Source organism: Zea mays, chromosome 9 (genome assembly GCF_902167145.1).
Source record: "Zea mays cultivar B73 chromosome 9, Zm-B73-REFERENCE-NAM-5.0, whole genome shotgun sequence".
NCBI lineage: Eukaryota > Viridiplantae > Streptophyta > Magnoliopsida > Poales > Poaceae > Zea > Zea mays.
The window spans coordinates 66,729,999-66,802,087 of NC_050104.1; the positions used below are offsets into that span (position 1 = coordinate 66,729,999).

At 46.4% G+C, this 72,089-nt stretch overlaps 1 protein-coding gene across 2 annotated transcripts; it reads left to right on the top strand.

Moving 5' to 3' along the window:
* The first annotated feature begins 21,165 nt into the window (after positions 1 to 21,165).
* Positions 21,166 to 57,852, top strand: LOC100275762 (uncharacterized). 2 transcript variants are annotated; one of them, XM_035962178.1, is made up of 5 exons: positions 21,166 to 21,372; positions 21,500 to 21,547; positions 23,334 to 23,488; positions 40,962 to 41,168; positions 57,509 to 57,852. In XM_035962178.1, the coding sequence occupies exons 1-4, from the start codon at positions 21,312 to 21,314 to the stop codon at positions 41,109 to 41,111; spliced, it is 414 nt and encodes a 137-aa protein (XP_035818071.1). In that variant the 5' UTR covers positions 21,166 to 21,311; the 3' UTR covers positions 41,112 to 41,168; positions 57,509 to 57,852. The 2 variants fall into 2 exon arrangements, with proteins under 2 accessions (XP_035818071.1, NP_001339519.1); NM_001352590.1 differs by lacking the exon at positions 40,962 to 41,168 and having other exon boundaries at positions 21,174 to 21,372; positions 57,509 to 57,801.
* Positions 57,853 to 72,089: the final 14,237 nt, after the last annotated feature.

Genomic DNA, 72,089 nt, shown 5'->3' on the forward strand with positions numbered 1-72,089 from the left:
GTTGTGATCCTGACACGTACATGGTTCACACTCGGGTTGCCTTCTAAAACCGGGTGTGACACCACCCTTGTGGTAGCACTATTTTCCCAGGTGGTTCTCTATGTTCCAATTAACACAATAATTTTATCATGAACAAAGTTAAACTAACAGTATTAATGGGACATGATCGTAATTCAGATATAACATTAATCCCAAAACCAGGTAGAGCAATAACAAGTCTACCCAATAGTTCATTTGTTTGCAAGGTGTGGGGTAAACAAAACTAGGGTAACCTATTAAGCCCCATCAAATTAACCTAAGCATGTCATAGTGATTAACAAACAACATTATTAGGTAAAGAAGAGTGATCAAGGGCACAACTTGCCTTTTTGGAGCAACTCCAAGTATTTCTCCAATTAAGTCTTCGAGATTCTCGTGACCTCGCTTCTATCGTAGCAATACATATAGATAGGCAAAGAGCAGGTAAAAATAACATTACACCAAATCATAGAAATACACCACGTAAGAATATTCCATGCACTTCTACGAGATCGTAGGTTCGAGAACGACTAAAATCGGAGTTTCAATTAAAAAGATATGATTTTCAAACATTTTTAGGTGTTTAATCAATAAAACTATATTCTACATTGATTATTATAAATCATGTAAGAAAACATAACAAACTTTATTCAACCTGTAATATAAGTTATGACTAAATAATATTTTAGTCAAATTATAGATGATCTAAATTAAAATGTTACATTAACTTAGATTAGGGGAGTTACTTTAATAACATAGGTTAAACAAATTAGTTATTTATTTTTGAACACATGTCATATAATAAAATAATGTTGTTGACTCGTAGACAATTTAATTACGAGGCTAACACAATTGGAATGGGTTAAAACAGAGTAAAAATGAGTAAGTTATGCAATAAACAAGTTTCTAGGTTTTCTAGAGTTTTTTGTACACAAACTCATTTTCAGATTTTATTATATATTAATTAAGTATGCCCTGGATGACAGTTACCTATACTTGAAAAGGCCAAGGTCTAATCCATAATAAAAAGGACCCAACTGTAGTGCTCTTTAAACAGAGGTGTGTTGTGGGTGAATTAGACAATTTCCCATGGGCTCATTTTGAAAGCGGACACGGTGAAGGGGTGTCCGCCATCGAGAGCCAACCGATCGACGAGCTAGGGCGCCGATTAGATCCTATTTTTATCTGAATCGTTATGCTGCAACAGCCATTGGATCAGAGATCCATGGCCCAGAACCGGCCACACCCGAATCTACCCATGGCCTTCAATTCACAAATCTGCGGTCAAGATCTAATGGTCCTAAGCGGTATTTGCGATCAGATCCTGATCGCACGATCGACATATGTCCGTTCAGGCCTAATTTCATGAAGGGATACACAAGATTTAGTTTCAGTTGCTCGCTTGTGGATCAATGGTCATCGACCCATCGACCACCTCTGTTCCTCACAACGCGCGACAGCGTAGTGCCCACACGGCGGCTCATCGCCGGAGCAAAGACGCCCGAGGCCTTGGTGCCCCAAATCCCCTATGATGAAGCGCTACAGGACGCAAATGACATATTGAAGTTCGTGGGGAAAGGGTCTTCTTACCGTGTAGTAGAGCCGGCCGCCCACGGGATTGTCACACCCGGGCTTTAAGGAACAAAGCCGGGTGCATCTCATACATGCGCCAAAGAAGACAACATATATAATAACAGAGTGTATAGAGATAAATGTCATAATATAATCAGAGTACTTATTACATAGCGGAAGACTTACAAAATAAAAGATAAATATAAAACGAACTAAGGATCGTCCTTGGCGCAAGAAAGTCAACTAGGAAACGCCACCTAGATCGAATCGAACTCCTCACTATGTGGCTTCTCTTGAACCACCTGTTCTTCTCCTGTGGGGCGGTGTGAGATAGCAAGGGTGAGCTCACACATGATCATAGCTCAACAAGTTGTGGGGAAACCAGTGTGCATGAACTCACCAAAGGTGGGAGATCATGTGAAGTGTAAGGCTTACCAAAGAGAATGGTTAAAGTTGAGCATTCTTTTAAAGTTGGTCAAAATTTTATTAGCAATTACTAGATGTAAGTAAATACCAAACCATAATAAAACTAATAGAACAAAATTAATAAATAATCCCATGCAGATGCAAATGACAAATTGAGTTTAGGTTCCATAATTTAATCATGCGAGAGTCCTGAGCTGCTCATGACCGTGAGCTCGGCTAGTATACCAGTTTTACACTCTGCAGAGGTTGTACCCTGTACCCACAAGTCGTGTATCCCATGTCGCCAGGGTTTGCAAGGCCCTTAGACACTACGGAGGTGAATGGCTAGGGATCCACTACGAGGCCTTTACAAAGTTTCACTAGCTTCCAAAAACCCGCTACAGTTTATGGGAAGAGCACTTGCAAGAATCCCCCGCCAGACCGCCATCGCAGCAAAATCAACCCGAGAACCTCCTTGCATGCAACTCCCCTACTGCCCTTGCCCCTTTCGGGTAAGGTAGTCTTCCACTAGCTTTCCTAATTAGTTAGCCAAGGGCATCCCATTCCACCCTTGTGGTGGCACGTGTTTCTCAAGTTAAGCTCCATGTTCCAATTAACATTAATGATCTTGACATGAACATAAATAAAATAACAAAATAATTGGAACATGGATATAATGAAATATTATCCCAAAACCATATAAAGCAATAGCAAAAACTACCCAAATGATTCAGGGGTAAACAAGGTAAAATGGATAAACCGACTAGGGTGACCTATTGGGTCCCATCAAAATTAAACCTATGCATTGAATAATGATAATAAAGAATACTATTGGGTAACAAGTGGATCAAGGGCACAACTTGCCTGGCACTTGAGATTCCAGTTACCAAGGTGATTCTTCAGATCCTCGTAACCTCGCGCTAGTCGTAGAAATACAAACAGACATGATATAGACAAAATTAACATCACACCAAACATAAGAACATACTGCATAATAATGATCTACGCGTCGCTACGAGATCGTGGGATCGAGAACTACTAAGATCGAAGTTACGATTAAGGAGTTATGATTTTATAAAAGATTTATGTGATTAAAATATTAAACTATATTATCAATTGGTTAATACAAATCATATAAGAGGTTATTCTATAAATAACTATCTCAACTTTAATCTAAGTTATGAATTGACCATAGATCATATTCTAGTAGTCTATAATGATAAGCAGTTTAACCAGACTAACCAACATCGGTTAACTACAGATCTAATTACAAAATAATGAGATATGGTATAATAAATATTGTTAATGCATAGTAATTATTCATATGAAGCTAACGCAACTGGAACGAGTCAAATCAGAATTAAAACGATAAAGTTATGAATTTCCGAAGGTTCTATGTGCTAGGTACTAGATTAATTAGGAGATTAATTTAAATATAGTTTTCATGTCAAACAGAGGCACTAGTTGATAAACATTAATATCACAAAATTATAGAAATTGGAATGGATCAATTTGGCTTAATATGAATTTTCTAGGAATTTTACAAGTTTCTGTAATTAATTTTGTACAAAAAATCATTCTCTAAATTGATTTCTCTGCTTTATTAATTGTTTGAACTGCGCGCACAATAAACAGAATCCCGGGGGTCTCTGCTCAAAACCTTCTAGACTCAGCGCACAGTTACTAGGGATGGAGGGTTGAATGTATGAAAACGTAGGGTCTCTTTTAGAAAGTACACGCGGCGAAGAGGTATCATTAAACCTGAGCCATCCGATCAATACTAGACGCCTCAGATTAGATCCATATTTCATCGAAACGGTATTGGATACGGACCGTCAGATCACCATCCAAGGGTCGGCATCTATCGACACTAGCGCTCCCGCTCACCCACACACCCGCAGATCTACGGCTCTGATTTGTTTTCCCCAAAGCGGTAAGCTACAATTGATCTAGGCCGCTCATCAAAACATCTAAAGTTCTCATTCGCTTACCCCTAGATCTAATCCCCACCGCACAATAATCAATCGGACGGTGCACGGTTCCTCACCTTTCTCTGGTCGGCACAAGGTGGCGGCACATGCCTCTACGGCGCCCTAGCCCGCCGCCGTGCACGGATTTGAAGACCTAGTGATCTTTATGTACCACGACTCGGTGCAAGAGGAAATTGAGACACAAGCGAATCGATTAGGGGGTATCTTACAGGCGGCGGCGAAGGATTCGATGCTGCCCTCGGCAGGATGCGGCAACACGGCGGAGATGGTTCTCCGTCGAGCAATTCCTCTAACGCCAACCCTTAAACTGAGCACATCGAGGCCGCCAACACCATCAACGTACACCCAGCGAGTCGCCCAGATCCTGCGACCGAGCCCGAGCGACGGGGTTCCCCGGTCTCTCCCATGGCGGCTTCCATCGGCTCTCTATCTCTCCCTACTGCCCTCCCGTGGTGATAAGTTCTCGGCCTCCTCTTGCTATCGCACGCTTTGGTTAAGTGGCCCGCAGGGAGAAGGTCGCTGAGGGACTTGCTTTTATCTCAGAAGGGGGGTGGCCACCAGGCGCCAAGCTCGGATCCACACCCGCCATGCACGCTGACTCAGTTACGGTTCGATTGAGAGGTGGGTGATGACGACGGGGCCCCACACGCCAGAGAGCGCGTGATTGGCAAGGGAGTTGGGCCGCGCGGTAGTGTAGGATTTGTGGAGTGGCTGCGGAATACCTTGGGCCGAGTGGGAGGTGATCTGGCCCAAGCGCAGGATTGCTCTTCTCTTTTCTTTTTTTCTATTTTAAATTTCTTGTTTTAGTTTCCTTGACATTTTCAGATTCCTATTTCAAATTCAAAACTGATTCAACTTCAAATTTCCCAGTGCAAAAGCTAAAACTAATGTGAATATGACCTCTACTATTTTCAATATTATTTATTATTTTCCTTGTTATTTATTTAGGGAAGGAATAAATAGTTTCATTAAATCCCTCTTTCTTATTTTCTATTTTATTTTCATTTATACTTTGAGGTCCCAAGTTTAAATTGTGACTCTTTATTAAACTGTATCCCCACATATTCATAGGCATAAAATACCTATATTGCATGATTTAATGAATAATCATTTAGTTGATTTGTAAACCTTTCTTAGAAATTAATATCAATCATTTACTTTAGGATAATATTCCTTTCATGTTTACCTCCAATTCCATGTTTCTCATTTATTTATTTTAGCACCAAGTAAGTATTTTCAAATGTGAAATCATAATTAGAAAATATAACTTAAATCTTTATCGGACTTATCCTTATACAAAACTTATAAACTTAAAAGATATTTTATATAAGAATCCTTTTACTGAATCTTAAAAAATTATTTTAGGAGATGTGACTTCAAAAGTTATGGGACTTCTAAAAGAAATTCTAACACAAGGTCTTTGGAAATATATATTTTTTACTATATTCTCAAAATGAGATTTTGAGGTGTTACAAATCCTACCCCCTTAACAGAAATCTCGTCCTCGAGATTTGTAAGGAAAGGTGTATACTCATATTGTCTCAACACATATGCACAAACAAAAATCTCAGCATGGTGCATAATTTATTAGCAACACATGGGGTCAACTAGACCTTATTATTCCTCCTAAAATAGTATCATACCAACTATTAGCTAAAGTAACACTTAGGTCTTACAAATAGTAAAATATATATATATATATATATGTTTATGTAGCTTGGTGGAGCTGGTGGTGGCGGTGGAGGTAGTGGGTGATTAGAGGAGTATAGGTACCCAACTACTTATTATGTAGGATATGAGCTGAACAGGTTGAGGCAATAAAGATTATGGCAAGGAAGATAACTTATCCAATATGTTTAAGTTTTGATCAATCTCGAGATTCGCTTTGACTGTTATACCCTTCCTTGTCGATGTTGATCTTTTCTTCTCCGGTCTTGGTCTCATTGATTCAAGGTTAGTGTATATTATTGGGGTTAGGGAATATGGTTAAGACAGATATGGGTGAGATTGACTACATGATGTAGGTCAAAATTTTGTTTGATGTTAGGTGGGGATAGATAGATTATATAATTCACCATAACTCTTATGATTAGGTTCGCTCATGGTTGAGTTGATCCAATGTGCTAAGTTAAGTTAATACATGGCTAGTAGGATCTGATCTTCTACCAGTATCACTAATATGTTTAAGAAGACCTCATTAGATCACATTAGAATATCATTTAGTTAAGCATAACAAGCCGACTTTATCTTTATGAAATTCTAGTATATTTTTTTATACACCTGAAATGTTTATGCCATTAGCAGGTGTGGCATAGAAAACGATGGTAGATCAGATTTTAGCTATTAGGTAAGTGTAGAGAAGTTTTGGAGGTACAAGGAAGTTAAGTAATGGAGACTTTTATTCCAGGTGCTGAATCTTGATTCATCCGAAGATCTGTTTCTACTTGTATCTTTCATTGTCGAGGTTAACCTTCTTCTTGAGTCTGTTTTAGGGACCATCGATCGTGGTGTTAGATGCCATTATCCTAGTTGGGATAACAACTACGAGTACATGGGTAGGTAGATTAAACAGAGTTTTATTTTGCCTTTGAGATAAATGGGTTGGGCAACCTATAACATAGGCTAGGTCATGGTTCCACGAACGAGTTGGTATAAGACACTAATTTAGGTTTAAAACCCATTTATAGGAATATGGTTTAGTTACTATTTGTAACATAGATTAGACCATATTAGATTAGGTAGGGTCTAGATTAGATCGGATATAACTGGATTAAACTAGTTTAAGTTAGATAAATCTACCAGGGTAGAATATATATTAGGATATGTTAGAATCTTTTGAAATATGATCGATTACATGGATAGGTAGATCAGAATCTCTGTTAGGTTAAACAGAGGGGTTATGCAACTATCGGGTGGTTAAGGTAGTTGCACATGGCCAGGTTAAACTAAGACTCCAATTTAGGTTAAAACATATTTATAAGAGTAGGATCCAATCTTATTTTACCAGTATTATCTAACATTTTTGTCCATTAGATTAGATCTGACCAGATTAGATGGGATCAGAATTAAATTGGTGTAATCAGATTAGACTAGATAAGATCTACTTAATTTATTTTGAAATAGATCACGTGTATTACACTATTATGAGATAAGCAAAGTGGTGGGGATAAGTATGCTTATTAGGACAAGATGAATCTCCAAGAATAAGATAGAATCTTTTGAGATTAGTTAGATCTATTAGGATAAGATAAAATCTTTTCAAGATAAGATGAATCTATTAAGGTACGAAAGATTCTTTTAAGATAAGATGGATCCATTAGGCTTGACATATGCTAATGGGGTACTTTTAGTTGGTCTAGTTCATATTATAAACAGTTTAAGAGGATAAAAGATTTTTTAGCACAATATGAACCTATGAGGATAAGATAGATTCATTTAAGTTAAGAGGGATCCATTAAAGTAGATACACTTTAATGAAGGATAATCTAAGTTGTTTCGTTATCTTATGAATTTTATTTATGTCTATACGTATATGCATTTGTAATTGTGGACATCACTCCACAACTTATCACACTCAATCAAAGATCCAAATCAGACAAGTATCATAAGAACAAACATTCAAGGACACAGATACTTAAAAAATAGTTTTGTTTTTGTTTCTAAGGATTAGGTCTTCTATTCCTAAATGTCACTTTAGGTACGGGATTTCAAAGTGTGAAATCCACATTTGTCTTTAGAAGGAACATGTAAGAATAATCAGAGTAAAGCGGAAATAGATGGGAAAAGTTTAAGATAAGTTAGAAAAGAATCAGAGTAGCAAAGGTAAGGTTAATCATAGTAGAACAGTAGAAGGTGAGACAAGATCAAGGAAAGTATAGAAAGAATCAGAGTAAGGTAAGTAGGTAATGGTTATGTCCATTTCTATCTAGGTTTCGTCTTACAGTCAACATTCCTCTAATACCACTTCTGTCACACCCGGGCTTTAAGGAACAAAGCTGGGTGCAACTCATACATGCGCCAAAGAAGACAACATATATAATAACAGAGTGTATAGAGATAAATGTCATAGTATAATCAGAGTACTTATTACATAGCGGAAGACTTACAAAATAAAAGATAAATATAAAACGAACTAAGGATCGTCCTTGGCGCAAGAAAGTCAACTGGGAAACGCCACCTAGATCGAATCGAACTCCTCGCTGTGTGGCTTCTCTTGAACCACCTGTACTTCTCCTGTGGGGGGTGTGAGACAGCAAGGGTGAGCTCACACATGATCATAGCTCAACAAGTTGTGGGGAAACCACTGTGCATGAACTCACCAAAGGTGGGAGATCATGTGAAGTGTAAGGCTTACCAAAGAGAATGGTTAAAGCTGAGCATTACTTTTAAAGTTGGTCAAAATTTTATTAGCAATTACTAGATGTAAGTAAATACCAAACCATAATAAAAATAATAGAACAAAATTAATAAATAATCCCATGCAGATGCAAATGACAAATAGAGTTTAGGTTCCATAATTTAATCATGCGAGAGTCCTGAGCTGCTCATGACCATGAGCTTGGCTAGTATGCCAGTTTTACACTCTGCAGAGGTTGTACCCTGTACCCACAAGTCGTGTATCCCATGTCGCTAGGGTTTGCAAGGCCCTTAGACACAACCAAGGTGAATGGCTAGGGATCCACTACGAGGCCTTTACAAAGTTCCACTAGCTTCCGAAAACCTGCTACAGTTTATGGGAAGAGCACTTGCAAGAATCCCCTGTCTAACCGCCATCGCAGCAAAATCAACCCGAGAACCTCCTTGCATGCACCTCCCCTACTGCCCTTGCCCCTTTCGGGTAAGGTAGTTGTTGGGGACTTGTTCTCAAATGCTATGAATTAAGAACAAGGCAACACAAAAATAGGTTAATGGTCAATGTCCTTCATCCTTTGAAGCATTATTTCCCTGAGGATATAACGATCTCCAGATGAAGGTTGTGAAGGACATACCTTCAACATCATAGCATAAATCAATGAAAGACAAAGCATACGAAACATGTAAAAATAATATGGATAATTATATGACATCATAATATATCCTTTATTGTATGATTATGCATGAGTAAGAACAATATTGAATTACATTTGTACCTTCGGCTTGACAGAAGGTAAAGGCACAAGCGTGATGCACAAGTGAGTACAAAATCAGCGTGAACAGTACGGGGGTACTGTTCATCTATTTATAGGCACAGGTCGCAGCCTGTGTAAAATTACATTCATGCCCTCTATATTTACTATTGACTTATGGACAATCCAACGGGGACTAGACAACCTTTTCCCCTTTAAGTCGGTTCCTCTTTCCGCCATCGAGCCGAAGCTCCCCTGCATGTAGCTTCGGAGCCACATCAGCCTTCGTCTCAACCATGCTTTTCACATCATGTATGGTTTTAGCTCGAGTCCGAAGGTACCTGCTCATATGTTACACTTGGAAAACATTGTTAAATCATGTTTTTGAGGACCTTCGGAAGACGAAGGCCCCCAACAGTAGCCCCTCGCAGTATTAATTTGTTAAAATAACAAATTCAGACTGTGACATGGACGAAGGCCTTAAGCCGAAGGTCCGAAAAAACACCTTCCCTTTGCTAGAATAGCAATTATCAATGACAAACGGGGCCCTCCAATTTACAGTGCACTGAGCATATAAATATGGACTCACATCAGCTGCATTTGATACACTGTTTCTGTCATTTGCATTATTTTCTCAATCTTTTAGCTCTTACTCACTAGCGCTCGCTAGATTTTCAAGTTCTCTGAGCTTCGGTTTAAAAGACGCATTTTTTCCATGTCTGGTGAAAAGATGTCCCAGGAAAAGAAGGTTGTTGCGGAGACAAAACAGACTGAAGAGACGAAGTTGTTCGAGGAGAAGAAGGTTGTGGATCCTTATATTGCTAGATTTGTTGAATCAATGGCAAAGACCAACACAGAGAAGATTACTAAAGAGATATTGGAAGGTTTATCTGAAGATACTGGTGACAGCGACAGCTATGATGTGGAAAGTGGAGGCAAAGATTCTGAAGACCGGCCCTGGCGGCCAAGTCATACAATCTTTGGAAAATCAACAATTAAACAGAGTCATCTTGACAACATGAGAGGAAGGTACTTTTGAGATATATCTATCGTGAGAGTTGGTGGAGACAACGCCGCACCTGCCCCTGAGGAAAATGAAGTTGTAATTTTCCAAAGCTTTTTCAAGGCTGGACTTCGGTTCCCATTGAGCAAATTTGTAGTTGAAGTGTTGAAAACCTATCAGATCTTCCTCCATCAGATCACCCCTGAAGCCATAATAAGGATGGGGATTTTTGTTTGGGCAGTAAGGAGCCAAGGGCTAGAGCCAAGCGCAAAGTGCTTCTGCAGTATGCACGAACTTTTATATGAGACGAAGGCCATTGGTAAAGAACAGTACCACAACAACTTCGGTTGTTATGGATTCATTGCTCGCCCCAACGCAAGCCACCCAGTGCCGACATTTCGGAAGAGATGGCCCAGGGCTTGGATGGAAGAGTGGTTTTATGTGAAAAATGATCTGAAGACAAGGGAGGACATAAAAGAAATCATCATGCGCCCCATCTGGTCCCGCTTCGGCCTCCAAAGGTCGAAATTGATGACGCCGCCGAAGTATGTCAGAAGGCCTTCAGCACTGTTTGCTCCTTCATTGGCACAAGAGATTTAATTCAGGAACATATAGCCTTGAGGGTATGTCCGCTTGTGGAAAGCTGGGAAATGCCAAAGGAGACCATCACTAATTCTAGCGAAGGTGATTTGGTTCGACTAAAGTATACCTTCAGGTTTGGGGATAAATTTGATGAACCAAATGATGACTGGCTGAAGTGCATTGAAGCTACTAGCGATGAGTTACTTGGAGCCTATTCCAAAACCGAGGACAACGCCTTGTCCGCAGCCTTCGGGGGTCGAAATAAGAAAAGGTTGAACAGGGTATTCGATGCTATTGGCTTCGTATACCCTGACTATTGTTGCCCGCTGCGAGGGCAAGGGGTAAAAAGAAAGATTGCTGCTTCTGGAAAGGTTGTCGCTTCGGCCATCACAGCTAAGCCGAAGGGCAAGAAGATGAAGGTTCTGACTCACCGGTCGTGTTACATCAAACCGGTCGTGATACCTGAATTTGGCGAAGGGGCCTCTTCAGCTGCCGAAACAAAAGAAAATGTTCCAACTGCGCAGAGCACTGAAGAGCCGGCTGCAATGCCGAAAGTGCTTACAGTCGGGCTAGTTGAAACGAAGATTGGTAAGGCTGAAGATCCATAAATTAAAGAAATAATAAATATGCCAGAGATTTTGAACCCTCCAACAGAGGTAACTGTACTGAAGGTACAAAAGGGGTCTACCGTAACTCCTAAGCGGAGAAGGATGGCAAATGTGTTGGATGTTGTGTTAGAAACAACAAAAACCTTGAGTCCTGCTCCTACAAGGAAAGTTATCGAAGCTACCAAAATGCGACTCAAAGCTGATTCTAAGCAGGCAGAAATCAAAGCTGTAACAATTCAAGCTGAAACCGAAGCTGGGCCCTTAGTGCCCACCGAGATGGAGCGTGCTGACCCTAAGGAAAAATCAACAGAACGGATTGCAACTAAGAAAATCGAAGCTCCTGGTCCCGAAGCGTCGAACAAAAGTATTGACTACATTATTCGTCATGCTTCGGGAAAGGTACTATCTCAAGAAGAGATGTTAGAAGCGCAACACTATGCCCAAAAGTTGAAATATCCGAAGGGGGCGTTAGTGTTCAATGGCAATGGTGAAGAAGATTTTTTGTACTGTCTCCCGGATAACAAAGAAATATCTGTTTGTCGGGAGATAGGTAAAAGCATCGGATTCCCAAAGCTGGAAGACAGTCTTTCGATTTTATCGAAGGACGAACTTGCTGACAGCTTGGCATATAATAGCATAAAGGTATAAAAACTACCTATAAATTCGAAAATGAGGTATTTTATTTGTCATACTTATTCTTTCCTCCACTTGTAGAGCTTGATTCTTAGTAACGCCCTTAGGGCACAGAAAAATATAGAAGATGAAAGCTATACAATGGATCTGAACAACCTTCGTTCAGAGGTAATTGAACTGAGAAACGAAGGTCTTGTAAAAGATAAAATCTTATTCTCTCTAGTTAACAAAGTCAAAGAAGAAGAAGCTAGCTTCAAAGCCCAGTCTGAAGCCCAAAAGATTGAAATTGAAGACTTTCGGAGGCAACTGGCCGAAGCTAAAGAAAAATGCACGCTTGCAGAAGCTAACCGAGAAATCAGCGAGTATTGGAAAAATCATTTAGAGAAAAACGTTGAAGAACTTCGCACATCCAAGGAATGATGCTTTGAAAAATCCTTGGACTGTGTAAAGAAGATAAAAACCAGTTTCGCCAACGTGGGCGCCTACTCTACCGAAGAAAACTTCATACGAGGCAACCCCGAAGGCGTTATTGAATGGATAAGTGGGGAGGCCAAGAGCTTCGAAGAAATCTTAAGTGATCGCAGGGATGTTTGTGCATTTTCCGGTGCACGGGGGATTTTAGCTATCTTGGAGAAGGCGGGATGCGATCACATCAAGACCATGGCCCAGGCCAAAGCTGCCTTCTCCACGGACGACACGAAAGATCCTTCAGCTGAAGCAACCTTGATGGGCGGAAAATTCTATAATGATATCTGGGTGAATGGTGACCGAGAGACGGCTCATGAAATTATAAAGAAAAGTGAAAAAGACACCCATGACGCCCGGATAGAAGTAAGACAAGCTGAAGAAGTTGTAGAGCGCGAAAACGTATAGGCAATATCTTTTAATATTCATCTTCGGCATTTTGTTTTTGTGGCTTTGGCATTTTATTTTTGTGGCTTCGGACTAATTAATTTTTCCCACTTTAGCTGAATTATCCCCTCCACCGGAACCGTTCGATCCCCTGGCCGATCCAGAGACGAAGGAAGCGCTGGAGATCATTAATATGGCTGAATCTATTGTTGATAAAGTCGTCAATGAAATGCTAAATGAAGTTGCGGAGAAAATCCTAAAAGAAGACTAAAAACCTGAAAGAAGACTAGGACTTGTTGTAAAAACATTTTTAAATAGTCAATGTTAGGGACACTAGAATGGACATTGTGCTTTTATTGTAACGAAGCTGTAATATTTGATGTGTGCAACTTTGGATCGAATATGTAAATTATTGTAATTTATTCCTTTACGATGCATGAAACTTACATACATACTGTTTTTGAGCCTTCGGCGAAAAAACACCTTCCCTTCTTTTCATGCTTCGTAAAGAAGATCTGTGGTTCGTAAAAATAACAATATCCATGCTTCACAAAGAGAGATCCTTCTTTTGTGTACAAGCTGATGAAGCTGTAATTCGAAGCTTACTTTGTGTTACTTTGACAGTATTTTCCGAAAATCGGCTCCGTATTCCATTCTTGTGCCGTTGATGCAATATGATGTATGATGTGATGCTATACGAAATGATGTGATGATATGATGCAAAATGATAATGTTGACGAAGACACATACTCACACTCCCACACTGGAACACACAATCTCTTCATTTCCCTTAGGAACGACTGGAATCTCTTTGCCGTTTATTTTTCGGCTTCACCGTTTATTTTTCGGTGTAAGTTCTGCATCCCCTTAGGAACGCCTTTTGAACTTCTCCGCCTTCTATTTCGGCGGTATAAGTTCTGCATCCCCTTAGGAACGTCTTTTGAACTTCTTCGCCTTATATTTCGGTGGTATTTGGCTCTGCATTCCCTTTGGAACGACTTTTGAGCAGAAAACTTACTCTCTGCTCCCTTAGGAATGACTTTTTTGTAGCTTCAGCAAAACTTACGCTGCGGTCCCTTAGGCACGACTTTTGTAATTTCGGCAATTTTTAGCTCTGCATTCCCTTAGGAACGAATTTTGAGCTTCGGCAATTTTTAAGCTTCGTAAGTCTGTGAAGAAGATATAGTTCATTCTGATAGAAGCGAAATTATTACAATGAATTAAAACTAGATTTACATTGTTTGTTCCTTATTGAAAAACAAAATGACATAGAACATAAAAGTATTTTAGAGGTAGGATATCGCTCAATAAATGTGTTTTGATTCTGGCACAGTACTGTTGACTGTGCGAGCTTTGGATTCCTCCCTGAATTCACGTTGCTGTTGGGAGTGCTAGCGCCCTTCTGGCTGCTGGCTTCGGGAATGGGTCGGTTATAGTGGTGGTGGGGGTGGGAGCTGTGGCCAGGAAGCCTGTGAATGGCTAGCCGAAGCAACAGAAGCTGCAGGGTGATTGCCCACATATTCTGGTATGTAGGGAGAATGGCACGAAGCAGTGTGCAAGACCTGCTTCGGCTGATTCTGCCGAGCTTCGGCTTCTGCGATCTCCTTTTGCTTCAGAATGGTGATTTGGCACATTCTTGTAGTATGGCCCTTGTCCTCACCACAGAATAAGCAATAGCTCTTCCTGGGATGATCCCCATATCTTCCTTCGAAGCCCCTAGCACCTCTACCCCTTAGAGCTGGTGGCCTGAAAGAGCTTTGCTGTTGCCCCGAAGATTATGAGGTGTATTGTGGCCTCTGAAGCCGGCTTCCTTTGTCGTCATTCTGACTGGAGCTGTGGATTGACCTGACATGCCTCGGGTGGATTCTTCCTCCGAAGCCCCTGGTCATCTCTGAGAACCTGTAAGCTTCTTCCCTTCTTTGGCGGAAGTCATTGTCAGCCTGGATGTACTCATCCATCTTCTGAAGCAGCTTCTCCAGTGTTTGTGGGGGCTTCCTGGCGAAGTATTGAGCCGTAGGTCCTGGCCGAATACCCTTAATCATGGCCTCAATGACAATTTCATTGGGCACTGTGGGCGCTTGTGCCCTTAGTCACAAGAACCTTTGGACATACACCTGAAGGTATTCCTCACGGTCTTGCGTGCACTAAAAGAGGGCCTGAGCTATGACTGGCTTCGTCTGAAAGCCTTGGAAAGTGGTCACCAGCATGTCCTTAAGCTTTTGCCACGACGTGATTGTCCCTGGTCGAAGGGAAGAATACCATGTCTGGGCCATGTTCCGGAATACCATGTATGAGGATGTTGTTGCCTCATAGCTCATCAGAAATTGTTTTGGGTCCGAGTGCCCATTGTACATGGGTAACTGGGGTGGCTTGTAGGATTGTGGCCATGGGATAGCCTGCAATTCTGCTACCAAGGGAGAAGCATCATCAAAAGTAAAGGTATCATGATTAAAATCATCATACCATCCATCTTCATTGAAGCCCTCTTGACGAAGCTCCCTGTGTTGGGGCCTTCGGTCTTGGTCATCTTGAGCAAGCTGACGCACTTCCTCAGTAGCTTCATCGATCTTCCTTTGAAGATCGGCCAGCCGAGCCATCTTCTCCTTCTTCCTTTGCACTTGTTGATGGATGATTTCCATGTCCCTGATTTCCTGGTCCAACTCCTCCTCCTGGAATGTTGGACTGGTGGCCTTTCTCTTCTGGCTTCGAGCCTCTCGGAGAGAGAGTCTCCTGGTTTGTGTCCAGTGGCTGCAATGCAGCAGCCCCTGGCGTTGTTATCTTCTTCAACGGCATGACGAAGGTCAGTTCTTTGCCAAAGGTTGTGGAAGTGAGTACACCAGAGGTGGGCGCCAATGTTGGGGACTTGTTCTCAAATGATATGAATTAAGAACAAGGCAACACAAAAATAGGTTAATGGTCAATGTCCTTCGTCCTTCGAAGCATTATTTCCCTGAGGATATAACGATCTCCGGACGAAGGTTGTGAAGGACATACCTTCAACATCATAGCATAAATCAATGAAAGACGAAGCATACAAAACATGTAAAAATAACATGGATAAGTATATGATATCATAATATATTCTTTATTGTATGATTATGCATGAGTAAGAACAATATTGAATTACATTTGTACCTTCGGCTTGACAGAAGGTAAAGACACTGGGCACAAGCGTGATGCACAAGTGAGTACAAAATCAGCGTGAACAGTACGGGGGTACTGTTCATCTCTTTATAGGCACATGTCGCAGCCTGTGTAAAATTACATTCATGCCCTCTATATTTACTATTGACATATGGACAATCCAACGGGGACTAGATAGTCTTTTCCCCTTTAAGTTGGTTCCTCTTTCCGCCATCGAGCCGAAGCTCCCCTGCATGTAGCTTCGGAGCCACATCAGCCTTCGTCTCAACCATGCTTTTCACATCGTGTATGGTTTTAGCTCGAGTCCGAAGGTACCTGCTCGTATGTTACACTTGAAAAACATTGTTAAATCATGTTTTTGAGGACCTTCGGAAGACGAAGACCCCCAACAATAGTCTTCCACAAGCTTTCCTAATCAGTTAGCCAAGGGCGTTCGATTCCACCCTTGTGGTGGCACATGTTTCTCAAGTTAAGCTCCATGTTCCAATTAACATTAATGATCTTGACATGAACATAAATAAAATAACAAAATAATTGGAACATGGATATAATAAAATAGTATCCCAAAACCATATAAAGCAATAGCAAAAACTACCCAAATGATTCAGGGGTAAACAAGGTAAAATGGATAAACCGACTAGGGTGACTTATTGGGTCCCATCAAAATTAAACCTATGCATTGAATAATGATAATAAAGAATATTATTGGGTAACAAAAGTGGATCAAGGGCACAACTTGTCTGGCACTTGAGATTCCAGTTACCAGGGTGATTCTTCAGATCCTCGTAACCTCGCGCTAGTCGTAGCAATACAAACAGACATGATATAGACAAAATTAACATCACACCAAACATAAGAACATACTACATAATAATGATCTACGCGTCGCTACGAGATCGTGGGATCGAGAACTACTAAGATCGGAGTTGCGATTAAGGAGTTATGATTTTATAAAAAATTTATGTGATTAAAATATTAAACTATATTATAAATTGGTTAATATAAATCATATAAGAGGTTATTCTATAAATAACTATCTCAACTTTAATCTAAGTTATAAATTGACCATATATCATATTCTAGTAGTCTATAATGATAAGCAGTTTAACCAGACTAACCAACATCGATTAACTATAGATCTAATTATAAAATAATGGGATATGTATAATAAATATTGTTAATGCATAGTAATTATTCATATGAAGCTAACGCAACTGGAACGAGTCAAATCGGAATTAGAACGATAAAGTTATGAATTTCCGAAGGTTCTATGTGCTAGGTACTAGATTAATTAGGAGATTAATTTAAATATAGTTTTCATGTCAAAACAGAGGCACTAGTTGATAAACATTAATATCACAAAATTATAGAAATTGGAATGGATCAATTTGGACTTAATATGGATTTTCTAGGAATTTTACAAGTTTCTGTAATTACTTTTGTACAAAAAATCATTCTCTAAATTGATTTCTCTGCTTTATTAATTGTTTGAACTGCGCACGCAATAAACAGAATCCTGGGGGTCTTTGCGCAAAACCTTCTAGACTCAGCGCACAGTTACTAGGGATGGCAGGTTGAATGTGTGAAAACCTAGGGTCTCTTTTAGAAAGTGCACGCGGCGAAGGGGTATCGTTAAACCTGAGCCATCCGATCAATACTGGATGCCTCGGATTAGATCCATATTTCATCGAACCGATATCGGATACGGACCGTCAGATCACCATCCAAGGGTCGGGATCTATCGACACTAGCGCTCTCGCTCACCCACACACCCGTAGATCTACGACTCTGATTTGTTTTCCCCAAAGCGATAAGCTACAATTGATCTGGGCCACTCATCAAAACATCTACGGTTCTCATTCGCTTACCCCCGGATCTAATCCCCACCGCACAATAATCAATCGGACGGTGCACGGTTCCTCACCTTTCTCTGGTCAACACAAGGTGGCGGCACAGGCCTCTACGGCGGCCTAGCCTGCCAGCGTGCACGGATTCGAAGACCTAGTGATCTTTGTGTACCACGACTCGGTGCAAGAGGAAATTGAGACACAAGCGAATCGATTAGGGGGTATCTTACAGGCAGTGGCGAAGGATTCGATGATGCCCTCGGCAGGATGCGGCAACACGACGAAGATGGTTCTCCGGCGAGCAATTCCTCTAACGCCAACCGTTAAGCTGAGCACATCGAGGCCGCCAACACCATCAACGTACCCCCAGCGAGTCGCCCAGATCCTGCGACTGAGCTCGAGCGGCGGGGTTCCCCGGTCTCTCCCATGGCGGCTTCCATCGGCTCTCTCTCTCTCTCCCTGCTGCCCTCCTGTGGTGATGAGTTCTCGGCCTCCTCTTGCTGCCACGCGCTTTGGTTGAGCGGCCCGCAGGGAGAAGGTCGCGGAGGGACCTGCTTTTATCCCAGAAGGGGGGTGGCCACCAGGCGCCAAGCTCAGATCCACACCCGCCATGCACGCTGACTCGGCTACGATTTGATTGAGATGTGGGTGATGACGACAGGGCCCCACACGCTAGAGAGCGCGTGACAGGCAAGGGAGTTGGGCCGCACGGTAGTGTAGGATTTGTGGAGTGGCTGCGGAATACCTTGGGCCAAGTGGGAGGTGATCTCGCCCAAGCGCGGGATTGCTCTTCTCTTTTCTTTTTTTTTCTATTTTAAATTTCTTGTTTTAGTTTCCTTGACATTTTCAGATTCCTATTTCAAATTCAAAACTGATTCAACTTCAAATTTCCCAGTGCAAAAGCTAAAACTAATGTGAATATGACATCTACTATTTTCAATATTATTTATTATTTTCCTTGTTATTTATTTAGGGAAGGATTAAATAGTTTCATTAAATCCCCTTTTCTTATTTTCTATTTTATTTTCATTTATACTTTGACGTCCCAAGTTTAAATTATGACTCTTTATTAAACTGTAACCCCACATATTCATTGGTATAAAATACATATAATGCATCATTTAATGAATAATCATTTAGTTGATTTTAAACCTTTCTTAGAAATTAATATCAATCATTTACTTTAGGATAATATTCCTTTCATGTTTACCAACTCGCGGATCATGGCAGATTCCCAACTACGGTGAGAAATCATCGTTCCTCCGATCGCTGTTTGTGCCCGAGGAGGATATGGACGTGTTCGTGGTACTCCGGCGAATGTAAACGGGCACTAGCCCATGCCCGGGTGGTGGTGAGGAAGCGGAACACCACGGTGGCTTCCATTCTCACCCACCGACGAACCCTCTCTCCATAGCTTGAGGGAGATAGCCAGCACCGTATCTATGGCCATGGCCGATCCGACCTCTTCGAAACAGTCGCGTGAATCTTCGGTAGGGGATAAACTCGCCAGGTGCAGCACACGTGACGGTGTCCGAGTTCTCGAGTGCGCACAGACTTCGAGGTGAGAAGATCGGTCGGAGGACCCTCCCGAGATGGATGGCGCGGCCATCAAAATTCAGCTAGGAGATCCCCATTCTGTGTAGGTGTCGCGAGGAAGAGATGGCTGACCAATGGGGCCCGCACGTAAGCGACACCAGAAAGGACAGAAGGAAAATAAAATAAAAGAATGGGGAATGGAGTGGGCTTTGTGCGGTGAGGACGTGAGGTCAAGGTGGGTCGGCTGAGTATGGTTGCTGGGCCGGCGGGGTGGAGATCCCTAGCCCAAGCGTCATTTCCTTTCCTTTTTTACTTTATGTTTTTCTTTTCTTCTTTATTTTCTTTTCTCTATTTCCTTTTTAGATTTCTAATTCAAGATTTTTAAATGCACAAGCAAGTAAAGATCCAGCATGATGCAAGTATAAGTTTGTTTATGTATTGTTCAATTATTTTATTCACAACTAATATTCATAAAAGGAATAAGTCCTTTATTTATAATATCCATTTAGGCAAATGTTTTGAGATATATAATTCATACACACAAACTAATCATTATTATTCATTTTAAGAAAATAATTTCTAAGGAATAACATCTGTTAATAGATGATTTAATGTTATAAACACATAATTCATAACAGATATTATTTCCATCAATAATAATTTAAAGGAATCCTTCTATTTGTCTAGGCTTTAGTTTGAATTTTACTTTGAAAGTTTAGATCTCAAAATTTTCTTTAACTATCAACATTACAACTTATTTATTTTAGGAAGAAAAATATTTGAAAGGTAAGGAAATCATATTTATGAATTTTTGATTCTTAATCTCTTGGGAGAATAAGTTATGAAACTCTAAATAGGATTTTGGGTGTTACAAGCTTGTAATTAGAAAATGATATGTTCATATTGCTATGGTTCATTAAAGAAAAACATTGACCGAAGATGGCACATTCGATAGTATTAGTAACAAAATAACATGTGTCAGGTGGTACTTCACTACAAGTATTTGATGCCGCTTCGGCCCGAAGCTTGCTCTAGAAGCCGGATGAGAAACTGGTAGTTTAGACTATCTCCAGCAACGTCCTCTATATACATCCTCTATATCCGTCCTTTACAGTATTCTCTAAAAGATTTCATCTCCTATATCTACTTTCTCTCCAACAACGTCCTCTAAATCACGTCCTCTATATATAAATACCTATATTAAAAATATTTTTAATTTTTTAATTTTTGTACATACGTATTTATCATACTCTCAAATATATTTTACATATTTTAGTTTTATTAAACCGGTTGTTTAAAGTATTTAAATAGATAGAGAACCGTTTAGAGAAACTCTACATATAGAGGATTCAACAACGTTCTCTAAATTTAGAGGACCGTTTAGAGGACGTTGCTGGAGGGAGTAGATGACGTCTTCGTCCTCTAAATTTAGGGTACAAGACCCTTTAGAGGGTCTTGTTGGAGCCAGCCTTAGCTTCCAGCTTTTGACCACCAGAATCTCAAAAGAAATCCAAATATTCAGACTCCAGTATAGCGTTGAGCGACGAACCCGAGTATGGCCCTGTTTGTTTCGGCTTCTGGCAGCTTCTGGCCACCAAAAGCTGCTGCGGACTGCCAAACGCTCAGCTTTTCAGCTAGCTTCTATAAAATTCGTTGGGCAAAAAACCATCCAAAATCAACATAAACACATAATCGATTGAGTCGTTGTAATAGTATGAATTCGTCACTTTCGAGATCCTGAGCCCTATGAACAATTTTATCTTCCTCCATACGTAATTGTAATGATACTCAGATTCTCTTCACAGCCAGATTCTCCCTAGCTAGATTTTCAGAAAAGCTAATTAGAAAAAAGCTAAACGAAAAACAGGATGGCTTTAGACTCCTCAATCCTCAACCCGACGCGGCGGTGTGCCCCCCTGCTTTTTTTTGGCCTCTCCTCTCCGTTGGCGACGCATACATCCGGCGAGGGAGCGGAAGAAGTCAGTAAATTCTGTCGCTCCAATCCGGACGAGGAGATGCCGCGGATCCCTCTGATCAAGTTCCCCAAGCGGAATCTGAAAGCCCCATCCGCGCCAGGTGCTCTCCGTTTTGATTACCCCAGTATTCTCCTCTTCTATAGTGTTTACTAGTCCAGTTTGTCGGAGGATTTCTCTCGATGTTTCTACCTATTCTCGATTTAATATTCATTCCTCCTTTGTTACAGTGCCGTCGCAACCCGCAGATCAGCACGCGACCCTCATGTCCCGGTTGGGTAAGAACCAGATCGCTTAGAATTTTGCTCAGCGAAGCAGTACTTGGGTGAATTCGGCTCGCCTTTTTAATTTGATTTGAGTAGTGATTTGTGAGTGTGCACACGCCTTGTGATTTGTGAGTGTGCACACGCCTAGTTACGTCTTTTATTCTGCACGAATTCGTTGATCCCTACATTGAGTTGCATCGATTTTGTGGCATATGTATGTGGGAAGGAACGTGGAGATGTGGCCTAGGGTGATGAATGGTGCAAGCCAAATGGAACCATACTTATGTTTATGTGTTCACTACTGCTAGTAGGAACTGTGTGTAGATTTGGAATTCAGATGCCAAGATGGGAGGTTTGGACCAGAGATCTATAAGGGCCTTAACTTAACAGATGGGACCCGGACTTGCTTGTGGTGATTTGTGTATGATTCATTCAACTGCATTGTTTTGCAGCTCTAGTTTGCTTTCTGTGGGCTTTGCTTGCAAAAAGGAAGGGTTGAGCTTTATCATTCGGGTCTATGGTCACTGCTGGTTATAGCAAGTGTCTACACTATTTTTTTGTTTATTGACGCCTATTAAATTTTTTGTTATAGTTGGGATAGGTGGTAGTGAGACAAATTCTTAATGTCCTTAACAAATAATGAGCGGTTCTGTATGTCAGATTCATAGAGCTATATTGTGTTCAGACTTCAGAGCAAGTTCTTAGTTGTGTTGGGTGGTCATTTGTCATAAGAACTGTGCTGTGTTCAGATGTATGGCTACTAGTGCTCAGTTGATCTTTTTAAATACTCCCTCCGTCCCAAAATAAAATCCGTTTTACCTTTTTAGTTGATTCATACAATAATTAATGTATTTGTTTTATATATCTGTCTAGATTTATTATCATCCATTTGAACATAGACATAAAAATCAAAGGCTAAAGCGACTAATATTTTGGGACGGAGGGAGTATTTGGTTTATAGAGGACACTCTGTCTCAGAATGCTCTTACTGCCGTTAACTTTTCAGTTATCAACCTTTTGCCCTTGAAATTTCAGATTATTAGAACCAGTTCCAAAACTAAAAATCTGGAAAAAACAATCTTCCTCATCTAGCATTCCCTTTGTGCTGAGGTTGCACTAGAGCATCCAGCCTCATTTGTTGCAACTTGGTGTTTGGGTGTTTCTAATTATACATAGGTCCCTTGCAGTCTTGCATAGCCACTTGTTTGCTTGCTGTGTACACCTTCATCTGATCTCAACCCAGCATCTTATGTTCTGTTTGATTTTGCACCCAAGATTGCCACCTATTAAACAGGCCAAAGTTTAGCTTGCTAGCCAAAATTATGGTCACCAAGTTTGTGGCCCTGATTTTGGTGACCTTGGCCATCAAATGAACTAAAAGCTAGCCAAAATTTCCCACCAAAACAAACTGTCCCCAAATTTGCTCAAAGTAACCAACTGTTGGCTTGTCAAATCTTTTGACACACTTGAATAACATATACTGAATGTTGCATGATGCATTTATGCCTCCCCAACCCTGTTTCCCCTTGCACAAATACCCTTCAATAATTTCTTACTATGAATTTATAGAGTGCTATATCTGGATGTTTTGTGAATTTGAATAACATGCACAGATACACTTGTCCATGTGAGATCTATGACTATTACCACGAATAACCTTACTTCTGTTTACATTTTGAATTGTTGGTAGTACTTATATTGCTAGGGGGATGAATGCATATGGTGTGTCGAATGCTTATTTAATCATCTCATAATTCTGAAGGAAAATAGTCCGCATAACAATATGTTTCTTTCATAGGGGCTAAAGCAGAGGCACCATCTTCTGGAGGGATTAAAAATTACCGCTTTAGTTCAGATGTGCCTTCCCCACCGTCGCATACTGCTGTAGGAGGTCAAGCTTCACTCCTTCCTAAGCGTAAACCTCTGACTGAAGAAGAGATTGAGGCTATTATGGTATGCCTTTTGTTCACAGAAGCTGAATATGAATGCAATGCTATGTTTGTTCTTAGCATCTGGTTTATTGAATTAATTCATTTTGTTTGATTTCAATCCATATAAATTATACACCAAATTTGCATATTGTTTGTAATGTTACCATTTGGCATGCATGGAACTTATAGGCAAAAGTACAATCTTAATGCTAATGGCAAAATGCATGCTTAATCTAGATGGAAAAACTTAGTTTATTGCTTAAAATCTTGTCATCTTAATGCCTAAAGTTGCGAAAGGGCCTCTAGCCGAGTCGGTTAGGTGGTTTGAGTAGCACTCCTTAGGTTCTGAGTTCGACTCCTCGTGGGAGGGAATTTTCAGGCCGTGGTTAAAAAAAAATCCCCTCGTAGACACATATAAAATACATCCATCAAGTCTTTGATGAATCCATCATTGGCCTAAAATGAATTTTATTTTGATACAGAGGGAGTAAAATATAATACTGACCAGAGAAGTTAACTCCATTTGTGCCCATGTCAAGACCATGGAAATTTGACATTTTCTCAATGCCTGAAAAACTATTGATATTGTAACTGTGTATTAAACCATGCTTTCAATGCCACTTCCCCTTAAATCAATCTTTATCTTGCTTTCCAATAATGGTCATGCTTATTTTTTTACCTTGACAGGCTCCCACTTTTACTACTAGTGATTTTACTTTGAGATCTGTGCATATAGAAATGGGACAAATTTCTTATCTGCTATTACAAATTTGCAAAATCCTGTTGCCTGCTTGACAAAGTGTATGTCTGTTTTCCGGGCCACACAATACAAAAAATCACTAGTAAATGGCTAGGAACTATTTTAACATTAAGAAAAGATGTTTTCCTAGAAACTTTCGAAGTGAAACCTTCGCTTCGCCCCAACAACTAAGGACAAGGTCATCCCCTAGCAGCACTGTCATTCTACAACACATTCGAGAAGATGCTATCTTGTGGGTAGGGGTGTAATCGGATCGAATACAAACGGATTTCACTGAAACCATATTTGTTTTCATATTTTTCTTCGGATTCGAATTCGAATACGGATAACTTCGGATTCGAATACAAATACGGATATTCTCGGATGCAAATACGGATAGATGTGTGTCGAATACAGAACTTGTCGGACACGGATAACATCGGTAGTGAATATTTTTGTCGGATACCGAGTAATACATCATTCGACACATCCTAGTAGTATAGACTAATAAACAGCTAAACACAACAAGACACAACTACAGTCTATATTGAAGCAATTGCATCTTACTAGAAAACTTAAGAATAAACAATTACAAATGTCATCCGAAAAGGATTTACAAATGAAATTTATTTCCAAGATTGTCTATATCTAAAGAAATCCAAGCATCCTAAATAATGCATACGACATACCAGGAATACTACTGATTACTGAAGTACTACTACTGGAGTCTAGACAGACCTAAACATGCTGATCAGATTACAAAGTTCTGCACTAACAGAACATGGAACAAATACTTTAAGGATCACAACTAGTAGTATACCCGCTATAGCTTCAAAACTAGTAGCCGTCGCCCACCGCTTGCCGTCGTAGATTGTCGGTTCTACAGTCAGCACGACTTTGATACCATTTATGTCACACCCGGTTTTGGAAGGCAAACCAAATGCGAACTATGTACGTGCTAAGATCAGAAATTCACGTACACAACGATTACATAACTGAACATCATCGCACGGTGCTCGAATAAAACATAAAGTAGTACTTTATTACATCACGATGTTAGGGACACCCACATAGTCATTAACTTAAACAATAATCAAAGTGCTAAAGAGAAACACAGCAAAGATAAGACCTTCACAGGCAACTGATTGAAGGTTTGCCGCTAATCTACTCTAGAACTCATCGACGTCCTGAAACTCCTGAAAGTCTTCCGCATGGCCTTCATCTTCTCCTGAGCAGGGGTTGCAATGGGACAACCTGGTGTTTAGTGTTTAAGCAAGGGTGAGTACACATCAACGTACTCAGCAAATGTCCCATTTGACTAAAGTGGATTAGCTGTATGTGGGGTGAAGCTCAAAGCAGTTGCTTTTAGTTCGTCAGGTATTTATTATTAGTAGAAGCCAAGTTTTAGCAATAACCCCAAATTATTATCCCAAAAGAGTACCCCCTTAGAGAGGAACTACAAAAGGATCCATAATTATAATCATCATTAAACCATCATCATAAAGGTGTCTGAAATATCTCTAATCAAAGGAGCTCCCAAGGCCGCTCATAACCGTGAGCACGGCTGATATACCAGTTTCTAACCCTTTGCAGAGGTCGCACACTTTACGCACGAGCCGTGATCCCCCTTTTTTGCCTCAGGTTGTACAGACCCTTAAACACTCCTAAGGTGAGTCGGCAAGGTTTCACTACGTAGCCTTTACAAAAATTTCCTAGAGGTCATAGCTGCCCGTTAGGTTTCTCCAATTTGATAAACACAGTACCTCTCCCCACAGGAAGGGTGACTAACAAAAGCAGAACGAAAGAATCTCGGCACCCAAGCCTCGACAGAGCAAGTACTATGCCTGGACCCCATTAACGGCAAGACGACGAAGCAGACTACACCTCAAGTTCCTCTAATTAATCAGCTAAGGGCGTCCCATACCACCCTCATGGTTGTACTGTTTTCTTGGGTGATCATCCAACGAATAGGTCCTTATGGAGAGACACTCGGGAAACAATCCGAGTCCCCTTTAGTGCCACAAGTTCATCATCATATCCAGAATAACATCATCGTATCATAAAGTATTCTCATCATGTTTATTGATTAAAGCAAAGCACTAGCATGATATTAATCATAATAGCTCAACGCAAAAAGGTAATTCAAGGACAGGATAACAGAGAACTAGTCAAATCCTTAGAATGGCGGTGAACGACGGCGACTCCTCCATGACGTGCGCACGGGCCTGGGTTGGGGCGAGGGTTATGCGGACTTGCAAATGAGGGAGGGGGAGAGGGAGTGGGGCTTTGGGGGTTTCAAGTGGCCGTGGGTGGGGTGGTTCCGAGCACGATGTGGGCGCGGGGCCTCTTTGTGCGCGCGGCTTGAGCGGGGGGAGGCGGTTAAGCGGGAGAGCGTGCAGGACTAACAGGCGAGGTCCGCGGGTCAACGGGATAGGGCGCGCGCGGGGGTTGCGGGCGACGACACCGACAAGGCGGGCCCAGCTGGCAGAGAGAGAAGACGGAAGCGGGCTCGCGAGCGAGTGGGGCGGCGCCGACAGGCGGGACCCACCGCGCAGAGAGAGGGGAGGCGCAGGCGCACGTGGGTGGGCTGGTTGGGTCGAAAGGCCGATGGAAAGGGGTTCCTGGGCTTCTTTCCTTTTTCTTTTATTTCTGTATTTTGTTTTCCTTTCCTTTTTATTTTCTCCTTTGGACTCAAATCCAAATATGCCACAAACTCAAATTAGAACACCTCAAGCATATGCATCAAACAAAAGTAAACTTTGGGGTTTAGCATGATGCAACATTTCATACTTACTTGGAATTTTGACTACTAGAGTATAATTACTTTTTCAAATAAAAATAACTAGTTAACCACTCCTCTACTATAGGAAAGAGAAAAAGGAATGGAGAGAGAAAAGAGAGGTAACACCTGAATTTGGTGGATATTAGAGAAGAAATTTTATACTCCCAAATTCAGGGTGTTACAACTGCGCCCGCCTGCCGTCGTATGGCTGTCTGCCAGTCCGCCCACAAGCCGGACTAGAGACAAGTAGGCAGGAGTCTGTGCACTGCTGGGCTGGGCCATTGGCCTTGGGAACTTGGACATGGCTACATGGGTGTCACACCCGGTTTTAGAAGGTAAACCGAATGCGAACCATGTACGTGCCAGTATCAGTTATTCACGTACACAGCAGTTACATAATATGGACATCATCACACAGTGCTCAAAATAGTATTAATAAGGGAAATAGTCGATTACATCATACGTCTGAGACGTCCATATAGTTCTTACAATAAATCAAAGTGCGGAAAAGAAACGTATATAAACGCGGCCTTCACAGGCAGCCGACTGGGGGTTGCCGCTAACCCACACCTAGAACTCGTCGTAGTCTTGGAACTCCTGGAAGTCTCCTTCCACAACTTCGTCTTCGCCTGAGCAGTGGTTGCAATGCTGACAACCTGGGGGGGGTTTGGTGTGTAGAGCAAGGGTGAGTACACATCAACATACTCAGCAAGTATCCTGTTTGGCTGTAGTGGACTAGCTGTATGTGGGGATAAGTCAAGCAGTTGCTTTTAGTTGGTCAGATTATTACTTACTAGTAGAAAGCCAAGTTTTAGCATTAACCCAAGTTATTAACCCAAACGTACTCCTTTCCAAACGGAAAGAGTACCACTTACCAGCACCATAGTCATAACCAAAACCATCAATCTCATAACCACCTGTACCAAAGTATCTCTGATCAAGTACCACTAATCACTGGAGCTCCCTTGGCCGCTCATAACCGCGAGCACGACTGATATATCAGTTTTCAAACACTCTGCAGAGGTTGTGCACTTTACCCACAAGCCGTGATTCCCATTCTGCCCGGAGATCATGACTCTCCATTGATCACTACCAAGGTGACCCAGCAGGGCATCACTACGTAGCCTTTACAAAGATTCCCCGGGGCTGTAGTCACCCGTTAGGTTTCCTAAATGCACCGCACTCCTCCCCAAGGGGCGAACCCAAACTTGGCAGAGCGAGCCGCATACACCGAGCCCCATTGACGGCACGACGGCTAAGTGAACTACACCCCGGATCCTCTAATTATTCAGCTAAGGGCACCCCATTCCACCCTCATGGTTGCACTGTTTTCCCGGGCGGTCATCCATAGAACAGGTCCTTACGGAGAGGCACTCGAGAAACCGCTCGAGCCCCCTTGATGACCACAAGTACCACATCATAATAAGAGAAGGGAAAAACAGCGTATCATAGATATTCTCATCATGTTCATTGATTAGAGTTAAGCAATAGCATAAAGCTAAACAGTAATAATCCAACCCAGATAGGTAAACAAGGACATGGATAACAAAAGCTAATCAATCCTTAGTCATAAATGTGTAAAGCGGGAGGTGAATTAAATAATGAGTAGGACATAGATAGGTCAAGGGACACTTGCCTCCACCAAACGACTGCTGCTCAGGGGCTTCTCCTGCGGGTTCCTCGGGCTCTTCAACCGGATCGTTCTCTATGCGAGCGCAAACATACATACATCCACATATTTAATACCAAAGAACAGTACACCATACAATAGAATGCAATAAGTAAACAGACGTTCTACGCAGGCTCGCGAGTACGGTTAAGAGAGAAAGAGGAAAAGACAGTCGAGAAACGATAACGTTACATGATTATAAATTAACCACTCGCTTAATGGAAGGAAATTTAATGTAGACACTATGTTTAGCGTAAAGTAAAGTCATGTTTCATGTCTAATTATTATAAGCAGGTGGAGATAAATAAAAGGATGGTCGCGCGGCGAGACGCGCGACAAAGCTCTCTAAAACAAATTAAGAAGTTAACGACTCGTCGCGCGACCGAGCACGCAACGAGACACTTTGCCTTAGTTAAGAGGAGACGTTAAGCGTCGCGCGACGAAGCGCACGACGGCATACGTCGACTAAACTGAGTCCAAAGTGGAACGTCGCGTGAATACACACGCGGCGCTACACCTTAAACAACCTGAAACAAAAATGGATCGTCGCGCGACGAAGCGCACGACGCAACACAAGATAGAATCTGAATTTAGACAAATCCGTCGCGCGGCGAAGCGCGCGACGCAACACGCTAATTAACGAATAATCACCGCGAGCGCGGGCGAGCGAAGATACGGTCGGGCGAGGCCGGGACGGGGGAACGGGCGGGCGAGCTGGGGCCAGGGCGGTTGAACCGGCCAGGGGCGGGGGCGCGCGGGCGAGCGGGGCTCGCCGCGCCGCGGGAGGGCGCCGGGCCACCACGGCCGGCCGAGCCGAGGGGCGGGGCCGCGCGCAGGGGCCGGGGACGGGCAGGGGGCGAGGCCGAGCGCCGCCGGGGGCCGGGGTGGGGCCGCGCGAGGGGAGGCCGGGGACGGGCGCCGCCGCGCCGGGGAGGGCCGAGCGGGGGCCGAACGCCGCCGGGGAGGGAGGGGGAGGGGCCGAGCGGGGGGCCGAGCGGGGGCCGAGCGCCGCCGGGGAGGGGTCGAGCGCCGCCGGGGCGAGGGAGGCCGGGCGGGGGCCGCGCCGCCGCGCCGAGGAGGCCGAGCGGGGGCCGCGCCGAGGGGCCGAGCGGGGAGGCCGAGCGGGGGGCCGAGCGCCACCGCGCCGAGGGAGGCCGGGCGGGCGAGGCCGCCGGGGAGGGAGGGGGGAGGGGCCGAGCGCCGCCGGGGAGGGAGGCCGGGGACGGGGAGCCGAGCGCCGCCGCGGGAGGGAGGCCGGGCGGGCGAGCCGGGGGCGGGCGCCGAGCGCCGCCGCGGGGAGGGCCGAGCGAGCGGGCAGGGGCGTCGCCGCGGGGAGGGGCCGAGCGGGCGGGCAGGGGCGCCGCCGCGCCGGGCAGGGACGGGGTCGGGCGCGGGCAGGGGGAAGAGGGAGGGCGCGCGCGCGGGGAAGAAGAGGAGGGAGAGGGAGAGAGAGAGAAGAGAAGGGGAGGGGAGGGGAGCTCACCTCGGGGTCCAAAATCCGGTGATCGCCGTCTCCAAATCCTAGGGCACCACGAGGAGAGAGAGGTGGAAGAGGGAGAGGAGAGGTTGTTGCGCGGGAGATCCAAATGAGAGAGAGAGAGGGGAGGGGGGCGCATGGGGGGGTTTTGGGCGCCAGGGGCGCGCAGGCCGGGGCGGGCCGGGCCGGTTGGGCTGGACTAGGTTGGGCTGGGCCGGGCCACTTCGCGGATCGAAAACCCACGACGAGCGCGACCACTAAACGGAATTAAATCGCGAACCGAAATCCGGAACGGAACGAGACGAACATTCAACATCAGACAAAGAAATGTGCTTCGGCATGATGCAACACCCATGAGACTTAGGTTTTGGTTTATACACGACACGGACACCCGTCGCTATACTGGTTTGAAATTGGGAAGAAAGAGCAAACGGGGAAAGAGAAAAGAGAGTAACGCCCGAATTTGGTGAGAGAAAAGAAGAAAAAATTCTACCCCACCAAATTCAGGGCGTTACAAACCTATCCCCCTTAAAAGAATCTCGCCCTCGAGATTTAGGGTTGGCTAGCAAAGAGCTCAGGGTATTTAGCCATCAGATCATCTTCACGCTCCCAGGTTGCTTCTTCCTCAGAGTGATGATCCCATCTGACTTTGCACATTCTGATGGTCTTTCTTCGGGTGATTCGGTCTGCAACCTCAAGGATCTGCACTGGCTTCTCAACGTAGGTCAAGTCCTCCTGGACTTTAAGACCTTCCACTGGCAACTGCTCTTCTGGCACACGCAAGCACTTCTTCAACTGAGACACATGAAAGACATCATGCACAGCAGACAAATTCTCTGGCAAACTGAGCTGATAGGCCACTTCTCCACGTCTTGCAAGAATCTGATACAGACCAATGTAGCGGGGTGCTAGCTTGCCTTTCACTCCGAATCTTCTGACTCCTCTGATCGGTGACACTTTCAGATAGACGAAGTCTCCGACTTCGAAACTCAGCTCTCTTCTTCTTGTGTCTGCATAGCTTCGCTGCCTCGATTGCGCTATCTTTAGATTCTCTCGGACCATCTTGATGTTCTCTTCGGCTTCAAGCAAAATGTCTGGCCCAAACACTTGCTTTTCTCCAGGCTGATCTCATTGCAACGGAGTTCTGCAATTCCTTCCATAGAGCGCCTGAAATGGTGACATCTTCAAACTGGCCTGGTAACTGTTGTTATAGGAAAACTCTGCATAAGGTAATCCCTTATCCCATCCGGATTGATCTTGCAACGCACAGGCTCTCAACATATCTTCAAGAATTTGGTTGGTTCTTTCGGTCTGGCCATCTGTCTGCGGATGATAAGCTGAACTGAAATTCAGATGCGTGCCCAAAGCTTCATGCAACTGCTGCCAGAAATGAGAGGTGAACTGCGTTCCTCTGTCTGACACTATCTTCTTTGTCACACCATGAAGACAAACGATCCGAGACATATACAATTCTGCCAATACTGCACTGCTGTAGTTGGTCTTGACAGGTATGAAGTGGGCTGACTTGGTCAAGCGGTCCACTACTACCCAGATGGAATCGTAGCCGGCTCGAGTGCGAGGCAATCCGACTATGAAATCCATACCAATTTATCCCATTTCCACTGAGGGATCTGCAACGGTTGCAACAATCCAGCAGGTCTCTGGTGTTTTGCCTTAATTCTTCGGCAACTATCGCACATAGCCACATGCTCTGCGATTTCCCTCTTCATTCCGTACCACCAGAATTTCTTCTTCAGATCCTGATACATCTTCTCACTGCCAGGGTGAATCGAATAGGCTGTCTCGTGAGCTTCCTTGAGAATCAACTCCCGAATGGACTGGACATTGGGAACACACAAGCGGTCTTTAAACCATATTACACCTTCTGCATCTTCTCGAAAATCTTTGCCTTTGCCATCTAGAATCAGTCGCCGGATCTCACTGATTTTCTCATCATTCTTCTGCGCTTCTTTGATTTCGCGCTCCAAGGTAGGTTCCAACTCAACTGTGACTCCTCGCGAATTGTTCAGAAATCCGAGACTCAACTTGTCGAACTCCTTGGCCAACTCATAAGGCATCGGACGAGCGACCATAAGATTGACTTGATTCTTTCTGCTCAAAGCATCTGCCACTACGTTTGCTTTGCCTGGATGGTAATGGATCTCCAACTCATAGTCTTTGATCAACTCTAACCATCTTCGTTGCCTCATGTTCAACTCTGACTGAGTGAATATGTACTTCAGACTCTTGTGGTCTGTGTAAACATTGCATCTCTGTCCATACAGGTAATGCCTCCATGTCTTCAGTGCATGAACCACTGCTGCCAACTCTACATCATGGATTGGGTAATTCTTCTCATGAACCTTCAGCTGTCGGGACGAGTAAGCCACAACTCTTCCCTCTTGCATCAACACACATCCCAAACCTGTGTAACAAGCATCACAATACACCGAAAAGGGCTTGTGCACATCAGGCAAGACTAGGACAGACGCTGTAGTCAACTTCTCTTTCAGCGCTTCAAAGGCCTCTTGGCATTTCTGGGTCCACTTGAACTCAACTTTGTTGCCTAGCAACGCTGTCATTGGTTTCGCAATCTTCGAAAACCCTTCAATGAATCGCCGATAATATCCGGCCATTCCAATGAAACTCTTGATTCCTCTAGCATCTGTTGGCGCTTTCCAGTTCAAAATGTCTGCCACTTTCTTCGGATCCACAGCCAATCCTTCTTTGTTGATTATGTGACCCAAGAACAGGACTTCATTGATCCAGAATTCACACTTGCTCAACTTTACATACAACTGGTGCTCTCGCAATCTCTGCAACACCATCCTCAAATGATCTGCGTGCTCTTCTTCGCTTTGAGAATAAACCAGAATGTCATCAATGAATACCACCACAAACTTATCAAGGTAATCCATGAATACACTGTTCATCAAGTTCATGAAGAATGCGGGCGCATTGGTCAAACCAAAAGACATCACTGTGAACTCATACAACCCATACTTGGAAATGAATGCCGTCTTCGGAATGTCCGAAGGTCGGATCCTGAGCTGATGATAACCTGACCTCAGATCAATCTTGGAGAACATGCTGGCTCCTCTCAACTGGTCGAACAGATCTTCTATTCTGGGCAAGGGATACTTGTTCTTGATCGTGACCTCATTCAAAGCTCGATAATCGATGCACATCCTCTTAGTGCCATCTTTCTTCTCCACAAATAGGACAGGGGCGGCCCAAGGCGAGGTGCTTGGCCGGATGTAACCTTTCTCTGACAGCTTATCAATTTGCTTCTTAAGCTCATTCAACTCTGGTCCAGATATTTTGTAAGCTCTCTTGAAGATAGGGGCGGTTCCAGGAAGAAGCTCTATGGCAAACTCAACTTTCCGCTCTGGTGGCATACCCGGTAAGTCCTTTGGAAACACATCTGGGAACTCAGACACAACCTTGATCCTCTCAATTGGGTCTGCTTCCCTGCTATCAACAGCTATCTGATAACAACTTCCTTTCTTTGGCTCAGGCGGGACTAACTCGGTCACCACTTCCTCTCCTAGTGGGGACACCAACTTAATGGTCCTTTTATCACAACTGATAACTGCCTGATACTTATCTAGCCAATTCATCCCTAGGATGACATCTATTCCCTGAGTACCCATTACTATAAGGTTGGCGGGAAACGCTATCCCCCTTATTTCCACACTTATATTCAAACAAATGCTATCGGCTCGAATTCTACCACCGGCTGAATCAATTTGAATGGGGGTTGACATGGTAGTAATTGGAAGATTATGTGCTTCTACCCATGATGCAGTAATGAAAAAATGTGTTGCTCCAGTATCAAATAACACTTCGACAATATGGGAGTCGACTGGGAACATACCTACTATCATGCCGGGGGTCTCCTGAACTGCTTCAGCCTCCAAGTGGTTCAACCTTCCATGATTATAGCGCGGCTGAGAGCGATTGCCTGCTCCAGGCTGAGGCACATTCTGCTTTGCTGGGGCATTGGGGCCTAACTGCTGCTGGGCTGCCTTCTTCGGACATTGCATCACCCAGTGGCCTTGCTCTCCACAGTGGAAACATGCCCTGTTTCCAACCTGAGCTGGTGCTGCCTGACTGTTCTGCTGGTTTGCTGGGGCAGGAAGGCGAGGTGCTTGTTGATTCTGCCTCTGAAACTGACCTCCTGACTGATTGCTCTGACGGTTCTGGTACTGATGCTGAGGATACTGCCTTTGGAACTGCTGATGCTGTTGAGGTGGACGCTGGTTCTGCTTGAACTGCTGAGGTTGATTGCCTGAGAAACGAGGACGATTGCTGCTTCCAGGCTGGGGTCCACTGATCTTGCGCTTACGATCTTCCATCTCCTTGCGCTTTCTCTCTGTCATGATTGCTCTGTCAATCAGGTGCTGGAATGTCGGGAAGGTGTGATTCATCAGTTGGTACTGCAGAGGGTCAACCAAGCCTCTCAGGAAACGGTACTGCCGCTTGACATCGGTGTTGACATCTTCAGGAGCATAGCGAGACAATTGCAGAAACTTGTCCCGGTACTCACTGACAGACAATGGCCCTTGCTTGAGGGCCAGGAACTCCTCCTTCTTCACAGTCATCAGACCTGCAGGGACATGGTACTGACGAAAGCTACCTCTAAACTCTTCCCAGGTGATAGCGTCAGGATGGGCATGGGTGGCGAGGTAAGACTCCCACCATGATTGGGCTGCTCCTCTCAACAGACGGGGACCATACAGAACTTTCTCCCTGTCATCGCACTGAGCGGTATGCAACTCCCGCTCCACAGTGCGCAACCAATCTTCAGCATCCATGTGGTCAGAAGAATGAGCAAACGTTGGCGGATGACCTCTCATGAATTCAGCACGCTTGTCTCTGGGCATCTGAGGCATCTGAGGCTGAGGTGGGGCCTGCTGCTGCTGCTGCTGCTGAATGGCGGCCAAAGTCTGACCGATGGCTTGAACTGCCTGAGTCTGCATCAGAAACATCTGCTCGATGGACATCGGGGGCGGGGGCGGCAGGTGCTGCTGCTGGGGCACCTCCTCCTGTTGAGCGGCTCGCTCCTGCTGAGCACGCCTTCCTCCTCTGCGCCTGTTCTCTGACATCTGCAGAATGCAACCACACATCAGAACTGATCTGGCAAATCTTGCAGCATAAGAAAAGAGAATAGAGTTCTTCAATAGCACTGAACAGATGAGCATCTTCACTGATTTCCAACACAGACCACACAGCTTCTCAGATAAAGAGGAAAGTGGAATGAAAGGTTTCCCAACTATATAACTAACTCCATTAACATAATAGATAAACCAAAATGCAGGGGATACCCACACTCTGGTAACAGTCATTACAAAGATCCAAACCAAACATAGTTCATCATGACAAACATAAATGCACAGGATATAGCAAACTACCCTGTCTAACTAAGACTAACTAAGACTGAGACTAACGCTAAGACTGAAGCTTCTACGTATATATTTCGTATTAATTACAAGATCCAACTCTAACGATCTATGGTTCTAGAGTTATCTTGGTCTTGCAGTCGGGGTTGCCATAAGACTGGTGTCCACGCTGAGGTGAGCGGTACGGGTGCTGAGTCCCGACGGGAGCGGGGGAACCACCATCCAGGTGACGACGTTCCGCGCGCTCAGCCCGCAGCAGGGCGATCTCAGCACGAGCCCTACTCAGCTCGTCTAATGCATGGTCCAGCTCCGTGTTTAGCACGACGGCTAGGTTGACTGTGCTGCTCAACCTAAGATTGCCCTCACCGACAGGTGAGACAATCGCGCCTCCTGTGCTGCCAGATGGACGGCGGGGGTAATACTTCAGGTCAAGACCGTCAGCTGCCCCACCGAAAACCGAGCAGTAGTGCGAAAGCGCACGCCGTGCAGCATCTTGCATGGCTGCCTCAGCTGAGTCCCGCTCAGAGATAGAATAGTGCTCTGAACAGGCCTCTGCACCCTGGAGACTGTTCTCCGGGCAGCGCACCAAGCAAGTCGCCTCCCAGCGGTCCGGGTAGACCCCGCGACTGTGCTGGTAGACCACACAGCGATACTCGACGGACCAAGTATGCCGGTTAAATGCCCGACGTAGCAGGGTGTCGAGCGCATCATGGAAGTGACACCCGCGAGCAGCGTCGCGAGTGATGGGTCGAGCAACCCATCCTTCCGGCTCAAGGTTAGCAGAGAAGTCGGTGTCGTGGCTCGAGCTGTCGTCGCCACCTCCGTCGTCTGGGTCTCCTCCAGCAGCTACTCCAGAAGCTGGGGCGCCCAGTGGTGGTGCAGGGGGCGGCTCCAGAGGAAGCACAGGGGAGCAGCTCTTCACAGACTCTATCTCCTGTTGGAGCGAGAAGGAAGAGCCCTGCTGCTCCTGTCGTCGACGCTCCTGCTCCTCACGCAGGCGGTGGTGTAGTCTCTCCAAGTGGCTGGACTGTCCGGCCACGGGACGGCGAAGCGGACGCTCAGCAAGGCGGGAGGGTAAGAAGGGGATGACTGACTTTCGTGCAGTGTGTCTAAGTCGAGCCATCTACAAAAGACATCGCAAGCAAAAGGGTGAGAACAGAATTAATATGACCAGCAAATAATGAATCATAAGTAAATGAAGGATTAGAATAAAACATGATTTTCAGCAAGGTATAATATATAGTAGAACATAGGTTTGGTCGGTATGACCAACTTTTGAAGGGATATCAAAGTCAAGGCAGAGACAGAGGTCTATAGTCCTTAGAACGACCATTCTACTCTAGGTTAGCGGTTCTACAGTCAGCACGGCTTTGATACCACTTATGTCACACCCGGTTTTAGAAGGTAAACCGAATGCGAACCATGTACGTGCCAGGATCAGTTATTCACGTACACAGCAGTTACATAATATGGACATCATCACACAGTGCTCAAAATAGTATTAATAAGGGAAATAGTCGATTACATCATACGTCTGAGACGTCCATATAGTTCTTACAATAAATCAAAGTGCGGAAAAGAAACGTAGATAAACGCGGCCTTCACAGGCAGCCGACTGGGGGTTGCCGCTAACCCACACCTAGAACTCGTCGTAGTCTTGGAACTCCTGGAAGTCTCCTTCCACAGCTTCGTCTTCGCCTGAGCAGTGGTTGCAATGCTGACAACCTGGGGGGGGGGGGGGTTTGGTGTGTAGAGCAAGGGTGAGTACACATCAACATACTCAGCAAGTATCCTGTTTGGCTGTAGTGGACTAGCTGTATGTGGGGATAAGTCAAGCAGTTGCTTTTAGTTGGTCAGATTATTACTTACTAGTAGAAAGCCAAGTTTTAGCATTAACCCAAGTTATTAACCCAAACGTACTCCTTTCCAAACGGAAAGAGTACCACTTACCAGCACCATAGTCATAACCAAAACCATCAATCTCATAACCACCTGTACCAAAGTATCTCTGATCAAGTACCACTAATCACTGGAGCTCCCTTGGCCGCTCATAACCGCGAGCACGGCTGATATATCAGTTTTCAAACACTCTGCAGAGGTTGTGCACTTTACCCACAAGCCGTGATTCCCATTCTGCCCGGAGATCATGACTCTCCATTGATCACTACCAAGGTGACCCAGCAGGGCATCACTACGTAGCCTTTACAAAGATTCCCCGGGGCTGTAGTCACCCGTTAGGTTTCCTAAATGCACCGCACTCCTCCCCAAGGGGCGAACCCAAACTTGGCAGAGCGAGCCGCATACACCGAGCCCCATTGACGGCACGACGGCTAAGTGAACTACACCCCGGATCCTCTAATTATTCAGCTAAGGGCACCCCATTCCACCCTCATGGTTGCACTGTTTTCCCGGGCGGTCATCCATAGAACAGGTCCTTACGGAGAGGCACTCGAGAAACCGCTCGAGCCCCCTTGATGACCACAAGTACCACATCATAATAAGAGAAGGGAAAAACAGCGTATCATAGATATTCTCATCATGTTCATTGATTAGAGTTAAGCAATAGCATAAAGCTAAACAGTAATAATCCAACCCAGATAGGTAAACAAGGACATGGATAACAAAAGCTAATCAATCCTTAGTCATAAATGTGTAAAGCGGGAGGTGAATTAAATAATGAGTAGGACATAGATAGGTCAAGGGACACTTGCCTCCACCAAACGACTGCTGCTCAGGGGCTTCTCCTGCGGGTTCCTCGGGCTCTTCAACCGGATCGTTCTCTATGCGAGCGCAAACATACATACATCCACATATTTAATACCAAAGAACAGTACACCATACAATAGAATGCAATAAGTAAACAGACGTTCTACGCAGGCTCGCGAGTACGGTTAAGAGAGAAAGAGGAAAAGACAGTCGAGAAACGATAACGTTACATGATTATAAATTAACCACTCGCTTAATGGAAGGAAATTTAATGTAGACACTATGTTTAGCGTAAAGTAAAGTCATGTTTCATGTCTAATTATTATAAGCAGGTGGAGATAAATAAAAGGATGGTCGCGCGGCGAGACGCGCGACAAAGCTCTCTAAAACAAATTAAGAAGTTAACGACTCGTCGCGCGACCGAGCACGCAACGAGACACTTTGCCTTAGTTAAGAGGAGACGTTAAGCGTCGCGCGACGAAGCGCACGACGGCATACGTCGACTAAACTGAGTCCAAAGTGGAACGTCGCGTGAATACACACGCGGCGCTACACCTTAAACAACCTGAAACAAAAATGGATCGTCGCGCGACGAAGCGCACGACGCAACACAAGATAGAATCTGAATTTAGACAAATCCGTCGCGCGGCGAAGCGCGCGACGCAACACGCTAATTAACGAATAATCACCGCGAGCGCGGGCGAGCGAAGATACGGTCGGGCGAGGCCGGGACGGGGGAACGGGCGGGCGAGCTGGGGCCAGGGCGGTTGAACCGGCCAGGGGCGGGGGCGCGCGGGCGAGCGGGGCTCGCCGCGCCGCGGGAGGGCGCCGGGCCACCACGGCCGGCCGAGCCGAGGGGCGGGGCCGCGCGCAGGGGCCGGGGACGGGCAGGGGGCGAGGCCGAGCGCCGCCGGGGGCCGGGGTGGGGCCGCGCGAGGGGAGGCCGGGGACGGGCGCCGCCGCGCCGGGGAGGGCCGAGCGGGGGCCGAACGCCGCCGGGGAGGGAGGGGGAGGGGCGGAGCGGGGGGCCGAGCGGGGGCCGAGCGCCGCCGGGGAGGCCGGGCGGGGCCGAGCGCCGCCGGGGAGGGGTCGAGCGCCGCCGGGGCGAGGGAGGCCGGGCGGGGGCCGCGCCGAGGGGCCGAGCGGGGGCCGCGCCGAGGGGCCGAGCGGGGGCCGCGCCGCCGCGCCGAGGGGCCGAGCGGGGAGGCCGAGCGGGGGGCCAAGCGCCACCGCGCCGAGGGAGGCCGGACGGGCGAGGCCGCGGGGGAGGGAGGGGGGAGGGGCCGAGCGCCGCCGGGGAGGGAGACCGGGCGGGCGCCGCCGGGGAGGGAGGGCGGGGACGGGGAGCCGAGCGCCGCCGCGGGAGGGAGGCCGGGCGGGCGAGCCGGGGGCGTGCGCCGAGCGCCGCCGCGGGGAGGGCCGAGCGGGCGGGCAGGGGCGCCGCCGCGGGGAGGGGCCGAGCGGGCGGGCAGGGGCGCCGCCGCGCCGGGCAGGGACGGGGTCGGGCGCGGGCAGGGGGAAGAGGGAGGGCGCGCGCGCGGGGAAGAAGAGGAGGGAGAGGGAGAGAGAGAGAAGAGAAGGGGAGGGGAGGGGAGCTCACCTCGGGGTCCAAAATCCGGTGATCGCCGTCTCCAAATCCTAGGGCACCACGGGGAGAGAGAGGTGGAAGAGGGAGAGGAGAGGTTGTTGCGCGGGAGATCCAAATGAGAGAGAGAGAGGGGAGGGGGGCGCATGGGGGGGTTTTGGGCGCCAGGGGCGCGCAGGCCGGGGCGGGCCGGGCCGGTTGGGCTGGGCTGGACTAGGTTGGGCTGGGCCGGGCCACTTCGCGGATCGAAAACCCACGACGAGCGCGACCACTAAACGGAATTAAATCGCGAACCGAAATCCGGAACGGAACGAGACGAACATTCAACATCAGACAAAGAAATGTGCTTCGGCATGATGCAACACCCATGAGACTTAGGTTTTGGTTTATACACGACACGGACACCCGTCGCTATACTGGTTTGAAATTGGGAAGAAAGAGCAAACGTGGAAAGAGAAAAGAAAGTAACGCCCGAATTTGGTGAGAGAAAAGAAGAAAAAATTCTACCCCCCAAATTCAGGGCGTTACAATGGGTCTTACCGTGAGTGAGCTGAGTCAAGTTGAGACATGGGCCTATTGATGAGAGTGGAGTTGAGAGTTGAGACATGGACCGGATAATTTCCGAATAGTTGGTCGGATATATCCGAGAAAATTTACTGATATTCGATATCCGACGGATATCAGTCCTACCATATACGTATCCGCTATCTGAACTAAAATATTCGTATCTGAATCCGAAATCCGAAAAACGAACGGATATCCTAAAAATCTATCCAACCGAATAATTAGGCCTTTCGGACGGTCGAATGCTCAAATAATATCCATACCGTTTACACCCCTACTTGTGGGGCATGGCTGGGGCAAAATCTCTCAGAAGTTTGTGGCCTTAGGCCTTAGGCTTCTATGGAATCTGCTGGGTGTTGTGATGTGTGTGGAGGCCTTTGGTGGTGGTGTGTATATGTTTTCTTGGTTGCTTGTATAGCGCCTTGTACTTGGTCTTCTTAAGACCTTTTCTTGTCTTCTTAATATAAAAAATACGCAGCTCTCCTGCGTATTCTAGAAAAAGATGTTTTTCCTTCCCATATCTCCTTTGTATTGCGTGAACACTATTAGCATGATTTTGGGGTTTTAACAGATCCAATCAGTATTGAGAAGCGGCCAAACTATGGGCGTGTTTGGCATGGCTCTGCTCCACCCCAGAGCAGCTCTACTCCAAAACTCTGGGTGGAGCAGCTCTGCTCCAGAGTTTAGATTGTTTCTCATAACCGGTGGCAGTGGCGGGTAAATAACTCCAAACTCCATGACTAAGGTGTTTTTTGGAGTTTTCGGAGTAGCAAAAGAGGTACTCCAAAATTTTGTACTGTAGCTCCAAAAACTCCATAGAGTTTACAACTCTGGAGTTAGGGTGTTTGGCATGCTCTGGCGAGCTCCTCCTTGGAGTTTTGCTCTGGAGCCATGCCAAACAGGCCCTAAATTAATACATTTCTCTTTTAGTAACACATTTTTCTTTTTTTTAACAATACATATTTAGATATACTCCACCATGATCAATGTTTACAAATCGTAATAGAACCTAGTCGCCATGGGACCGACCAGGTGATTAATCATGATTAGTCATCAACCTGTCCGATTAGTCGAGCCTAGTCGATCTTAGTCGTCCATATAGTCGTCCTATATATCAGGACATACCTACTATACTATATATACTATATAGCATACACAATTAAGCAAGCATCAAGGCTACATTAGTGTTTACCTGGTGATTTACTCGTGAGAGTTGTTTTCTGCTGTCATGTGGGGTCACCACTACCAGCGTCGGCCACGCGACCAGCAGCAGATCAGGGCGCAGGAATAGCTAGCAGTTGCTAGTAGCTAGAAAATAGGAGATTTGTTTAGAAGATAAGCTCACGACCAGCAACATATCAGAGCTGTCTGCTGCTAGCAAATAGGGATACATTGTTAGGAAGTTGTTTACGAAGATAAGTATAGAGAATAAATAGGAGTTGGTTAGGCTGTCCTGGCTATATATAAAGTAGGCGACTGTTTTAATAAGGCAAGCAATAATTTCCTATCTCCTGTCTCCTATTGTTCCTCTCCAATCTCACCTCCACAATTGGGTTACCAGGCAAAATCCCTAGGGCCTTTGCTGACCGCGACTAAGAGCTCCGTAGTCGGGGCCCTGCTGTCTTGGGCATTGGAGTCCTTGACAACCTGGTATCACGAATTCACGATCCAGTCGATCCTCCGATCCTCTGACCCACATACGCCCAGCCCACATGCCACACCAACTACCATGCCACGCCATCAACAGCAGACCTCGCAGCCCTCATCACCAAGCTGACTGCAACCGTCGAGACGCTGCAGGCCAAGTTCGACGCACTGGAACAACGCCCCAACGACACATCCGCGTCCGGCTCCCGCATCATGCATGGAGGCGACCACCACAGCGACAGTCCACCACGTTTCCAGAAGATGGACTTTCCCAAGTTCGACGGAAGTCTGACCCCTGGCGTTCATAAACCGGTGTGAATCATACTTCTTCCAGCAACGGATCGCGACCGAAGAGCAGGTATGGATGGCCTCCTATAATCTGGAGGATGGCGCCTAGATATGGTTTATGCAGATCCAGAGCAAAGAAGGCACTCCATCATGGAGACGCTTCGTCGAACTGCTCAACACACGCTTCGGGCCACCTTTGCGTGCCAACCCACTCGGTGAACTCGTGGCGTGCAAACACACGGGACAGTCGCAGATTACTAGGAGCGGTTCGAGGCCCTCCTTCCCCGCGTCGGCATGCTCACGGAGCTCCAGAAGGTGCAACTTTTCACAGCCGGGCTGCAGCCCCTCTCAGCCTCGACGTCGAGATCCACAACCCACAATCACTTGCCGTCGCCATGAGCCTCACCCGCAAGCTGGAACTCCGTGATCAGTGTGCGGCGACCCTCGCTTCACAGCCTCGACATCCACAACAAAGAGGGCTTCTACCAACTCCACCACCACGCCTGGCGCTGCCAGCTCCCCACCCGCAAGCTGCAGGCCAGCAGGCTCCGGAACGGCGCCGCTTTGATGGAATAAGTCTTGAGCATCTAGAGGACAACCTGCTTTTGACTGTCCTCTGTAGTCCTTTAGCATCTAGAGGACAGCTTGACTGTCCTCTGTAGTCTCTTTAGCATCTAGAGGACAACAGTCGCTTTTTGACTGTCCTCTGTAGTCGCTTTAGCATCTAGAGGACAACAGTCGCTTTTGACTGTCCTCTGTAGTCTCTTTAGCATCTAGAGGACAATCCTGTTGTGTAGTGTGTTTGAGAAGGTGTGGTAGTGCAGCCTCTAGGGCTATAAATATTTGTCCCCAACCCCTCTAAGGGTATGGCATTGTGTAGTGTTTGAGGAAATAAACAGAAAAATTGCCCCAACTCATAGTGTCATCCTCTTGATGAGAGTTAGAGTCCCTTTACTTACAATTGGTATCAGAGCCAAACTATCCTGCAGCCTAAACATCTCGTGTTCATCTCCTTCCTGCGCCTCTCCCCACACTCAGTCGGCAGCAAGAGCTCCAACTGTTCCTTCCTCCCCTGCTCAGACGAGCAGCCTTTCGTCTGAGACAACCTCTTCCACACGCAGCGACCCCTCACTAGCCCACCATGTCCCTACGCTCGGCCACTTCGAGTGCGCGGCGCCAGCAGGAAGCCGAGGTCGCCGCGGCACAAGAACGCGAGCGAGCAGCAGCAGCGGCTGCAGCGACAGCGGCGAGGGCAGCACAGTTGGCGGCGGCGGAACTGGCAGCGGCGAGAGCGGAAGTAGAAGCAGCGGAGGCGGCGGATGCTGCACGTGCGGCGGCAACAGAGCTCGAGGTTCTGCGCGGCAGTAGAGCTGGCAGCTCTGCTTCTGTCGACGACAACACCGACGAAGAGCTCAGGCTGGCGAGGGAAGCAGCGCGAGAGCAGGCGGCACAGTGGGCAGCCGCGCATCCCCATGGGGGCGCGCGTGGCGGCAGCCCGGATAGGCGCCGACACGCTGACGGCGCTCCAGGCGGGGGCACACGCGGCGGCAGCCCAGACGGGCGTAGACGCGCCGGCGGTGCTCCCGGCGGCGGCGACCGAGTCGACGGAGATCGCGGCCTCTACAGGCGGCGCAGTTCTCCCTCCCCGGATCGGTACCATGGTCACCGCATGGCCCAAGCCATTGTCAGGGACATCGGTCCCGGCGGTGGGTGGCCTACCCTCACCAAGACCAACTACGTCGAGTGGGCCGCGGTGATGAGGGTACGGCTCCAGGTTCGCCACATGTGGGAAGCAGTTCGTTACGACGACGTCGACTACCACGAGGATCGGCGGGCGCTGGATGCCCTCATTGCTGCAGTCCTGCCCGAGATGCAGTTTTCGCTTTCCCAGAAGCGGACTGCCAAGGAGGCCTGGGACGCCATCGCTGCGACCCGCATCGGCAGCGATCGTGCCCGCAAGACCACACTGCAGGCACTTCGCAAGGAGTGGGAGAACCTGGCCTTCAAGCCAGGTGAGGATGTTGATGACTTTGCTCTCCGCCTCAACACTCTGTTGCAGAAGATGGTGCAGTTCGGCGACGACACCTATGATGAGGAGAGAGCTGTTGAGAAGCTCTTCCGTTGCATCCCCGAGAAGTACAGGCAGATTGCTCGCTCGATCGAGTCTCTGCTAGACCTCTCCACGATGACGATCGAAGAGGCGATTGGTCGCCTCAAGGTGGTCGACAGCGATGAACCACAGGCTCTCTCTGGGCCTATCACTATCGGCGGGAAGCTACATCTCACTCGGGAGCAGTGGGAGGCCTGCCAGGGTGACAAGAAGGGGGAGTCCTCCTCGACACGAGGCCGCAAACGCGGCAAGCCGCGCAAGGCGCGTGGAGGCGCCAAGGCCGGGGCGCGAGGACATGCTGAGGGTGGTGCACGTGGAGGTGCCCAAGGCGGCGCCGTCGGCAACAAGAAGCCGGCACGAGACGACGGCTGCCACAACTGCGGCAAGCTTGGCCACTGGGCCAGGGATTGTCGGCAGCCACGACGTGGCCAGGCCAACGTCGCACAGGCGGAGGCGGAGGCGGAGGCCCTGCTCCTGGCACATGCAAGCATCGAGCCATCTCCAGCGGCACCGGCCGCAGCGGCACTCCTCCACCTTGATGAGTCGAAAGCACGCGCTTTCCTCGGCGACGGCTCCAACAAGGACATGATCGAAGGATGGTGCCTCGACACCGGCGCCACTCATCACATGACCGGCCGACGGGAGTTCTTCACCGAGCTTGACTCTAGCGTCCGAGGCTCCGTCAAGTTTGGGGACGCCTCCGGCGTAGAGATCAAGGGCGCCGGCTCAGTCGTCTTCACCGCCGCGTCTGGTGAGCACAGACTGCTCACCGGAGTCTACTACATCCCCGCGTTGAGGAACTCTATCATCAGCTTGGGACAGCTGGATGAGAACGGTTCACGCGTGGAGGTCGAGCACGGAGTCATGAGGATCTGGGACCCCTCTCGTCGCCTTCTTGCCAAGGTACGCAGGAGTCCAAATCGGCTATACATCCTCAATGTGAAGGTGGCACAACCTTGCTGCCTTGCTGCTCGTCGAGACGACGGGGCATGGCAGTGGCACGAGCGCTTCGGGCACCTTAACTTCGAGGCCCTGAAGCGGCTCAGTGCCAAGGAGATGGTACGAGGCCTGCCGTGCCTTGACCATGTGGAGCAATTCTGCGATGTCTGCGTGTTGACAAAGCAGAGACGGCTCCCCTTTCCCCAGCAGTCAAGCTTCCGAGCCAAGGAGAGGCTCGAGCTCGTGCATGGGGACTTGTGTGGCCCTGTGACACCAGCCACACCAGGAGGACGACGCTACTTCTTGCTGCTCGTCGACGATCTCTCCCGCTACATGTGGGTGATGATCCTTGGCAGCAAGGGAGAGGCTGCGAACGCCATCAGGCGTGTGCAGGTCGCTGCGGAGGCGGAGTGCGGCCGCAAGCTGCGCGTGCTGCGCACCGACAACGGCGGCGAATTCACGGCGGCTGAGTTCGCGTCGTACTGCGCGGATGAGGGCGTTCAGCGCCACTACTCCGCGCCGTACAGCCCGCAGCAGAACGGCGTTGTCGAGCGTCGCAACTAGACGGTTGTGGGGATGGCTCGGGCTCTCCTCAAGCAGAGAGGAATGCCAGCTGTCTTCTGGGGAGAGGCGGTGGTGACATCGGTTTACATCCTCAACCGCTCGCCCACCAAGGCTCTCAACGGGATGACACCGTACGAGGCTTGGCATGGGCGCAAGCCGGCGGTCTCTCACCTACGGGTCTTCGGCTGCCTCGCATTCACCAAGGAGCTTGGCCACATCAGCAAGCTCGACGATAGGAGCACCCCGAGGGTGTTCATTGGCTACGCGGAGGGTTCAAAGGCCTACCGCATCCTTGACCCAAGAACACAGCGTGTGCGCACGGCGCGCGACGTAGTGTTCGATGAAGGGCGAGGATGGGCGTGGGACAAGGCGGTGGACGACGGCACGACTCCGACGTACGACTTCACTGTCGAGTACGTCCACTTTGAGAGAGCTGGGGGAGTAGGCAACTCTTCTCCGAGCAGGTCTACCCCACCCCCTAAGTCTCCACCGACTCCAGCGCCAAACTCTCCAGCTCCTGCTACAACGAGCTCTTCACCACCACGCACTCCAGCCACGACTCCGGCTACAGCGCGCTCTTCGCCACCACGCACTCCAGCACCGACGGTACCCTCTCCGGGAACGTCCTCTCCGACACCAGCTCGTGTCGAGCACGACCCAGTGGAGCTCGTGACCCCTCTGTCCCGCGACGAGGAGCGCGTCGACGCGTGCTACGACGACGAGCCGTTGCGGTATTGAAGGGTGGAGGGCCTTCTCATCGACCCGTCGGTGCCGGGCCCTGCGTCTCGCATTCTGGCAGGAGAGTTGCATCTTGCATGCGACGATGGTGAGCCTCGGTCTTTCGCGGAGGCCGAGAAACATGCGGCTTGGCGTGCCGCGATGCAGTCGGAGATGGACGCGGTTGAAACGAACCGCACTTGGGAGCTCGCTGATCTCCCTCATGGTCATCGCGCGATCACCCTTAAGTGGGTGTTCAAACTGAAGAGGGATGAAGCCGGCGCCATCGTCAAGCATAAGGCTCGCTTGGTGGCACGCGGTTTCTTGCAGCAGGAGGGGATCGACTTCGACGATGCCTTCGCCCCTGTAGCACGGATGGAATCCGTGCGACTCCTCCTCGCGCTGGCAGCCCTGAAGGGCTGGCATGTTCATCACATGGATGTCAAGTCGGCGTTTCTTAACGGCGACTTAAAGGAGGAGGTCTATGTACACCAGCCGCCAGGTTTTGCGATCCCTGGCAAGGAGGGCAAGGTGTTGTGCCTGCGCAAGGCTCTCTACGGCTTGCGACAGGCACCAAGGGCGTGGAATGCCAAGCTGGATTCCACGCTCAAGAGGATGGGCTTCATGCCAAGCCCGCACGAGGCGGCCATCTATCGGCGGGGCAATGGAGAAAATGCCCTGCTGGTTGGTGTCTACGTCGACGACTTGGTGATCACCGGCGCCAAGGATGCAGAGGTGGCAGCGTTCAAGGAAGAGATGAAGGCCACCTTCCAAATGAGTGACCTGGGGCATCTCTCCTTCTACCTGGGGATTGAGGTGCACCAGGGAGACTCTGGGATCACACTTCGCCAGACCGCCTATGCCAGGCGCATTGTTGAGCTGGCTGGGCTCACCGACTGCAACCCAGCTCTCACTCCGATGGAGGAGAGGCTGAAGCTGAGTCGCGACAGCACGACGGAGGAGGTGGATGCTACTCAGTACCGGCGTCTTGTGGGGAGCCTTCGCTACCTCGTCCACACACGGCCTGACTTGGCATACTCCGTCGGCTACGTTAGTCGGTTTCTGCAGCGACCGACGACGGAGCATGAGCAGGCTGTGAAGAGGATCATCCGCTATGTTACGGGGACTCTCGACCACGGTCTCTACTACCCGAGGTGCCCTGGGGAGGCACACCTTGTCGGGTACAGCGACAGCGACCACGCCGGCGACATCGATACTAGCAAGAGCACAAGCGGGATCCTCTTCTTCCTCGGCAAGTGCCTCATTAGCTGGCAGTCGGTCAAGCAGCAGGTGGTGGCCATGTCCAGCTGCGAGGCCGAGTACATAGCGGCGTCCACTGCTTCGACTCAGGCACTCTGGCTGGCTCGACTGCTCGGTGATCTCCTCGGGAGAGACACTGGAGCGGTGGAACTCAGGGTGGACAGCCAGTCCGCTCTGGCATTGGCCAAGAACCCCGTGTTCCATGAACGGAGCAAGCACATCCGGCTGAGATACACTTCATCCGAGACTGCTTGGCAGAAGGGAGCATCAAGGCGCGCTACATCAACACCAAGGATCAGCTTGCAGACCTGCTCACCAAGCCCCTTGGGAAGATCAAGTTTGTTGAGCTTTGCTCCAGGTCCGGGATGACCCAACTTTCTCACAAGACGACGCCCAAGACTTATGGGGAGAATGATGGAATAAGTCTTGAGCATCTAGAGGACAGCCTGCTTTTGACTGTCCTCTGTAGTCCTTTAGCATCTAGAGGACAGCTTGACTGTCCTCTGTAGTCTCTTTAGCATCTAGAGGACAACAGTCGCTTTTTGACTGTCCTCTGTAGTCGCTTTAGCATCTAGAGGACAACAATCGCTTTTGACTGTCCTCTGTAGTCTCTTTAGCATCTAGAGGACAATCCTGTTGTGTAGTGTGTGTGAGAAGGTGTGGTAGTGCAGCCCCTAGGGCTATAAATATGTGTCCCCAACCCCTCTAAGGGTATGGCATTATGTAGTGTTTGAGGAAATAAACAGAAAAATTGCCCCAACTCATAGTGTCATCCTCTTGATGAGAGTTAGAGTCCCTTTACTTACACGCTTGGGGCTGTGCTTCAACTGCAACGAAAGTTCGGGCGCGGTCACAACCGTGTCTGCCAGCGCATCATCCTCTTCAACCTGGCGCCGATAGACGACGAGACGGACACGGGCGTGGAAGCTCCGACCGACGACAAACCACATATCTCGGTGCACGCGATCATCGACATCCGCACCAGCGAAACAATGCAAATGCGCATCAAGATGGGTGGCGTCTCCCTCCTCGCCCTCCTCGACTTCGGCTCTACCCACAACTTCATCGCCGAAGAAGCCTCTAGCCGCACCACGTTTCCGCGTCACCAAGGCGGCAATCTCCACGTCACGGTGGCCAACAGTGACTTGGTGCCATGCTCGGGTGTGTACCATGGTGCCCAGTTCTTCATCGACGGCGAGGCATTCTCCACCGACTTCTTCACCCTGCCCCTCGTCGGCTACGGCATGGTCCTCGGCACCCAATTGCTTGCCTCGCTGGGTCCCATCCTGTGGGACTTTGGCGCCTTGACCATGTCTTTCGGGCACGGTGACCATCAAGTGTGCTGGCGTGGGCAGGCAGGACCGTCCAGTCCAGCACTGCGTGCATGCACGGGCGACGATCTCATGCAGGCCCTCCTCGACGCATTAGCGACAGTCTTCACCGAGCCCAAGGGCATGCCATTGCTTCGCTCCCGCGACCACGTCATCACCTTGCTTCCGGGATCAGCGCCAGTGTCCATTCGGCCCTACCGCTATCCAGTGGCGCACAAGGACGAGCTAGAGCGTTAGTGCGCCACCATGCTCGACCAAGGCATCATTCGACAGAGCTCCTCGGTGTTCTCCTCTCCGGTACTACTCGTGCGGAAGGCCGATGGCACATGGCGCTTCTGCGTTGACTATCGCGCCCTGAACGCGATCACAGTGAAGGACGCGTACTCGATCCCGGTGGTCGACGAACTGCTCGACGAGCTCCGCGGTGACCATTTCTTCTCCAAACTGGACCTTCGATCCGGCTACCACCAAGTCTAGATGGGCACCGATGACATCGCCAACAGTGGCGGAGCCAGCAACCGAGTGAAGGGGGGGCCAATCAAAGCTTTTGGACACAAAACAAAGCTAATTACAGTGGAAGAAAAGGCAAAAATTCTGTTGTAATAATATAATATTGATAATGAGTGTATCAGTACATAGTAAAGCATTTTACTTGAATATACCAAAATACAAGCATGTCATTATACTAGCTTAAACACATGTTAGAACACCACTTTTCTCTCCTTAAGATCCTTAAAATCATTAATTATATCATCATAGCTGTAGTTTCCCACGATTCCTCCTTCTATATGTACTAGTAAACTATTAGCAAGATACTCATCTTCCATCTTATTCCGCAACCTTGTCTTGATTATCTTCAAGCTAGAAAAAGCACGCTCAGCACTAGCAGTTGAAACATGAAGAGTAACAAGTAAGCGAACCAATCTATCAATCAAGTTGAAAACCCTATGACGTCCTGAGGAAACAAGGCATCGACAAAGGTCAGCTAAGGTTGCAATATTTTCCATATCTTCACTGTTAGAAGCTTCAGCAACAAAATGATTCAATTGGCACTCTAATCCAATCCTCTCTTGTTGGGTGAAATCTGCTGGGTAGTATTTCTCCACCATGCTGCACACATCACTTGCCTGAAAAGAGGTAAATCCATTTTTTGGTACCAATTTGACACTAATAGATAAAAGATCCATCACCTTCTCATTAAATTTTAGATTCAGTTCAGTCAGTTGAGTATCAATTGTTGCCCGAAAAACTTCAACTCTGAAATAATGATCATTGGTAAAACGATCAGGCTGACGACGAGCACGACCACCGCGCAATATATATATTTCATCAAAGTTTGGTATGCTAATTCCATGATTCATACAGAAGTCAACAACTTTGCAAATAAACGTTTCCCAACCATTGTCTGATCTCATTTGTTCAAGAAGGATTTTTGTTGAATGCACAAGACGGATAACATTTACTATGTCTTGTGTTTTCTTCTGTAAAGCTTGACCAAGATATTCAGTGATATCTAATATATCCCTCATCATACATAGAACAAATACAAAATCAAATGATATTAGATAGTTGAAAGAAGTATCTCCATCGGCCCGGTTTGCACCAGCAGATGAATCTGCAGCTAAGTTTTGTAGAACTGAACTGACAGCATTGAACATGTCAATAAGGGATGAAATAGAGCCTAAGTGTGAACCCCACCTTGTCTCTCCTGGACGTTTCAATGAGCGGATCTGATTCACTCCTTTACCGGTCTCAAGCTCGTCAATATCTAACAAGCGTGCAAGTTCAACCATTTGAGCATCATGAAGCTCATCGTGACGCTTGGATGATGAGTCAACTGTGTTCACGATAAACAAAAGCTTCTGAAAAAATTGGCTAACAGGCACCACATCTTTTGCTGCAGCAACAAGAGCAAGTTGTAAACGATGGGCATAGCAATGAACGTAGTATGCATACGGACATTCTCTAAGAAAAAGTGCCTGCAGACCATTCAATTCTCCCTTCATGTTGCTAGCACCATCATATCCTTGGCCTCGAAGGTTTTGTATATCAAAGGAATGGATTGCCAATACATGAGACAATTCTTGTTTCAGTGTCAGTGCTCTAGTGTTTGTTACATGAACACAATCAAAGAACCTTTCTTGTAAAACACCATCTTTATCAACAAATCTGAGAACAAGAGCCATTTGCTCTCTTTTGGATACATCACATGTTTCATCTACAAGAATTGAGAACTTCGCATCCCCAACTTCATCACGAATATGCTTTCTAATTTTCATTGCAATAACACTCAAGATCTCCTTTTGAATATCAGGTGATGTATATTTGGCATTGAGTGGAGCATTCTCCAAAACGACACCTGCAATCTCAGGATTAAATTCTGCAAGAAGTTTTACCATTTCAATGAAATTGCCTCTGTTTTTTGATCCTGTTGTCTCATCATGACCTCTCAAAGCACAAGACTGAAATGTCAACCACTTAACAGCCGCAATTGATGTCTTGAGCCTTAGACGATTTCTTTCTTTCTCCCGGTCACTTGTCACCAAAAACAGATTTGCTATGTGATTTGGTTGATTCAACAAGGTTTGACATTCTTTCATTGCATTATTGTGAACTGAGCAAGGATCAGATCCTATATGAGCCAGGAATGCACATTTTTTCCCATCATGAACCTTTTTCCAACTATCAAAACCTTGTGCTGTGAAGACATCAAAACCACTCCTTTTATTTATGTTTTTGCTACAAACAAAGCAATAAAGACAATAAGCACGTTCAATGCTCTCTGAATATTCCAACCAAGAGGGAAATTGACTAAACCAATGGTACTGAAAACGCCGCTGATGACCTGTTGGCCCTGATGGCTTATAACTTTGAAGTTTTGGTTGCATTGGACCTAAAATCAAGTATGCTCGTCGTACTTCATCTTGTTGGTTGCTTGGATACTCCCAAATTTGTGGGCGTTTGGCCGGATCTCGCTCTAAAAATTCGATACCCCGAAAAATAACAACTTCATCTTGCCTCTGAAAATTGGCACCAGCAGCAACAACTATAGGTTGCTCAACAACTGGTTCTGGTTCATCCCTTCTTCTTTTGCAAAATGATTGGATGGATTTTTGAACCATTGCTATAAGTAAAAGAAATTACTCAGTATCTAAACTGGTAACTAGGGTTCAGGTTAGAGATATAGACTACCGTACTGAGCAAAATCGAATCAAAATAAGGAGAAGAGAAATTAGAGCATGCCTAACCTGAATAGCGCCGGGGTGTTTGAATTGACAGCGTGCGCGAGGTGGTGACTGCTGAGTGCTGAGACTGAGAGCGACGATTCGACGGCGGCACGGTCGCACACTCGCACGGACGGAAAACGGCTTGGAGCCTTGGAGTTTGGCGGAGAAGAGAGAGTGCGCGATGCTGTTGCCTGGAAGGCTAGAACTGAAGTGCCAGCTGCCAGCGGCGAGGCCGTAAGGCCCGTAAAGCCAACAGCTTGGCATCGGACATCCTCGGCCCGTGGGCCATGTAGTTTATACTTCGATTTTTTTATACGTACCTGGGGTTTTTTTTTGCGGCAAGGAGGGGCCACAGCCCAGGTTGGTCTACACCTGGCTCCGCCCGTGATCGCCAAGACGACATTCCACACGCATGACGACCTCTATGAGTTCCTGGTCATGCCGTTCGGGCTCTGCAATGCCCTGGCAACATTTCAAGCACTCATGAACGACATCCTGCGACCGTTCCTGCGTCGATTCGTCCTTGTCTTCTTCGACGACATCCTCATTTATAGCAGGACATGGACCGATCATCTGCGACACGTGCGCGCCGTCCTCCACCACCACCACCTCTTCGTCAAGCGCTCCAAGTGCGAGTTCGCCGTCACCTCCATCTCCTACCTTGGGCATGTCATCTCAGCGGCAGGCATCGCCATGGATCCGACCAAAGTCCAAGCCGTCACCGAGTGGCCGATCCCTCGTTCCCCACGAGCGGTGCGCAGCTTCCTTGGCCTAGCCGGCTACTACCGCAAGTTCGTCAAGACATTCGAGGCCATCGCCGCGCCCCTCACCGCTCTTCTTCGCAAGGAGGGGTTCAACTGGCCCGCCGAGGCTGAGAAGGCGTTCACGGCACTCAAAAGCGCAATAACTACCGCACCGGTGCTCGCATTGTCGACTTCGGCCAGCCCTTCCACAACTTCGGCGCCGTGCTCCTCCAAGACCAGTACCCAGTGGCATTCTTCAGCCGGACCGTTGCTCCTCGACATCGCTCCTTGGCGGCATACGAGCGCGAGCTTATCGGCCTAGTCCTTGCCGTGCGCCACTGGTGACCGTACCTTTGGGGACGCCGCTTCCTGTTACGCACGGACCACTTCAGTCTCAAATTTTTGCTCGACTAGCGCCTCGCCACCATTCCACAACATCATTGGGTGGGCAAGCTCCTGGGCTTCGACTTCACGGTGGAGTACAAAGCGGGCAACACCAACACTGTGGCCGACGCTCTGTCCAGGCGCGACACAGAGGAGCCGACACTTCTCGCCATATCGGGTCCTACCTTCAACTTCGTCGAGCGTCTCCGCCAAGCTCACGACATCGACCTTGCTCTGGTCGCCCTTAAGGGGAACTCATAGCAGGACAACGCACGGGCGCCTGGTCGCTGGTTGATGGGCTCGTGGCGTTCCAAGGACGCCTCTACATCCCACCTGCATCGCCACTCCTACATGAGCTCGTCACCACCATACATGATGACAGCCATGAAGGCAACGCTACAAAACAGACCACCTACATCCAGTCGGCCTGCTGCTGCCCTTTCGGGTGCCAGTAGCGGTCTGGGCTGACATCGGGCTGGACTTCATCGAGGCGCTTCCGCGTGTGGGAGGAAAGTCCATCGTCCTGACGGTGGTGGATCGCTTCAGCAAATACTGCCACTTCATCCCGCTCGCACACCCATACATGGCAGAGTCCGTGGCCAGGGTCTTCTTCGCCGAGATCGTGCGCCTGCACGGAGTGCCTCAGTCCATGGTCTCGGACCGGGACCCCGTCTTCACATCCATCTTTTGGCAGGAATTGATGTGCCTCGCCGGAGCCAAGATGCACATGACCACGACTTTTCATTCGCAAGCTGACGGCTAGACTTAGGCCGCCAATAAAGTCATCACCATGTACTTGCACTGCTTCACATGGGATCGACCTTGCCAGTGGCTACGCTGGCTTCCCTGGGCAGAGTACATCTACAACATTGCCTACCAGTCGACGCTCTTCGATACTCCGTTCCGAGTGGTTTATGGCCGAGACCCACCCTCCATTTGCTCGTATGAGCCCGGCGAAACGAGGGTGGCGACAGTCGCCAAACACATGGCGGAACGGGACGAGTTCTTGGCAGACATATGTCACCGCCTTGAGTAGGCCCAAGCCGTTTACAAGCGCTTCTACGACAACCATCACCGAGATGTCCGTTATACCGTGGGCGATTGGGTGTGGCTCATCTGCGCCACAGCACTGCCTCTTCGCTACACATGCCCACGTCAGGGAAGCTCAAGCCGGTTCTACGGACTTTACCATATCACCGCCATCATCAACGACGTCGCTTACCGCTTGGAGCTCCCACATCGCGTCCGCCTCCACGACGTATTCCACGTCGGACTCTTGAAGAAATTTGTGGGCACGCCGCCACCAATCCATCGACCCTACTACAGATCCACAATGGTGCTGCTATTCCAGATTTGGATCACGTTCTACGCTCCCAATCGGCCCGGGGTGTCCGCCAGCATCTGGTTCACTGGAAAGGAGAGCCCGCCGCATCAGCCACGTGGGAAGACGTTGACGCTTTATCAAGCGCTACCCCAGTTTCCAGCTTGAGGACAAGCTGCTCATCGAGGGAGGGAGAGATGTCATGTGGGGTCACCACTACGAGCGTCGGCCACGCGGCCAGCAGCAGATCAGGGCGCAGGAATAGCTGCAGTTGCTAGGAGCTAGAAAATTGGAGATTTGTTTAGAAGATAAGCTCACGGCCAGCAACAGATCAGAGCTGGCCGCTGCTAGCAAATAGGGATAAGTTGTTAAGAAGTTGTTTAGGAAGATAAGTATAGAGAATAAATAGGAGTTGGTTTGGCTGGCCTGGCTATATATAAAGCAGGCGGCTATTTTAATAAGGCAAGCAAGAATTTCCTATCTCCTGTCTCCTATTGGCAAAATCCCTGGGGCCTTTGCTGACCGCGACTACGAGCTCCGTAGTCGGGGCCCCGCTGTCTTGGGCATTGGAGTCCTTGACATCTGCACTTTCCAGAACTCCATATTCCTGTCCCAAACTCCATTTCTTTGCCGACTTGCTGCTGGAATACCAAAGAAGACCATAATTAGCAACACTAATGTAGTCTTGATCTTTACTACTCCCTCCGTCCCAAAATAAAATTTGTTTTACCTTTTTAGTTGATTCATACAATAATTGATATATTTGTTTTATATATGTGTCTAGATTTAACATAAAAATCAAGAGCTAAAACAACAATATTTTGAAACGGAGGGAGTAACTTATAATTATAAGTAGAGAAGCTCAACAGAAGCACTGCTGCATTAACAAATAACTAGAATTTAGCAGACCATAATAGCCACACAGCCAACATATTACCTAACCAAACTAGTTCAGTACTTCAGTACATACTACATAGGCTGATAAGCAGCCTGCTAGTGACCTAGATAAGTTCAAGTGTTCAACACAAACATTAACATTCAATAGTCCAACACAAGTAGGCAACTAGCCATCTAATTAAACAAATCATCATTCAAACGGAAGCCTCCATATCTTCAGTTCTTGTTGGTGCAGATCCATCAGCAGTATGAATAGATTCTTCATCCTCCATTGCTGTTGCTGAATCAGATTCTCCATGCTGATCTTGGTCTTTATCGTCACCTTCATTAATATCTTGACTTGTTGTCTTCCTTGGACACGTCCTGTTCCTAGCATAAGTATGCTTCACAGGGGCAGCAACAGCAGCATGACTGCATGAGCACCAGCAGTCCTAGACAAGTTATGTCCCTCTACCGTGAGTTGCACCAATAGCATCATCCACAAGAGCCCAAGTCATAGCATTGCCACCACCTTCTTGAACTGATGAATGTGGAGCCTCCTTCAAGGCCAGGCTCCACGTCTGCATTACAAGCACAACATCCTAGGATGAGAACCAGAGAATAGCAGAGGGACAGCACAGCAAGCTAGCAACCTGGCAGAGAGGCTGTGAGGGATGGGGGAGGAGGAAAGATGGAGGGGTACGACTGTTAGACGGTGTAAAATAGAGGACATAAAATTGTAGATGATACTGTTTAGAGAGAGAAGTTTGAAATAGGGGATAAGATAGAGGATGAGATATGAGATCTGCTGAAGATAGCCTAAAGCACACACCACCGAAAGAGCTTATCACAAAGACCAGCGGGCACTTGTACTGGCAGAGGGTGCCGACATCTAGACAGCACACCTGAGAGGAGAATGACAAGCGGGAGACTACCAATAGAGCCGGGGGGGGGGGGGGGGGGGGGGGGGAGGAATCGCACGCAGGACGGCAGGAGGGAGTAACTACGCTCGGGATGAGTGCAGTTGCGTGCGGGAGAAATTGCAAAAGCCGTTCCGCCTTATCCGTTTTTGGGTGCTCTGGTTACTATTATAAGTTTATAACCCTAATAGGCGAAATTGCAAGCCCAATAGATGTAGGCCCGGTTAAACAGGCCCAAAAAAAACAGAGCAACCAATCAATCTGGTTGTCCTTGTCCTAGTCAGATGACTAATTAATCAACGACTAATCGTACGACTAGCTCTTTGATCGAACTAATCGCCTTGGTACCCTAAGTCGGTCAGTCGGTCACCACTCACCAGGGACTTAGGACGATTAATCAGGAGAGAATAACATTATATATTTTATGCATGCCACATCTCTACTATATAAAGCGTTCCACAGTCATCATGCATCACTCTTCATCTTCGCGCTTTATGCAAAAATAAGGTAAAATTATGTACAAGTGAGTTTGAATCTTAATTGTTGGCTCCATATTCGTACCCACATAACCAACAAAACATATACATTTTTGTGTTTTATTAAAATTAAGTCTAACTATGTGATATATAGAAACTGTAGCAATACACGGCTATCTAACCAGTAATTATTCTAATTTATTTATTTCACCTCAAGGAACATGATTGTCAGTTATAAAACTTGCCTGACTGGTTATATAACTTTATCGAATCTGCTATGATCGTTGACATCTGAAAATGTTCATCGCATTGCAGCTGGGTGGCTCCATCTGATATCACCTCATATGAATTGGAATTTCTAGGAACATCAATAAGATCGCATACCCGGACTTATTGCCTTCGACCTCTGTTATTGAAGTCATGTTGATACAGAATTGGGTTTTTTTTTTCTAATTCTCTGCAAGTCAGTTGTGGAGACATTAATTTCCAGTATTCTGCACATGTAACTGACCAAATCGTGAACACATTGAGGTCCTTGAGGAAGAAGTGTTGATCATGGAATGTTTTTGCATCTGATTATTTTGTATTGATGTCTTGAATTCTTGCCACACCTGAAGATCTGATGATCATGCCTTTTGAAGCATGCCTATTTTTTTGAAGCATGCCTATTTTTTTGAAGCAGGCCATAAGTTCCGTGTGTTTTTGGATAAGTTATGCCGCTGCTGACTCTGTACAGCAGCTTTCGATTCCCGATTCCGTATTGGCGTCAGTAGTTACTATTTCTGTTTGGGTGTTGCAGCCGTTTAAGCTCGATGTGTTTGGTTTAAGCTCAAAGTAGGATAAGATGGAGGTAACATCGTCCACTCAATCACACCGTCACAAAAAATTACTCATCATAGAAAATTTAGCCGTCCCCTTTTATCCCTACTTGTCCAACCAAACACATCCTAAATCATGATCTACACTGTAGTGGTTCATTTCTGGCACGGCAAGCAGGCAGTGTAACCGAATATTACGAGTAGCCTGAGCATACGGAGAGTGAATTGAGCAGGAGACATGTCTCGGGCATGCTCGACGAGGTGTTTGATTCCCTAGAGCCGTGCAACGGTGCAAGCAACAAGTGACTCCAGCGTCCAGTACTCAGAAATTGGTCGTTCAAAATTCTGAAACCATTTCCTTCGCACTTTCTCTTTTGGTTCAAAACATTGATGTCCTGATTGTAAATGACCAAATGACTAGCATGTATTGCAATGCTCTTATAGAACAAGTCCTGCCCAGACTGTTTGTTGTCTTTCCCAGCACGGCCGGTGCGAGCACAGGGGATGGGCGGATGGCAGCGGTAGCATACCGTGTCCACCAGAGAAAAAGTACTCTATTACTCACACCCGCTATTCACCATCAGTACAAAATTACTACTTACCTGTCATTCGTGATGATTATGGGTACCATAATGGGACCTATGCTCACCAACATTTTAGTAGACATGCTTATTTTAATCGCAATAATCAGAACCGATTACAAAATATGGAAGCCTCAAACATCGTAATAATAAAAGATGTTAGAATAACATGCTCTGTATTATCTTTGTGGCCTGCATAGGATTTTGACATTTCATATGGAGTTCTATACTTTTAACCCATATGTCATATGTTAGCGGCTTTTCATCATGTAGCCCAGTGGCGGATCCAGGATTGAATCAAAGGAGGGGCTATAAGTTAAAGTATGTTTGTCGGAGCCACCAACGACCATTCTGGAGGTGAGTGTCATGACTACGTCCTCGTAGGCCTGATGTACTAGCGTGTTGCGGCAGGTCTACCATGGTGCTGCTTGCAGCAGGGGCGAAGCCAGGATCCAAAATCAGGGGGGACTAAATTAGAATAAGGGGGCTGTTAGAAGCATTTTTGCACTATTTACATGAGAATTAGCTAAAAACTAACATGTCCTATAGAATTAGGGGAGCATTAGGGGGACATTGCTCCTGTGTCCCCCCTGCCGTTGCTCCTGGCTTGCAGCCTGCCCCTTGCGTTGGGTACATGCGTGCTGCTAACTGTTAGATGTGCATTAGCCGTGCGCGCTAGCTCATGACTACGTCCTGTGTGGTAGCGTGGATTTACACTGCTGAAGCATGGACAGGGTCCAGCGTGGATGCGTGCGCTACCACCTAGCGTGCTGGTGGCACAGATAGAGGCCAAATACATGTGCTGAATGACACGATCAGAAAGAAGGTTGTGACCTATCTTAGTTAACCTTTATAGGCTGTATTTATGTTATAATATACTCCCACGTTCCAAAATATTTGTTCTTTTAGCTCTTGGTTTTTATGTCTATATTTAAATGGATGATGATGAATGTAGACATATATATAAAACACATGTATCAATAAAAAATTATATAAACCTACTAATTCCCTAAAATGATGACTACTACTTTAAGATAGATGGAGTATATATTATTAGGACACGTCATAAAATAGGTGTCATGGAGGACGACCGGGGCTGCAGCCCCGGTAGCCCCCCTCCTAGATCCGCCCCTGATGTAGCCAGTATGGGGCAAAGAACATGTCCAGATCCACCATATCTGATGGGTATATAAAATGATCCAATAACAAATATGTGAGCTTCAAAACTCGCCATACATGTGCTCTAATGTCGTTTTTACCCATCAGATATCAGGTATGGGGTACCGATTGACATCTTTATCTAGCACGGTATCCAAGGTACAACCTCATGTGTTTGCTTTATTGTCTATAACAACTTCGCCTGAGCAAGTATCGTGTTTTATTTATCTATACAAATGGGTGTGGTGTTGTCACACCCAGATTTAAGGGATAAAACCGGGTGCGTCTTATATGTGCGCCAAAGAAGAACAATACATATAATGACAAAGTGTATAGAGATAAATATCACAAATATCATAAATGTCAATATTACATAGCGGAAGTCTTACAAAAATAAATGATAATAATAAAGCGAACTAAACGTCCATCCTTGGCGCCATAAAGCTGACTGGGAAACGCCACCTAGATGAACTCGTACTCTTCATTGTAAGGCTCCTCCTGGACCACCTGTTCCTCTCCTGTGGGGGGTTTATATATCGCAAGGGTGAGCTCACAAAAGATCATAGCTCAACAAGTTGTGGGGAATAATGTGCATGAACTCACCAAAGGTGGGAGTTCATGTGAAGTGTAAGGTTGATCAACAAATGAGGGTTAAAGCTGAGCATTGCTTTTAATAAGTTGGTCAAGCTTTATTAACAGCTACTAAATGTAAGTAGTTACCAAACCAGAGTAATAATAGATCAAAATTAATAATAAATCCCAATGCGATGTAAATGACAAATTGAATTTAATTCCATAATTTAATCATGCGAGAGTCCTGAGCTGCTCATGATCGCGAGCTCGGCTAGTATACCAATTTTACACTCTGCAGAGGTTGTACCATGTACCCACAAGTTGTGTATCCCATGTTGCCTGGGTTTGCAAGGCCCTTAGACACTACCGAGGTGAATGGCTAGGGATCCACTACGAGGCCTTTATAAAGTTCCACTAGCTTCAAAAAACTCGCTACAGTTTCTAGGAAGAGCAATGCAGGAATCCTCCGTCCGATCGCCATCGCAGCAAAATCAACCAGGGAACATCCCTACACGCCTACTCCCCTACTGCCCTTGCCCCTATCGGGTAAGGTAGTCCTCCACTAGCTTTCCTAGTTAGTCAGCCAAGGGCGTCCCATTCCACCCTTGTGGTGGCACGTGTTTCTCAAGTTAAGCTCGATGTTCCAATTAACATAGTTGTCTTATCATAAACAGAAATAGAACAGTAATAAAGAATAATCATGTGTAACAGTTATCTCAACACCCAAACCATGTATGCAATAGCAATGACTACCTAAAAATTCAGAGGTAAACAAGGTGAAAATATAACCAGACTAGGGTGACCTTTTGGGTCCCATCAAGATTAAGCTTATGCATAATAAAATGATTATAAAGAATATTATTGGGTAAATGAAAGTGGTCAAGGGCACAACTTGCCTTCAATGAGCTCCTGCTCAACAACTTCTACCTGCTGAACACCTGGATCCTTTGTGGCTGGCTCGTCTACTCACAACAATACAAACAAACATGGTATGACAGAAATTATCATCACATCAAACAACAGAATAGATTGCATGATAATATCCTACGCGTCGTAACGAGATCGTAGGAACAAGAATCACTAAATTCGGAATTACAGTTATTTAGTTATGAATTTCTGAAGTTATTTAGTAACTAGAATAGAATAATTCAAGTGAATAATTTTAATTCAAGTTTCATGGCTAAACAAAGTTACTAAGTGATGAACAATATTAATACCAAATTAATGCCATTGGAATGGATCAATTTGGAGTTAAAATGAATTAAATATGAATTATACAAGTTTCTCGAATTATTTTGTATTAAAAATCATTTTCCATAATTACTTATCTAATTTCTTTGGTCTCTGGACTGCGCACCAAAAACAGAGAAGTCTAGGGGCTATCACAAAAGAATCCCAAGACTCTGGTTACAACTACGGTGTACTGCGGGTTGATTCTCTACTTTCTAGGGGTTCTTATGCAATTGTGTCTGAGCGAAAGGGTATCTGTCATTCTGAGCTGTCCGATCGGCAACAGAGCGCCATGATTAGGCTCTCATTAAAACGCACCTGCATTCATTCGCAACCGTTGGATCCCGATTCGATGGTCCCGAGACATTACAGCCCGATCCAACCTAGACCATTCGATTGATATCCAGCGGCCACAAATCCTTACTGCGAATCGGTATACGCCTAATAATCACAGCCGTCCATCGAACCACCCACGACACAGATCTATTCTTCTACCTCCCGCACTGGAGCACGACAGCGCGACTCCGGCGAACCGCCTAGGCGCAACCCCGCACCAATACACGCCCCGATTGATACTACATGTTCACAGAGCTAAAGCGAAATGGGTGGGAGGTAACTCACCAGAGATCAGGCAACAGAGACAGCATCCCTCGCTCCATGCGGATCCACCGTCCAGTAAGAGCGACGACGAAAAATTACGAGCACGCCAGTGGCCCCCGATCTCCCAGGTCGATACTACCGCGCGTGCGCCCACGCGAGGAAGCCCTTGACTCCCACTTTGGTATCGGACCACCCCCAATCAGAGTATGGCATGGCGGCGACGACGTTCTTCCTAAATCTCGGCGGCGGGCACGACGACCAGGCTTTTGGTGTGGGTCGTAAAGGGTTTGTGATGCGCTCTAGGGCTCAGTCTTATACCAGGGCCAACCAACGACTCGAACGAGATCCCCGGAGCTCCCCAGCCGAGATCCCCAGAGCATCTGTTGGCACGGCCGATTTCCACGGTGAGGATGATGTGCCTGACCGGTGGGTCCTTGGTGTCAGCGATAGGCTTCTACCCGGCGCTCCTGTGAGGGATGACTGACGAGCGGGGCCGAGTGAGCAGAGGTCGAAGCGTGCGGGTATAGGTGTACATTTGGGCCGGGCCAGATGGGCCGGCCCGAAGCACGGAAAAAAAGCACGGCCCAGGCACGGCACGGCCCGAAATAATTTAGTGCCGGGCCGGCACGGCCCGTTATATCGGGCCGGGTTTGGGCCGAGGTCACGGCCCATGGGCGGGCACGAGCACGGCCCGTTTAAGGCAGGCACGAAATGGCCCATATAGAGGCACGAAAAGGCCCATATATTTATTAAAACCACACTTCATTCCACATTTTCATATACTTGATAAAGAACACAAAGCTAGAGATAATGCTAGTTAGATGTTATTTGTAGCTTTGAATTAGAGTGTGTGATGTAATTTTGCTTTGTTATGAACATTAGACAATAAACTGAACTTACGAACTTTGTATAGAGCTGGTTATACTCTTTTTCTTTCTAACAAAATGATTTATAAACGAGATAGTCACTACATAGCTGTGGTAACTTTAATTAATACAAATATTAAGTTTGATTTTGTTCAAATTTATTTGTATTATCTTTTATTTGTTTTATTATTTTTTTTGAATTTAGGGCTCTAATGTGAATTTTGGGCCAAAAACTGAATTTCGGGCCCTAATGTGAATTTCGGGCCAAAAAAATGAATTTCGGGCTTCTATAATTTCGGGCCGCCCGAAATGAGCCCGGCACGTTTAAGCAATTACGGGCCGGGCCGTGGGCCGAGGGCTAGGCCCATGGGCCGGCCCGGCACGGCCCGAAATTCAAACGGGCCGGGCCGGCCCGAAATTCAAACAATACGGGCCTTTTCGGGCTTGGGCCGGGCCGGGCCGGGCGGCCCGAATGTACACCTATACGTGCGGGTGTGGCTGCTGGGCCGCGAGCGAGGAATTGGGGTAGTGGACCGAAACCCGGTATCCTGGCCCAAGCGGCGTCTTATTCTTTTTTTTCTTTTTCTTTTCTTATTTTTCTCTATTTTCTTTTCTTCTCCATTTTGAATCCTAGATTTTAAATCCAAATTTTTGATTGTAACTTTTGAACTAGATATACTAGTCCAAGTTGTTGATAGGAAAGATATATTTTCTTCACATTGTAGATATGGTTTTCCTTTCTTACTTTTCTTTCTTTTATACATTATTTCCAATTTCTAGAATTTAAATTAGATTTAATCCCTAATTCTCATTATTAATGCATCCTTATTGTTATTATTATTTTTATCAAATGCACAAATAATGGAACTCGAACATGATGCACATTTTATTAAATAGTTATTCATTTTAAATATGTTTCCTATTAGATCTCATGGTTGAGGTGACATTACACATAAAATCTTATTCCTCTCTTTATTTTCCAAAGTTGAGTATTACAAATCCTACCCCCCTTAAAAAGAATCTCGTCCTCGAGATTAGGAAGGACTAGGGAAGAGGTGGGGAAATTCTATTCGAAGCTCTTTGTTGGGGGTATGCTTCGTAGCCGAAGATCCTAAAAAGAACACCTTCGAAAGGTCTTCTCAGAAGCAAGCGCCGAAGCTATTATCTATAAAGCTTCGGCACAAAGGTAAATCTCAAGATGAAGGGTCGAACCGACTTAAAGATGAATTGACTTAAAGACCCATGATGTTTTGTGTCATTATTGTAGTCGATTGTAAAGGACATAAATGTAATTTTGCGCAGGTTGCATCCTGTGCCTATAAATAGGTGAACAGTATCCCGGCACTGTTCACGCGATCCTGTAATCACTGGCACATTACGCTTGAATTATTGCTTTCCGTCAAGGCGAAGGTATAAATGTGCCCAAACATTATGTTTTAATATTTATATATTCATATAATAAAATATATGAATATATTTGTGCTTTAAATTTCATTTCTCATCGTTTGTTGTTCTACAAGTATGATCACGAAGGTGTAATCTTCGTGATACCTTACTCGTGGCCTTCGTCCGAAGTTCATTAAATCCTTGGGGAGATAATGCTTCAGCGGACGAAGGGCATTTATGCTTAACATTTTTGTGTTGCCTTGTTCTTAATTTATAGCATTTGAGAACAAGTCCCCAACATTGGCGCCCACCTCCGGTGAACTCACTACCACTTTCTGAGCTGATGGCTTCGTTCAAAGCTAGAGTTGCTTCGGCTCCGAAGCTCGTACTCCCGATAACAGGTGGTTCATGCTCAGAGCCGGCTAACAGGAAGCAGAAGAAGGAGGCACAGAGAAGGGTACAACATGTAGGGGTGCAAGGACCCTTCATCAAGTCAAGATGGTCACATCCCGATTACCTTCTCCCAAGAGGATCTTCAGCTCAAGGATTACCCTCACAATGATGCTATGGTTATCTCTTGTGTTATCAAAGGATTTCTGGTCCACAATGTTTTGGTTGACACAGGCAATGCAACGGATATTATATTTGCTAAGGCCTTCAGACAGATGCAAGAGCCCGAAGATAAGATCCATGACGCCACACATCCCCTTTGTGGCTTCGGAGGAAGGCAGATTGTAGCACTTGGCAAGATCACGATGCCAGTGACCTTCGGATTTATCAACAACACAAGGACTGAACAAGTTGTGTTTGATATTGTTGACATGGAGTACCCTTACAACACAATCATTGGTCATGGTACTCTCAATGCTTTTGAAGCAATTCTTCATCCAGCATATCTTTGCATGAAGATACCTTCGGATCAAGGGCCTATTGCTATTCATGGAAGTCAGGAAGCTGCCAGAAAGGCCGAAGGAAACTGGACAGACTCAAAAGCAATCCATAACATAGATGAAGCTGAAGCTTGTGAGCAATACAAGTACAGAAGGGAGAAGGCTGCCTCGGTTGATCAGCCAAAGCCCATGCTCTTATGTGACGATATAGCAGAGCAGAAGGTGCTATTGGGATCTCAATTGTCTGAGGAACAGGAGAAAACCCTGATAAGGTTTCTGTTCAACAACAAAGATGTCTTTGCATGGTCAACTAATGATCTCTGCGGAGTCAACAAGGATGTTATTGAACACTCGCTCAATGTTGATCCATCCTTCAGACCCAGAAAGCAGAGGCTTCGAAAGATGTCTGACGACAAGGCCGAAGGTGCTTGGAATGAAGTGAAAGACTCTTCAGCGTCGGAGTCATCAGAGAAGTGAAATACCCAGAATGGCTAGCCAACACTGTTATGGTAAAAAAAGCCAATGGTAAATGGAGAATGTGCATTGATTTTACTGATCTTAACAAGGCTTGTCCGAAGGATGAATTTCCGTTACCAAGGATAGATTCTCTGGTAGACGCAACAGCTTCGTCAGAGCTCATGAGTTTACTAGATTGTTATTCTGGATACCATCAAATCTGGATGAAGAAAGAGGACGAGCCAAAAACCAGCTTCATCACCCCTAGTGGTACATATTGTTACCTTCGGATGCCTGAGGGGCTCAAGAATGCTGGAGGAAGCTTCAGCAGAATGACAGCAAAGGTCCTTCACTCTCAGATAGGCAGAAACATGCTAACGTATGTTGATGATATCATAGTAAAAAGCACGAAGCAAGAAAATCACATTGCTGATCTACAGGAGACATTCACTAATTTTAGGCAAGCTGGTCTGAAGCTGAATCCGGAAAAATGTGTCTTCGGGGTAAAGAAGGGGAAATTCCTTGGTTGTTTGGTTTCAACAAAAGGGATCGAAGCTAATCCAAATAAAATCGAAGCTATCCTTCGGATGGAGCCGCCAAGCACAAAGAAAGTGGTTCAACGGCTGACAGGAAGACTGGCATCTTTGAATCGATTTATATCTAGATCGGCAGAGAGAAATTTACCATTCTTTGAAGTGCTGAAGTCAGCCGAAGTTTTTCAATGGGGATCAGCTCAGCAAAAAGCCTTCGAAGAACTGAAACAGTATTTGATAGATTTAACAACTTTAACTCCACCAGCGCCAGGGGCTCCTCTATTGTTATATGTGGCAGCTTCGCACTCTGCAGTAAGTGCGGTGCTTGTTCAGGAGAAGCTTGAAGGGCAATTGAAAAAGCAGGCTCCAGTATACTTTGTTTCTGAAGTTCTCAGTTTATCAAAGAAAAATTATACAAAATTGGAGAAGGTGCTGTATGCTGTTTTAATGGCCTCCAGGAAGCTTCGACATTATTTTCAAGCATACCATATAATTGTTCCTTCTACACAGCCTTTGAAGGATATTATGAGAAACAGAGAAGCTACTGGAAGGATTGGAAAGTGGGCTGCGGAACTCAATGAGTTCTGCATTGATTATGTGCATAGATCTTCGATTCAGTCCCAAGCGCTAGCAGATTTCATCGCTGACTGGACGCTAGGGGCTCAGGAAGAAGAAGCAACTAAAGATGCTGAAGCTTGGACAGTATTCTGCGATGGTTCCTGGGGAACCTTCGGGGCAGGTGCAGCTGCCGTTTTAATTGCACCTTCCAAAGTCAGAACATGCTACGTAGTGAAACTTGATTTTAGTTGTACAAATAATATTGCTAAATACGAAGCTTTGCTTTTGGGTCTTCGGAAGTTGAAAGCAATGGGGATAAGAAGGGCGGTCCTCAAAACTGATTCCCAAGTTATTTCTGGCCATGTTGACAAAAGTTGCAAAGCAAGAGATCCGAAGCTTGAAAAATATTTGGATACAGTTCGAAGACTTGAAGCCTCCTTTAAAGGGTTTTCTGTTAAGAATATTCCACGAGGAGAAAATGAACACGCTGATCTACTAGCCAAGTCAGCGGCACAGGGGCTTCCATTACCTTCAGAAGTTTTCTTTGAAACAATAAAAGCACCTTCGGTTGACCTTCTTGAAAGAGCAGTGCTCAATATATCTCCTGTTTATAGCGAAGATTGGAGAACTGAGATCATGTCTTTTATCTAGGGCAATTTCTTTTCAGATGACGAAGCTTATCAAAAGAGAATAGCGGTAAGAGCCCGTCCATATGTAATAATAGAAGGGGAGTTATACAAGCATGGAGTCTGTTCTCCATTACTCAAATGTTTATTCAGAGCTGAAGGTATAGAGCTGATGAAAGAAATACATGCAGGCCTGTGTGGATCTCACATCGGATCTAGGCCTTTGTTGGGTAAAGTTTTTCGTCAAGGATTCTATTGGCCGAAGGCAGCTTCGGATGCAGCAGAATTAGTCCAAAAATGCGAAGGTTGTCAAAAATGTGCAAGAGATAAAAAACAACCTTCGTCTCTAACTCAATTAATACAGCCCACTTGGCCATTGCAAAGATGGGGCCTTGATTTGCTAGGCCCACTTCCACCAGCACAAGGGAATCTAAGATATGTTGTAGTGGCAGTGGAATATTTTTCTAAATGGATTGAGGCGAAGCCTTTAGCCACAATAACTTCGGTCACTGTTCAAAAGTTTTTCTGGCAAAATATTGTGTGTCGCTTCGGAGTGCCGAAGGCCATTACCATGGACAATGGAACACAGTTTGACACCGAAGCTTTCAGAGAGTTTTGTGAACAAATTGGCACGAAGATCCATTTTGCATCGGTTCGGCATCCGGAGTCAAATGGACTTGTCGAAAGAGCTAATGTCATTATAATGACAGGAATAATGAAGTTAATCTTCAACCAGCCTAGGGGGAAATGACATGACGAATTAATCAAATGGTGTGGAGCCACAACACAACAATATCAAGGTCAACATGTTTTACACCATTCAAATTACTATTTGGTGACGAAGCAATAACTCCAGAAGAAGCTAAAGCGGGATCAATAAGAACAGTGGCTTCGACAGAGGATGAAGCTGATTGTTCTGTGGCAAAAGATGCTATAGAAGGGATCAGGCTTCAGGTTGTGGAGAATATCAATAAATATCAAGTCGAAACAATAAAATGGCGTGATAGAAAGGTTCGGTTAAAAAATATTAAGCCAGGACACTTGGTACTTCGGAGAGTTGCCAACCCAGACATAGTAGGCAAGCTACAGTTGAAATGGGAAGGGCCTTTCCTGGTAGTATCTTCGTCAAGACCCGGTTCCTACAGGCTGAAGGCTATGGATGGCAGCGACATTCCTAGGTCTTGGAATGCGGATGAGCATCGGCGGTATTATGTGTAACCTGATGTAATCTTTTTTATTCTTTCCTATGGCACCCTTTTCCTTTCCAAAGGGGAGAAAGGTTTTTAATGGGGCCATAGCATGTAATTTCTCTTTTTCTTATATCAGCTCTACAAGAGCAGTATCCCCCGAAGATGTAAATGTAAAAACTGGGCATGCACCATCGAGTGCAACGAGAAAAAGAAAAAATAGGGAGAAGCTCGAAAGACGTCCCTATGGGGATGCAGAGCACGACAAAGCTAAAAAAAAGCCGTTCCTAAGGGAGCGCAGCGTAAGTTTTCTGCTCAAAAGTCGTTCCTAAGGGAATGCAGAGCTTACAGCGAAAAGTCAACGCTGATTCCGCCGAAATAAAAGGCGAAGCACGAAAAGTCAACGCGAATACCGCCGAAATAAAAGGCGAAGAAGCTCCTAAGGGAGGCTTACAGCGAAAAGTCAGCGCTGATACACCGAAAAATAAGCGGTGAAGCCGAAAAATAAACGACAAAGATTTGTTATTCCTAAGGGAATAAGAGTTGTGATTATGGTTTTGTATGTGCCTTTGAACATTCATTTGCACGATACATTTTATCATACATTTGCATTCATAAACATTCACTTAGACATACTGTTGGAGACTTGTTCTCAAATGCTATGAATCAAGAACAAGGCAACATAAAATGTTAAATATCAAAGCCCTTCGTCCTTAGGATCATTATTTCCCTTCGGATATAATGAATCTAGGACGAAGGTCATGAAGGGCACACCCTCATGATCATGATAAAGAAATGGAGAATATTCATGCAAAGTACAAGGAGTAACATAATTTAGGTAAACATAATTATCAACCTATTTTCATTTATATTACTTGTGTAAACAATAATAAATTACAAGTGTACCTTCGGCTTGAAGGAATAAGAATACAGGTGTGACACAAAAGTAAATGCCAATTCAGCGTGAACAGTACGGGAATACTGTTCACCTATTTATAGGCACGGGTCGCAGCCCATGCAAAATTACATTAATGCTCTTTACATTTATCAATAACTCTATAGTAATTCTTCGAGGACTAATTTGGCTTTTCATCTTTAAGTCGGTTTCCTCTTCCTGCCGTTATGCCGAAGCTCTTCTGCACATAGCTTCGTGATCGTCTTATCCTTCGTCGTGATCGCCGTCCCAGTCAAGCTTCGTCTTAACCATGTTCTTGTACACTCGCAATCTGACTTCGAAGGTACCTGTTCACATATTTCTCTTGGAAGACATAGTCAAATTACGTTTTTGAGGACCTTCGGAAGCCGAAGGCCCCCAACAGTAGCCCCTCGCAATATTAATTTGCTGTACTGATAAATTCATATTGCGATATGGACGAAGGCCTTAAGCCGAAGGTCCGAAAAAACACCTTCCCCTTGCTAGAATAGCAATCAGTCTTTGACAAGCGGGACCCTCCAGTTTTCAACGCTCTGGGCGTATAAATAAGAGCTCATCCCAAGTTATTTGACACGCTCTCTCGCCAACTGTTTTTACTCACCCAACCTTTAGCCTACGCGCAACAACCTTTGCCCGACCTTTTAAATTTTAAGGCTTCGGAGTTGAGAGCACTTTCTCAGCGTTTGCAAGGATGTCTGAAGATAACAAAGTTGTTGGTGATTCGAAGCTGAGTCTTTCTGACGAAATGCATCTGGGTTTTCTTCAATCTATGTCGAAGACTAATATAGAGAAGATTACTAAAGAAATTTTGGAAGGTTTATCTGAAGATACTGGTGACATCGACAGCTATGATGTGGATAGTGGTGGTGAAGACTCCGAAGATCGACCTTGGCGACCAAGCCATGCGGTTTTCGGTAAATCAAGTATTAAAGAAAATCATCTTGTCAACATGAGGGGAAGATATTTCCGGGACTTGTCCGTTGTGAGGGCCGACGAAGGAGAGAAGACTTGTCCAACTCCTGAGGAAAATGAAGTCGTAGTATTCCGAAGCTTCTTGAAAGCTGGACTGCGATTTCCCCTAAGCAGCTTTGTTGTAGAGGTGTTGAAGATATTTGAAATCTACCTTCACCAACTTACCCCCGAAGCAATCATAAGGATGAATATCTTCGTGTGGGCCGTGAGAATCCAAGGCCTGGAACCAGATGCGAAAAGTTTCTGCAACATACACGAATTGTTATACGAGACAAAACCCTGGGGTAAGGAACAGTATCACAACAATTTTGGCTGCTACAGCTTCGGCTCCCGGTCTGGGTCAAGCTGCCCAGTGCCGACCTTTCGAAAGAGGTGGCCTGGCGACTGGATGACGAAATGGTTTTACGTGAAGAATGACTTGAAATCACGAGAAGATATAAAGAAGATCATTATGCGTCCCATCTGGCAACGCTTCGGCCTGCGGAGGCCGAAGGTGGAAATGAATGAAGCAGCCGAAGAATGCCAGAGAGCCTTCGGAGTTGTTTGCTCTTTTATTGGGACGAGGGACTTGGTCCAGGAACATATTGCCTTCAGAGTATGGCCACTTGTGGAAAAATGGGGAATGCCGCAGGAGACCATTAAAGAGGCTGACGAAGGTGGACTAGTCAGGCTGAAGTACACTTTTAAGTTCGGAGATAAATTCGTTGAGCCAGATGATGACTGGCTAAAAAGCATTGAAACTGTAAGTGATGAACTACTTGGGGTATATTCCAAGGCCGAAGATACTGCATTGTCAGCAGCCTTCGGTGGCCGAAAAAAGAAGAGACTGAACCGAGTGTTTGACGCAATTGGGTTCGTGTACCCTGACTACCACTATCCAGTGCGGGGTCTAAAAAGAAAGAACACTTCCTCTGCGAAGGAAACTACTTCAGCCGCTCCTAGTGAGCCGGCGCCGAAGAGGAAAAGGGTAAAGGTTCTCACACACCGGCCACGTTACATTGAACTGGCCACAGTGCCTGAGTTCGCCGGTGAGACCTCTTCGGCCACCGAAGCTAAAGAATCAACTCTGCTGCCAGGAATCAAAGAGCTAGTCGAACAGCCAGCAACAGAAAAGATAGAAGAAGCAAAGACTGAAGAAGCGAAAACATTAGAAGTTTTAAGCCCTTCAGCAAAAATCGAGTCAGAAAAAAGCCAGAAGGGTCCAACAGTGACCCCAAAAAGAAAAAGGATGGTTAATGTGTTAGATGTTTTGGAGACAATTAAATCTTCGAGTATAACTCCAAAGAAAACCATTGGAACTTCTGAAGTGTCTACTGAAACCTTTGTTGCTGAAACTTCGAAGCAACAACTTGAAGCTGAAGCTGGGCCTTCAGAGCCCTCCAAGGAACAACCTTTGGAAACCGAAGAAACAAAGGTTACAAAGGCAGCATTGGAAGCCGAAAAAATAAAAATGTCAGAGCCAATTTCGGTTGAAGGAATTGACACTGCTGCCCCCGAAGCACCTTCCAACATAAGCGATTACATTGTA

Bases quoted from the DNA above. Each gene is read 5' to 3' on its own strand.
- LOC100275762 (XM_035962178.1), top strand. From the start codon at position 21,312: ATGCCGCGGATCCCTCTGATCAAGTTCCCCAAGCGGAATCTGAAAGCC. The intron at 21,373-21,499 runs GTGCTCTCCGTT...CCTTTGTTACAG, and splicing joins GAAAGCCCCATCCGCGCCAG to TGCCGTCGCAACCCGCAGAT. The intron at 23,489-40,961 runs GTATGCCTTTTG...GGGTTTTAACAG, and splicing joins AAGAGATTGAGGCTATTATG to ATCCAATCAGTATTGAGAAG.